Below are 61,364 nucleotides of genomic sequence, written 5' to 3'. Positions count from 1 at the left end.
AGTTTAGAATAACATCATCAAGTAACTACAAGCCGCCTGTTCTAGGAATGTTAGTTTAGTTAAAGCGGAACAAGTAGACATCTTTCTCTGTACAGAGGGTTTACACAGTGAGAGATTAACAAGAGAGAAAGAACAGGATATGAGACATAATTCTAGGGATGGGATCGCTACATGAGAGACAACAATATGATTCTTAGAGAGAGTTCTTGTGTGAGAATATAAGGAGGTTCATTAGAGTATAGAATAGTAAGAAGGTGATGTGAATATATGAGTTGTCTAGTTACTATATAAACATTTAATAGTACATGTCATCATACTAGAGCTATCTTCAATCCTATTAGTATTGCATCATACATTCTAGGTAATTTATAATATATTTTGTGGTATCTTCGTGAGTAGCTCTATGAAATTGTTTGATCAATCTATGACTCAGGCTGTTATTAGAAACCATATTTACTGTATAAGCAATGATATACAGCCCCCATATAGGGGGGCCCCCCTACAGCCCCATGGGGGCTGTATACCATTGGTATAAGTATGTGGCTGATTACAACTGAAAGGTTCTGTTGTCAGTCGGGTCAGAATTGCAGATAAAACAGGATTCAGATCTTAAATTCATCATATGCACATCCGTGATAGTTTGAGTTGGCAGTGTCTTGTAATAAATTAAGTTAAAATGACTTGATGATGATTGTGAGTTGAGGTGAGGTTGAGGAACATAGACCTTGAACCTCAGAGAAGGACAGACCTTTCATGTAACCATCCCAAGCTGAGATAAAATCTATTAGCTCTACTCAACTGTATTTCATATACATGTATATATATATATATAGAAGGTATCACTGGAGTAAGAATAATAATAATTTAGTGTTCAAAGTTTGATACTGACTCGAGATGTTTATCATTTGCTGCCCAGAGGTTGTATGTCAGCATAAACAACTCTGGTCTAACGAGTTTTCTGTTTATATCAAATATGCCTGTATGCTATCTTATGTCACTTCTATCTGTATGCCTGAAACAGACAGAAGTGACATGCATTTGTATCTGTTATTGTTTCTCATGGGTTATTTTGTGCTTGGCTCATGTCATGCATAAATATATGATGAACTTTTTTAATGTGCTCCTACAAATCATGCGTGTTCATGAAGTAACTCATTATGTTAAGTATATGATGTTTGCTGGAACACTGTCTCATATAAAAAGCTGTAGTAAATATTGAATTAGATGTACAACTCTACACTCATTAGTTTTAAAAGAAAAGGCCTCCTAAAGGTCACATTACTAAAAAGGTCAGCAGCTATCACAGTGCCTAGCAATCATCATCTACATACAAAGCAGGTAATGGAAAGAGACTTAATAGATGTATCAAGTAATTTCTCTCTGATAGATCTCTCTTTAGCTAACACATATGGACAGAGTATGACAGAGTCAGTGTGACTCACCATTTACTGTTTCTATATATAATCTTTATTGTTACCACCTTCACAGTGTTAAGTCACTCACTAAATATCCTAGTTTTAAAGTCATTGAGGGACATAACTAGAGATTACACTTATTTTATACAAGTAAACCCACTGTGTTAAAGCTAGACTACTTACGGAACTAAGGCTACAATACATCCTTCACAAACAACATCAACAATTTCTACAAACAACCAGGTTTATAAACTGGAGAGACGCAGATAGGTAGATTGGCACATTGCCAATAGCTAGTCATAAAATGGAACTGTTTAGCTAGTTGCATCAGAGTTGCTAGGTAACATAACAAACAAACCGGCTATTTGAACAGATAAAGAGTGAGGAGAGGGCATACTTAAAAATTGTCTTATCTCTATGTATGTTTACATTAACTGATATGGCTTATAAATCCTGAAATTCTCTCTTTATAACACTTGACTAACTCCTGATGTATATAATAACCATTTGATAACAATCATTCATACCTTCCCATCATGCAATATATACATGATGATGAAGTTTATAATATTTCATAATTAGACTATTTTCATAGTTAGAATAAGATGGAATCAGCTAGTGGTATGTATTTTATATTATTTAATAAGATGTTTAGTTAAACCGCATATAAATCCAGTTAATTTAAAGTAAAATTTCTCTCTTTTATAATAATATGTTTAATTAATTTAGAGTGCATATTGTACATATAAAGATAACACTAGTGTGTGTCTGTATTGAGAGTAGTCTGATGCGTATGGCTGAGAAAAGGATGATCTGTGTAGGTAATTGATAGTAGTCATAATACAACTGACAACTTAGCCTACAGCACATCCACTTGGGGTTAAAAGGTTCTCATGGTAGATACACAAAAGGCATCTTATACATGAAAGCAATACTGCATCGGCTGCTTTCCCAATATTTCTAATAATTGGATTTGTCTTCCTTGTATATGTTATTCACCATGCCATTTGCTGTAACCTGCTTGTACTGGGTTGCGCAATGAGAATGGTAGAATAAAATATATATTATGTTTAAATCCATATAGTTAAATCAGCTGCGTAATCACCATTTTTACATTATGTCACACTGGAAAGGGAAATTATTCTGAGAATATATCAGAGTGTGTCTCGAGTAATGATGAGGTGAACTGATGAGCGTGTAAAGGCATGTCTGAGTGAAAAACAGAGCCATTTGTAGACAAAATTACCAGGTGATTAGATTGTAAGGATATCCAATGGACCTGTCTGGTGAAGTTCTGTTCTCCAAGAAGTGGAAAATTTGATTGAATTTTTAAAATATTATTCAATATGGCATAGCGAATCTGTAGATGAGAAGGATACCCTGGTAGGGGTTGTCAGCGGCATCCGAAGAGCTGTGTGTTAGAATCAGTGAGTGACAGTCAGAGAGTGAGAGTCAGAAAGTGAGACACAGAGATTAAGAATCAGAGATTAAAAATCAGAGAGCGAAAATTAGGGAGTGAGAGTTGGAGAGTGAGAGTCAGGGAGTGAGAGTCAGGGAGTGAGAGTCAGAGAGTGAGAGCTAGTGAATGAGAGTGAGAGTCAGGGAGTGAGAGTCAGGGAGTGACAATCAGAGAGTGACAATCAGAGAATGAGAGGGAAAATCAGAGAGTGAAAGCATTTTCACTTCTAATTTCTCTGATGGGTGAATGTAAAATAACTCTTGTTTCTTATATGCCGAGTGTTTCACTCTGTACAGCAAGCGGTATTATAAGCGGTGAACGCCCCTTAACGATCTAGCCAATTGCAATGCGAATGTCCTTAGACTAACCGCAGCGTTCAATATGCTGAACTCGGTAAATTGTATAGCTTAGCGTTACTATAAGCGGAGTACCGACGGGCTTATAACATCACCGGAAATACGCCCACTGTTGAACTGTCCTGCGAACAGCATCGCGAGCCATGGCTGAATTACAACTAGAACGAGCGTCTTCACAAAAAATAGAAAGTTGAAAAATAGTTGTGCCATGAAGCTTTCTACGTGACAATGAAAGTAGGTACAAGTGTAGCTAATATATAAAAATTTACTACTAAAAGTATATTGCGCTTGAAAATATTGCTAGTGATTTTTTGAAGATTAAATGATAAAGTTCGCGTTAATTTAGGTAAAGCTGGATTGTGTTAGAATTCTCTGATCGCAAGTAGTCATTTGTTAGAATATCTATAACTTTAAGTGGATTTCTAGAGAGTCAAACCTATGATTATCCCAGCATGCACGTTGCCCACAAGAGCATCAGTATGGAGCATCAGTATTAGCCTGCTATGGAGTGCTAATTAATGTTAATCTTAGTTCATGTTACTAACCACAAATAAGTTGGAATGCTGTGAATATGCTAACTGATTAGGTTGCCCATTTTATTATTTGAACGGTAAGGAGGTCAAGCACTTGATCAGATGCCACAAGCTTGTAAAATAGTGCAAGTAAATTTATTCCAAATATACTAGAAGATGCGCAATGCAGTTGTTCATAAGGTCAAAGTTTAGTAGGTCAGCGGGTGTTATTTTGTAGCTGACGACCAAAAGAAATTACCATTCAATCACAATGCGGCGTGGTACCCGGTAAATCCACCTTTTCAGCCTGTTTACTACTATGTTCAGGCTGTTCCGTTCTTACTTTTGTAGTTGGTTGGTTTAAGGAAAACTAAGGCTTTAGTTGTCTACAAAGAAAACAAAGCACTGGGTACACCTTAATACATTAGAAACCACAACAAAGGTGAGTGATAATAGAACTACGTACACATCTACCCGAACTAGACATGTACGGGTAAGAATTTGTAAGAAACAAGCTAGGTTATCCCATCTCTTCATGTTGTTGATTTCTTGTCTACCGTCTTGTGGAGTTTATATGGAAATATAAACTAACACGGAATGTAGTATTTGTTTCATGAATGATTGTCTATTACGTGAGAGATGAATATAAGGTGTTGAATCCAAAAGAAGATATTAGAGAAAAATTACAATGATTATAGAGTTAATCTATGGCGCCTTACAGTGCCTCGGGTTGCGTGGCAAGGAGTCAGGGAGTGAGAGTCAGGGAGTGAGAGTCAGGGAGTGAGAGTCAGAGAGTGAGAGCTAGTGAATGAGAGTGAGAGTCAGGGAGTGAGAGTCAGGGAGTGACAATCAGAGAGTGACAATCAGAGAATGAGAGGGAAAATCAGAGAGTGAAAGCATTTTCACTTCTAATTTCTCTGATGGGTGAATGTAAAATAACTCTTGTTTCTTATATGCCGAGTGTTTCACTCTGTACAGCAAGCGGTATTATAAGCGGTGAACGCCCCTTAACGATCTAGCCAATTGCAATGCGAATGTCCTTAGACTAACCGCAGCGTTCAATATGCTGATCTCGGTAAATTGCATAGCTTAGCGTTACTATAAGCGGAGTACCGACGGGCTTATAACATCACCGGAAATGCGCCCACTGTTGAACTGTCCTGCGAACAGCATCGCGAGCCACGGCTGAATTACAACTAGAACGAGCGTCTTCACAAAAAAATAGAAAGTTGAAAAATAGTTGTGCCATGAAGCTTTCTACGTGACAATGAAAGTAGGTACAAGTGTAGCTAATATATAAAAATTTACTACTAAACGTATATTGCGCTTGAAAATATTGCTAGTGATTTTTTGAAGATTAAATGATAAAGTTCGCGTTAATTTAGGTAAAGCTGGATTGTGTTAGAATTCTCTGATCGCAAGTAGTCTTTTGATAGAATATCTATAACTTTAAGTGGATTTATAGAGAGTCAAACTTGAGAGAGTCAAACTTATAGAGAGTCAAACTCGAGTTGCACAACTCGAGTTGTGCAACTCGAGTTGCACAACTCGAGTTGTGCAACTCGAGTTGTGAACACGCAACGCGAGGCACTGTAAGGCGCCATAGTTAATCAAATAGTAATCGCTGTGTAATGATCCTCTGTTTTAAAGATTATTAACTATAAGTGCTAGATTGCTGGTTTAAGTAGTTGGTTTATGATTTGCGAATTTAGAGGACTGTATTTTTAGGTGTAGATTTAATGTCAATAATTAGACTGGTTTGTTTTAACGGATAAACTTTAAAACAAATTATATTTATTAAAAATACAAACTTTCAATAGCAGAAAATCGAAACTATATAAAGACTAATCAAGTCAAGAGTTGATGCTGATTGCGCAAGTCTAAAAATATAAAAAGTAATACAAGAGCAAAGTGATACCTGGAGCGTGAGTAAAATGTGGAATTCGAATAGTTTCTGATTTACTTATATATGTTTGCCTAGTCATTATGGCATATGTCGAAACTTCCTAGGCAGCAAGCGAGTAAGTACAAATAAGCAAATAACATTTATGCTATGCAGTGAAATAGCAGGTGCTAGAAAATTAGAATAACAAACCAGTGTGTCAGGCTACCAAGAGTCCAGATTTCTGTTTCCTAATTATATTAAAAAGGGTAATATAAAAGGGTATGAATGGTTCTGCAAGAGGCCTATAACGCTTTTACGAAAGCATTCATGAGTTTTAATATAGAATTGGAATCACATTATGACTTCCTTTGTCTCAGAATGACAGGTCTTGATGGGCTGTGTAATCAAAGACAACAAAAGCTGGGCGCTTTACACCTGTAACTATTCGTATTAATATGGTCTAACTTAGTCTACAGTGTACTTCCTCTGTTAGTGACTGTTTAGTATTAATATGGTCTATACACCTTCCACATATCTAATATAGTCTACAGTGAACTTTCTCTGTGTAGTGACTGTTTAGTATTAATATGGTATATATACCTTCCACATATCTACCATAGTCTACAGTGTACTTCCTCTATTTAGTGACTGTTTAGTATTAATATGGTCTATATACCTTCCACATATCTACCATAGTCTACAGTGTACTTCCTCTGTTTAGTGACTGTTTAGTATTAATATGGTCTATATACCTTCCACATATCTAACATAGTCTACAATGTACTTCCTCTGTCTAACGACTGTTTAGTATTAATATGGTCTATATACCTTCCACATATCTAACATAGTCTACAGTGTACTTCCTCTGTCTAGTGACTGTTTAGTATTAATATGGTCTATATACCTTCCACATATCTACCATAGTCTACAGTGTACTTCCTCTGTTTAGTGACTGTTTAGTATTAATATGGTCTATATACCTTCCACATATCTAACATAGTCTACAGTGTACTTCCTCTGTCTAGTGACTGTTTAGTATTAATATGGTCTATATACCTTCCATATATCTAACATAGTCTACAGTGTACTTCCTCTGTCTAGTGAGTGTTTAGTATTAATATGGTCTATACACCTTCCACATATCTAACATAGTCTACAGTGTACTTCCTCCGTCTAGTGACACATGTCTAGAGCTAATTCTCCCATAAATGTTATACTCTGATGGTACTTTACTTTATTTTCTATTTCCATGAAGTAGCTTCACTATAATTTGTTATTATCATTTTTAGCTTCTGGAAACCTGTTATTTCCATTATTGTTATTGTTATGTCTTGTAGCTTTAGTTCCTTAAATGTCACTCAGTGTTGTATGCAGGGTTGGAAAAAATCACGGTTGTTATGAAAATACCGAAATGACCTGGTTTTTTTGTTTAAACTGATTTTTATGGTTTAGGTCACAGTAGTTATTTGGTTTAAACCGGTTTTTATTGTTTTTATAATTTTACCACGGTTTTCGCAATTTTAAGTCTAATTAACTTTACTTACTATAGCTGCATGATTGAGTATTGAACATACATGTACATGTATGTGGAATCATCAGTTAAAGATGGTACTGTGGGAGTTGCTATGGGAAAAAAGAGAGAAAATATTTGGAAATTTCAGAATGAGTCTTTAATCAAACATGATTGATCAAATACAGAGCAGAAATCCTATCAGATAAAGTGAATATTTTATATACAGCTCTATGTATAAGTAGGAACTTTAATCCAAGTGATTAGTCGTGTGGTAGTGTAGAGCAGAGCATAATGCAGATGCATTGCTAGTGTTTGGAGCAGTGGCAAATGACTCAACTTCTATCACCTGAATACTAGCATCACTGTCTAAATTGGTGTTTTCAGCTTAACATTTTGCTACGTGAGCTCTAAGCCTATCTGCTTGACCTCGCGTTACGACAGCACACCTATTACATTTTGCCTTAAAACCTTTGCCTTTTGCAGTTTGAGTGAAAAACTACTAAAACAGGATCCTGTTTGCGAGGCGTGTTGGAAATTTGAGGCACAACTTTAACTTTTCAAAACACAAAAAACTTGATAAACTGAATTCTAACAATCCGACTACTTTGGCTTGTGCCCAATAAATGAAATAGTAGTTTGCAAACTTAAAGCTTTTGCCCAAAAGGATTTTATTGTTTTAATTTCTAATTATAAGTAATCCTTTCTCACTGGCCAGACTTGAGAAAGTATTCATTCATTATTAGAGACAATGATTGGATTAGTATATTTCACATGGTTTTTATATTTCATCAGTAAAGAGATCATCATATCACTTGATAAAACCAATTGGAAATGAAATTTACTAATTCATTGTTGGGCTAGGATTCCATGTAGTTTCAACTTGAGCTCTGCTATCAATTTACTACTGTGTCCTAAATGAACTTCCACAGCTGATAATTACATATAATTGCATTTCTACGGCATATGAACCACTAGGAGCTTAAAATATGTTTTTTACAAAAAATAATGAGAAAGCCATAAAAACCGGTTTTTTTCGGCTGGTTTAAACCGGGTTAAAACCATTGGTTTAAACCGAGCCAACTCTGGTTGATTGTCAAACTAGTCGAATGTAGAATCCTGGTCTTTCTACTATTTGGTCAGTCTTGGTCAGTCTTGTGTGTCCTGAGAGATCAGCAGGGGTAATAACTATCTGCATAATTTTTCCATGGTATAGCAATGTGGTTGAGGGTAAAGTTGGTAGCATGCCAGGCTGGTAAGGTGATTATCCGTGTTCTATTTCCATCCGGGTGCATTTTTAATTGTGGCTTTTGACAGACAGACGAACATGGTTCTTACAATAGTAAAGATTATTCTTTGTAGCCTTGGTTCCATAACTGGGACTCCATGCTGATTATCAAACTACTTCAATGTACATGAGGTGACACTTGTTACAGGAGATAAAATGGCATCTTCTCAGAGCAGGAGGAACAGAAGATCAACTGCTAACAGAGAGAGTGGAGAGAGAGAAGGTAAGATATATTAGACAAGAGCTACAGAGAGTAAGTACTCTATGATAAGTTGTAGCAGTGAATTACTGTTTAGTATAGTATGACTGTTTTACCTGCAAGTATAGACATCTGTTAAATTGTGTTTAGACTAGGTGAGTCTATGAGTTATTTTACAAGTCTTCTATAGAAGTATCATTTGTAAACAGTGAGTCCCAAGTCACACCAACTATACTCATGATAATCACTAGTAGTTCATCTCTGATTGGTTGACCTGATTTGTTGTTGTCACATGACTAACATACAGATGATCATATTGTATATCACTCACTTTATATTTCTTATTATTATTATCATGTGATCATTTACATTCAGGAGTGTTTCAGCTCATTTATAATTTATTTCTAGCAGGAAATGACCATGTCAAGTAGTAATTCTTTACTCTCATTGAATATTGTATATCGGATATTTTAGATGTCAAAAGTAGACAGTTCCTACATTACTACTCATTTGTTTAATAATTCAAATGGCAACTTTTGTTGCAAATCTTCTAGATTTGTAAATTATTACAGCTTCATATCAACCAGTCTTCAGGATTCCACATTTTAATATTAGTAAAGATGGATAACTCTATGTACAATGAGATTCCTTAAAGGCCCTAGTCAGCCATGTTCAGATGAAACAATCTGTTAACACCGTGTTGCTAACCTGAGTCTTTTATGTAGAATAGCCAAGTTTCAGGTCATGTGATGTGTTAGTTTTCTTCCAACTAACTAAAATATACAACCATATTTATTCATGGTTCAACAAATAGCCATGTTGTCAACCAGTCAGTTAATAATATGTAAACATAATTGCTCATTATTATTTACAAACTGCTAGCCTAAGTTCCTAACTACTTCAACTAATCATAATTTCCTTCTAGAGTGAAGATCATTTGCTAGCAGTGTGTGCAGAACATTCCAGTGGTAAGTTTACACAGGCACCCATACATGGTTGCAAGGATTTTCTTGTAAATACCACTGGGAAAAATACGGTTTTTACTGTCCACCTTAAATACTCCGGGATAAATAGGGAAAATATCAAAAGTTGAAATAGAGAAGTGAATTCAAACTATTATGCTTCATTCTGTCTAACTATGGTCTAAACTACTTGCACTGAAACTAAGAACACTGAAAACATTTTAGCAAGCTATTAGATGGTCCTCCACAGTTCCGCTAGCCATAGTAATAACAATCAAAGAATTTTTAAGTCCACTTAAGTCTCAATATAAGGTAGTCAAGCAAGAGTGAGACAAGACTCTATTCCAAGCAAATGGTGACACAGTGAAATATTTTAGCAGAATGATATTATGAGAAAGGATGAAAAGAAATGCAAGTGAAGGTCCTTTATCTACTTTGTTTTATATACTTTGATTTAGATTTCTTCAATAGGATAACTGAGGAATTCATCTCTCTATTTTTACATGATTATTCTTTATATATGATTTATATGTTGTCAGTTCACTGGTCAGCTGCTCTAAACAACAACATGTAATTCTTTATGTACAGCAAATGACTGGTTCAGACTGTTTGTTGAGTCATGACCTAATATGGTCATATACTTTAGCCTGTTACAAGTGAACCGATGTTTCAAATGACCTGAAATTCAGTGATTTTACATGAAAGACTCTACTTAACAACATGGTATTCACAGGTTGTTCTACCTGAACACGGTACAACAGGACTTTGTATGTAGTAAATGACTTACATTACAGGGCAGAACATTCAGGTCTGGTACAGACATTCTGGCCAGCCTGAGATTGAGAGAATTCCTCCTTTTCTTACATACTCTTCTATGTATGATGAGAGAAAGATACTGGAGGATGTGGGTGACCACCATATCACCCACATAAGCATCATGAATGGAGTCATTCCTGCTCTGATGACTCCAAGTCTGAAACAGCTAGCGCTCAGGAATGTGAACTCCTCCCAATTGGAATGGTATGTCTATTGTTGGTACATTTGTTGGTGCTGAGGCTAAGTGTTGCTACTTCATATCATCTTATATGTGATATACCACCTGCACAGCGGGTGTATGTATATGACCTACCTGTATTGGACTTACCTTGACCTAATTCTCTATTTTCAAAGACAGTGAGTGTCTCTAGAAATTCCTTCAATGTCACATAAAGGCTGATAATGAATAAACACGGTTGAATTGCTATATTACTTTGAAATCTGTAAAGTTCTTTTAGTTATTCTATAAAGAAATCATGTTACATATTGGAATATCTTTTGTTAAGGTTAGCTGACATCACAAATTATTATGATATGTACAGCAGCAGATAACATAACAGATTGGGGTTTTATGAATATATTTGTGACCGATTTACAGGCACGAAAATGTGGTACACAGTTTATCAGCCTATGTTTTTGTCCAATTACCGAAGGTTTCGTTAAATTATCTAGAACATTAGCCAGATTTCTTTACATCTTATTTACAAGCTAGGGCCGAACTACAATGCCCCTTTGTGACAAGAATATTTTCTTATTTTACTCAAGTTTGCAGAAAACTTCCAGACACGTTAATGCTAATGCTTGCTTTCTGTTACATATTGCTGTCAAAACCATTCCACATTCAACACAACCAACTTATTGCTGTTGTTAGTTAAATTACGTACAGTAGGTTAGGCCTACAGCTTGAATTAATATTTATTTTATTGTTGTAAAACATAGGTTTGAGATAGTAGTAGATGAGGTCTGATTTTTATACAACCTTTTGTTTTGCATAATTGACCATTTGAATTTCATTTCAAAACAACTTGACAACTACCATGGACATATAACCTCCCAGAACACCATGTCATCGCAGTGGCCGTCCACGTTTCTCACAATTATTACGGAGGATGAGAAATAAAAGGTCCTCACGGCAACCATTGACATCAAATGCTAATGTTCAACAACACGCTACTCAAAATAATAACAACAACTCATCTGATTCAGAGAAATCTTTAGTAGATGTTGTAGGCGAAGCCTAAAACATCTAACTAAAGAATTCTACTTTTGTAGAATTCTGACCTTTTGTAACTACTTTTTCAGCAACCAGCAGTACCCTTTCTTTTTTCCATTATCCTTTTGGTGATGGGCTGTATGACAGGGGAATTTCTAGTAATAGTAATGATAGACTATAGAACTAGTAGATCCATAATCATAGTAGATGTAGTACCAGATGGAACTATAAAAAGTTCACTTCTCTTCCTACATATCCTAAGATATAATAAACACTAACATAGATGTTACCCTGTGTTGTTAGTGTACTGAGTTTACAGAGAGACGATGTAAACTGGGACATTTACTCATCTAGATGTGCCAGTATAAATGTACAAGAGGAGATAACTCTTATTATATTAAATATATGTGTATATGTCTATGATGTAGTTTTACTCTAACACATTAGCATTCAATCTCGAATTCATAGAAGGAACCAGACTATAGCCAGGATTCAGTAGCAATGTATACTTTATGATAATGGCTAGCATTAAACCTGGTGTTGCCAGAGATTCCTTTCATTGTTAAGCAGATGGCACGCAGCATACGTGTAGATTTTTAATACAAATCACTACGCTACTTTCATGACAACAATCCATGAACATATCCATAGAGTTGTACTTAATACATGTAAATATGTATTCTTGAGTCTCTAATCAGAGTATTTAAGGGGCTGGTTCTCAGGAATCAGACGGAGTTTTAAAACCAAATATTTTGGTGATCTGGTGGTAGGCATGGAGCATAATCTAGTAAAGTTTGACGAAATCGGCCAATAAATTGTGGAAATGCCTCGTGTTTACACAGATTAGCTGACACACAGACAATGACAAACAGGAATTATTAATAAGTATCAGTTACTGTAGCTTGTGATTCCCTGTGCTAGGTAGTGTGAGGATGGGAAGAAGCACCCGTGTTCAATCCTAGTTTTAGCATGAGTTTTTCATAGATATAAAGGTGATTGCTAAGTATGACTAAAGTAAACAGACTATAATAATTGTTAGAAATATAATATTATTTAGCTGTTCCCTTTACATTCAGAACTTAAAATATCTTACAGCAATACTTTTATTTCTATTAAACTAGTAAGTAGAGAGAGTGTGTCAGGTATAAATATGAGGTCTCATCTGTGTTTAGAGTAACTTATGGCAGCAAATAATGCTGCTGTCACTGTGTACTGATAACATCTTGTTTAGTATGAATAAAACTAAAACAAGTGAAACACAAAATACTATGAATTTATTAAAATTGTCTATTTTTTTGTTTTATTGCTTTCTCCAAGTCTCTGTTAATCAATAAGTATGTTTTCAGATTCCTGTATCTAACCTTCAGGGGTCAACATGAAACATCTAAAAGTATCTATACTCTATAGTAATGTAACTTGTAATGTCTGTCCTCCTTTGACATACTCTAAAACTATTATGTCTATATTGACATGCTGGGGTCAAAGGGTCATCTGCAGTAGTGCATGTGCAGCTGCCCGAGTATTAGTAAAATATATTAAACTACAGACTAAAGTATTATTGTTATATTTCTATAGTCTCAGCTCTCTCACCGGACTGGAGGTGTTGGAGATTTGGTCAAGTGATTTCAGTGCTGGACTCCCTCCAGTGATTGCTGAGTTAGAGACACTGGAGAGTCTCTTACTCTATGAATGTCAGCTGAGAGACCTCCCACAGAGGTAGTGTATAATATACAGTGTACTGTGTACATACTGAGTCTGTATCTACTGTTTAACTTGACTGTAGGTTGAAGGAGTTTAACTGATTATATTTGTGATTAATTAAATTAATAAGACTGAAATATTGACAGCATATTAACTAGAGTCTCCCTAATCATTTACTAATTATACAAATATTGGATACCTCTACTAGTTGTATTAGTCTAGTGGATTAGTGAATATCAGAGCCAAGTGCTGAATCATTAACTAAATTATCCAATCTTGTGATGTCACAGACCATGAGTCATAATTATATAAATACCATCATCCATACTACCATCATACCATATTATAGAAAGTTAGAGAATTCTGCGAAACGGGAGTGAAATGAAATGCTGTTGCAAATACTGCAAATGAAATGCTGTTGAAGTACTTGCTGTATGTTCCAGCATTGCATTGTCCATTTTGCTGGAACATTAAAAAGGTGTCTATAAATAATCTTCTGACACACCATAATGTTAAGTTGCAAGCCAATGTCATATGGACGTTTATGCTCAAACAGTCCAAAGCAACATTGCTGGAACATTCAATAACAATGTTTTCTAACAACGTTATGATAACGTAAACAATGTTTATTCATGTAAAATTCCACAAAGCGTTTTGTTAGAATTTAAGGTTAGGCTATCAGGCTATCATAGACTGCTTTTATACAGAAAGCACAGAAGATTTCACAAAAAGTTCTTAAATCAAGCATTTTATAGCCATAAAGTATTTCCACCATCTTCTACTTATAGTGACTATTCTACAGAGAGAAAACTAACACTGTTTATATAGGATAAGGTTCTTTATTAGGTCCTTTTTCTTCCTGCATGCAGCCGTTATATTTAATGTTTGTATTATAATTTATAATCATTCTTTCTCCACTGGTCCTCAGATCTCCTTTGCTCAGCAATATGTACGTCTGCTCTTCTCTTCTTATTGTAGCCAACATGGTGGTCCCTTTACCTAGGCCCTAGGTAGAGGGCCTTAGGTACCTTAGGTCCTAAGGTATGGTTATCATATATGGAGTTATCTTCTCTTCTGAGTCATTCTATTAATCTACTTCAGCGTAAAGGTGTGTTTACACTAGCATGCATGTATCATTAGTATTCTGTGGTTAGACACCTAGTGATAGATGCTCTACTGCCTAGTGTAGGTGTTCTGTACTGTAGACGATCACTTTACACAAATATTTAGCATTATCATGTTTAATTTGTTGTTAGTAAATTAGCCAATATCCTACAGGGTTGGTACTCAGTCTAGTTCTGCTTACACTGCAGTTGTCATGATAGTAAAATCTTACCAGAGGCAGCTGTGAGCAACATTTATATGTCTTTCTGTCAGCCAGTGGCTGGTACTTTGTAGTACTTGGATTCTTCAGAAGCAGATGTTTGTGGTTCTAAACATTCTCCTTTTTAAACAATTTCTCTATAAAATAGTGTTATACATTCTGATGTACCTCCCTGACTATGGTATATGTGGTCTGTAGATGCCAACAATTGTTCAACAAACTGTATCAATTACAGTGACATCATTACAAACACTAGGAAGCTTTGTAAGAAGTGTTGAGACCAATTCTGTAGTAGAGAAGAGTTGCTAGTTTTTAGCCTCTGTACCTTCTTATCCACCATCTTCTTACTCCATTACCTTTCTCGTGTAATTCAGTAAGGCTCACACAGCCATCTTCCTCTGAGGTACTTTTGAATTCTTTATAGAGTTTAGATTACTAAACAGAATTTCACATAAACACATGTACTGTAAGTGCTCCTGAAAAGGCTCAACAACTTTATTGTAACTTTTAATAACTGCTGATATTTCTCATGTATTGCTACGTTGGATCAAAATGTTGAAGTATTTGTTCTTTTCCAGCCTTGCTCTGTCAACTAAGGAATCACAGAGTTCTAACTCCCTCTTAGATACTTTCACGGTCCTGATGGACTCTAGGAGTTGTCTTCTATCATTTATTGTCTGTAGCTCTCAGACTTGCGATAAGGTTAATCTTGTTATTAATTTCCTTCCAAGTGTCAAAAACCCTTGTGTAAACTCATTTTCTCTATCAGCTGTAAACTTTTCAGTTTTCTAGCACTGAGCCTAGTAACAAATACCTTCACTGTTTGTCACATTCGTACATCATCCTTTATCTTCTTTGTAACTTGGTATTTAATTTGTTTATATATCTCATTATGTTCACTAGAAACATCAAATCTATCAGAAAGTTCTAATGATAACAACAAAACCAAATTAGTCCTAGCTTCATCATTATTAGTGTCCTCCAAGATTGTACTCTTCCTGTAGATTGTTCCTTCTGATCTTTCCCAACCTTCTCCAATGCTCACCCTTTGGACAGCCATCTTGTTAGAACATAAAAATATTATGCATCTGAATATCAATTAATGTTGATAGTGTATAAAAGTCAACTTCTTTATGTGAACATGATATAAAAAACATAAAACACAGTACAAACTCAGATAGCTTAAACAAGAGGTTAGAATTTTCCATGTAATTACCACATACCTCACATTGTTATGAGTCAGTGAGTCATCATGTTCTGCATCATTTTCTTTCTGAGAATTCATCATCTGTCGATACATCAAAGTAGACTAAGGTCTTAGATAGTACTTTGTAGTACTTGGATTCTTCAGAAGCAGATGTTTGTGGTTCTAAATATTCTCCTTTTTAAACAATTTCTCTATAAAATAGTGTTATACATTCTGATGTACCTCCCTGACTATGGTATTTGTGGTCTATAGATGCCAACAATGGTTCAACAAACTGTATCAATTACAGTGACATCATTACAAACACTAGGAAGCTCTGTAAGAAGTGTTGAGACCAATTCTGTAGTACAGAAGAGTTGCTAGTTTTTAGCCTCTGTACCTTCTTATCCACCATCTTCTTACTCCATTACCTTTCTCTTGTAATTCAGTCAGGCTCACATAGCCATCTCTCTCTGTGAGGCACTTTTGAATTCTTTATAAAGTTTAGATTACTAAACAGAATTCCACATAAATACATGTACTGTAAGTGCTCCTGAAAAGTCTCAACAGCTTTATGGTAACTTTAATAACTGCTGATATTCCTCATCTACTGCTACATTGGATCAGAATGTTTATATATCTCATCATGTTCACTAGAAACATCAAATCTATCAGAAAGATCTTCTGATAACAACAAAACCAAATTAGTCCTAGCTTCATCATTATCAGTGTCCTCCAAGATTTGACCAGTTCCTTCCGATCTTTCCTCATCTTTTCCAATGCTCGCCTTTGGGGCGGCCATCTTGTCAAAACATAAAAATATCATGCATCTGAATATCAATTAATGTTGCTAGTGTATAAAAGTCAACTTCTATATGTCAACATGATATAAAAACATAAAACACAGTACAAACTCAGATAGCTTAAACAAAAGCTATGTCTTTAAGACTGACAGGTGTTGGGGATTTGAGTTGTTTATACAAAGCTTGAAACACAGAAGAATTTTATATGCATACAATAAATCAAGTAATCATCTAACCAGCAGCACACATATCACAAAAAATGCAAAAAGTTTGTGCGTAAAACTAAAATATTTTAAAGATGCACGAAAAATCATGCAGAGACACATTATTCCTGTAAGGACACTGTTTGGACATTTCACAAAGTGTGCATAGCATCCAGTTAACAATCAAGGGTGTCTGTGTGCATGTGTGTGTGTGTGCATGTGTGTGTGTGTGCATGTGTGTGTGTGTGTGTGTGTGTGCATGAATGTGTGCATGAATGTGTGCACAATGTTTTATTGCATGTACATGTAATTTATGGGTGACGCATAGAAAATAATAAAAATGCAAACAAAGCAAACGGGACTATCCGATAGTTTGAGAATATCATCAGAACAACCCTGCTAGCAGTTTGCAGAAAAACAGATACAGTTTTGGCATACAGATGAGTGAGCACCGGAAGACGTTTAGAAAGACATTACAAGAAGTTAATAAAATGAAAAAAGCTATTAGTTACTGATGCTTTTGGTTGAATTTTTAAAAGAGTTCTTACAGCTTTATTCTGTAATATCAAAGTATTTTCCAACTCTGAGCCAATATTGCCCTAAAACTCTTCCATAAATCAGGTGAGGGTAGAAATGTATAATACAGGTCAATCTATATTTTAGTATCAAAGTATGTTCTCGCATGGCACATCATCAAAAGTACACGATGTAATTTACTGGGTAACTTTGTAATATGACTTTGAAATGATATGTTTCTAAAGGTATGTATCGAAGGCTTTTAAAAAATATAAAAAACTCGCCATGTTTAATTGTGCCATTATCGAAAGTGACGTATAGTTTTTCAAGCATTACACTAATAGCTCCTGTGGTGCTGCGCTTTTCATGAAATACATACTGGTTATCAACCAGCATGTTTAAGTCTTCCATATATGTACGTATTTACTTGTTTAACTGATTTACCACTTTTATTACATCATCCTCTAAGACCTGCTCAAATTTAAATTTAATATTAGATATTAGTAGTTGTAAAAAGGATTCATAAGGTTCATCAGATTTAGGAAGTTTTGCTGCAAGATCTAATCTAAGGTTGACAAAATGGTTGTTAATACATTGAGAAATCTCTAAAGGATCTTTAATTCTGGTATTCTCTACATATATGGTTGTAGGACCCAGATTGGAATTTGTAAAATCTTGTTTCAGAATTTTATTTAAAAAGTTCCATTTTTCATTTACATGTTTTATACCCGTCACGAAGCAACGCGAATACGTCGGGAGTGTTTGACAGTAGCAAACTTTCCCGGCTTATTCGCATTGATTCATCAATGCCATCGGTTTACAATTCACATAATTGACGATGAACGGCCAAAGGAAAATGTTGTAATAGTGCGATATGATGTGAACCAACCTTAAAGCACTCTAAATGATGACTATGATAGAGAGATCAAAGAGAAGAGGGAGGAGTCGTCTGACCATGCCAACTCGACACCGATTCCTACGTGTACTCATCAGGGTAGACACGTGTACTCATCATGTGTAAACACATATCATTGGATATGTGTTTACAAACTTTCCCAATATTTCGCCGGGCATCGACGACCGCCTTTTTATGTCAACCATTTTGGCGATAGTAATTGGCAGTCGGAGTCTGGTAGCGTGATTTATTTATTTCCGTTTATGATAGACTAGAAACTAGTATTTGATTTCACGCAAAAACAAAGAAGTTTTTCGCGAAAAATTGAAATGAAAAGTTAGAACACAACGTTAAAGAGAAAAATGAGAACACTACATCACGGAGTATTTGCTGATATAAACGCGGATGGGTTGTGATAGTGTGAACATCGTTATCATCGATGATCACCAAAGTATTGTGGCATCAACGCCAAGATATAACGATATAGTGTGAACCAGTCTTTAAAATTCCCTATGTGTAGGAGGAACCAACTCGGTACACAAAAGGCATTTGAGTTCCAACTTTAAAAGTAAGATAGCTTTTGTCTCAATTTGTCTACACAATGGTCAGTGATAACTGAGATGGTTTGAGTCTTTGACATTCGATAAGTGCATAGTAGGTGATGTGTCTGCAAAACCGTAGCCTGATATCTTTATGAATACTTTTTAAGGCTCCGATAGCCAAACGTTTACCTTGATGACAAGCTCATATGGCGTATGCTAAAGATTTCTCAGTGTATTCATTCGCAGTACTTCAATATAGTAATTACCGTGTCTGTCACGCGTTGTTGAAATCAGCATGTAGAAGATAACTCCAAATTTATGGATACTTGTAGGACTATACAAATACTGGTTCCATGATACATATTATTAGACAGTCTGTCACAGGTACTTCTAGAGTATGCATTGGGAATTTTAAGGTGCCCTTAATCTGTCCTTCCTTCGCTCCTCTCACCCCTCAGTCCTTTCAGAGTGTCTTGTATTATAATTTGTAAAACGGAGTTAAAATACTAAACTTATATATGACTAAAGCTACATGTAGACTGTCTTATAGTCTGTTTATTGACATGCAGTTGGAGACTTAGTAAGGTTGCCATACACTGAATACTTATAATTATACTGTGAACTCCAGCTAATAAAATAAGTTTTATATCAAAACTTGTAAGTAAATATTTTAACACTGTTTAAAATGAGGATATCAGTAGTTGTTAGTAATAGCAGAGATTTGATGATCTTTCTTCTACCTTGTACAGTAATATTTTAATAATTAAACTCATGTAATTTGAGGTTCAATTGATTATATGGAAAGTTTCTCATCAGCTGTAATCTAAAATTACTCTGAATGATTGACTAATCTAGTTTCAGGGTAAAATTGACCTTATTAACCGCTAGTGGACAGCTTTAGATACCAGTTCATGTTTAAATACTGTCTCTACACCATAACTTACTATCTGTAGTGACTGGATGGTTTTCCTTCAAAGGGTAGATAACTCTGATGGTTGAATAATGACATGTCAGCTTGGTGTTATAGAGAAAATACTTGACTTGACTGTTACCAGTGTATATGATTGTACAGGTACATTATTATATGGGAACATGATTTACGAGTTATTCCACCTCAACTTTTGTTAGAGATTCACTGATTACAAGCAAAGGTTGTGTGTCAGGTTTCCTCTGCTTGCTGCTGTCTTCTCTTCAAGTTGTTAAGCTGTATCAGCTTAACAACTGTATCTGTTGTTATATTTTAGGGTGAAATCAAGAGCCTTCCTGCTACACACTTTTATGTCTATCATTGAATATGCAATTATTCATGTCTACATGCAGCCATAGACTCAGTCATTATGTCTGTCTTCCTTAGACATGCTCTGGAACTATATGTTTACTAGCATGCTGGGGTCACGGGGTCAGCTGTTCTAGTATTAGTAAAATATATTAAATTACAGACTCAAGTATTATTATTATATTTCTATAGTCTCAAGTCCCTCAAGAGACTGAAGGAGTTAAACCTTTATTGCAACAACTTCAGTGCAGGACTCCCTCCAGTGATTAGTGAAATAGGAACACTGGAGAGTCTCTCACTCGGATACTGTCAGCTGACAGACCTCCCACAGAGGTAATGTACAAATATTGGATACCTCTATTAGTCTGGTGGATGAGTTATTATACAGATATATACAGATTATACATTGGAAGTGTAGGACCTGTGTATGATCATGGCCCTTTCATGATGTTTTCTATAGTTGTTATCATCCTGTATGTGATTATTCTTTTTCATAACCAAAACTGGGTTACAAAATACAGTGAAACACGGATAACTCAAACTTCAAGGGACCGAGCAAAAGTGTTCGAGTTATTAGAGCGTTCAAGTTATCAGAACAGTCATAAGTGCACGTATTTATCAGTAGATACATGTACATATACAAACTATATATAAATCAAAAGCATAGATTGCTTGTTGCAATTTAAGAGGTCTTTCGTGTGAAGTTTTAAATATTTTTAATCAGAAAGTATAGATATTTTTTCTATCACTTGAGATTTGTTTGTTGTTTCAGGTGATGTGACTGCCAGGACATTCTCAGATTAAAATTGGCAAAACGTGATCGCGGTTAAAACGCTCAGAAAAAATACATACGTATTTTTCTACCGAGCGTTTTAACCAAGATCAATTTTGCAGTAAGTCAGTTATTACAAAACTGCTTTATTATTAAAAAAACATTATCAATTTTGCCGATATTACTTTAAAGTTATCCAAATTTTACCTCGCTTTTCTTGCTTTCGGAGGGCTTATCGCTAAGCGGATGTTTTGTAAAATTTGATTTTTGCAAACCTTTAGAAAAGTTGTTAATGAAAATATTTGCCGATGTTGGTAATAACGAGGCCTAAGAACTACTAAAAGTCGATGTTTATCTCTATGGCTTGGAATAAAGTGATATTCTAAAGCGATAGTAACAACCGTCTCGGTAGCCGTTTGGCAAAAAACTGTTCGATTTATCTGAGTTTCACTGTATCTCTAAAATATAAGAAGACTCACTTGGTTAAATTGTTTAAAACTGTTTAAATATTGAAAATTTCAAGGCAACTCTTGTTGATTGATTGGGAACTTTTAGGGAATTTCACACACAGGATGTGAATTGTTAGTTAAAAGAGAATTCTGCTAGCATGTAGAATGTAGAATCTCAAACCTTGTCTACCTTTGGAGCTTCTAAGGATTTTATTTGTATGATATGTTTAATATACGAATAATTTCATTGGTTACCATGCTCCCATGTTTTCCATGAATGTGCGAGCAATTCTTGCTTGTTTTGGACCTTTTAAGGGTTTTTATGATATGTTTAATGTACGGGTAATTTCATTGGTTAATTATAAATATTGCTGACAAACATCAGCATGTAGGCTCATCATATCTATACCAGTGATTTTCAACCTTTTTTGAGCCGCAGCACATTTTTCACATTCACAAAGTTCTGAGTCACACTACCAAGCAGAATGACACAGAATGACACTCTAACACTGTAATACATACAGTTAAGTTTTTAATGCCTTTTTACACTCACTTAGTGGGAAACATGGACCCGAATGAAAACATGGATATCCTTGCAGGAATGGTAGAAAGACACACACAAAGCCCTTCCTTAACAGTTCTCAATCTCTGTTTTTAGTTTTTATTGCTGTAAAGCTTGGGAAGCTCAACTCAAACAGATATGTGGTTGTAAACAGAAGCAATGTCAAAATGGCTTTGTTGGCAAGAATGGGGAAACTCCTTGGCAACAGATTACCAAAAACTGTTCAAAGTAAAATCCACAAATTTTAGCTTTAAAGATGCACTTGCATAACATTTTAGTAAATTTTATCAGAAAGTACAGGTATTATTCTATTATTTGTGATTATTTTTAATGTTTGAGGTGATCTGACTGCTAAGATGTTTCAAGATTAAAATCAACAAAACTTTATCACTGTTAAAACACTCAGAGGTAAAAGATGTGCCCGGACTTGCCCAAAATGATGTACATAGCCGTGAGACTGCCTGTCTCTCACTCATATTCACATCGGCTAAATCAGACTAAATCAGACGTACGGTCGGCTATTGCTATCAAAGTCGAGTACTGCGTGGTTCTATTGGCATATATTTTAATTTGCATTTGTTCATAGTTGTTTGAATAAGATTATAAGTCCAGCTATATATACATGTATATTGCTATAGGTGTCTCAAATGTCTCAAATAAGGTAATTAAAATTTGTCCTATTAGTTTCCTCTGTGTAAACATATGAGTATTAGACCAGGATTCAGTCAGTCTACAGTAATTAGGTTGTCTAGTAAACTTAGTCCATCCTTTGTATCAGTGAAGTTCTCAGTTGCTACCCACACAGGAAACTAGTCTATATATATAATTCATAAAGTCTGTGTGTCTTGTGTATGTCCATTATAATCTAGGAATAAAAAATCCGCATCGCAGAGGATTTCATCTCGGAACCTGCCAGTTGGCAGACTAGTAAAAGTGCTTGGAGTCAATAACTAGCACAGTTGACAGTTTAGTGATTATTAATCCGTCTGCAAACGCTGCAATTGTTATAGTAATGGTAAGCTAACCTTTACTGACTTACCAGGTAATTTACTCAAATTCATTGCACGGGTAATTATATTATTACCCGTGCAACACCTAGCATTCAGTTAGTTCCTAGATAAAAACTAGTAAGCTGCATCTTTGAAAAGAATATGTTTGAATATAAGGTGAGACCAACTGCATCCCTAAAGAGTTATGTATAGTCAAAGTTATCTAGTCATTATTAGTATCAATTTCTAGAAGATTTTCTACTGGTTACTTTTGATTCGTTAATAAAGTACAGTAGATGCTCTTGTAACGTAAATTCCAGATAACGATAAGAATTTATGGAAAGTTTTTGCTTCATACTACGTAAAAATTGTTCATATAACATAAAGTGTCAAATCAGGGGAGTTCTCTAATTTCGGTTTTAATGTTAATCTATTTCAGACATTCAAAAGAAACAACGACATGTGTATCCACTATATATGTATATACTTACAACTATTTCCATACTTCTTACTATATACAACTTTCATGAGATTTTAGCTTGTCGTGATAGATCGTCAAATGTGTCGACAAAACAGACAATAGGTAGCTGTGCAATTGTTCATATAATTGTTCAATTGTTCCTCCATATGCGATCGATCGGTGCAGGTATTACAGCATCGATCCACCGATCTGAATGTCTCGAATTGGAGTATTGTCGAGAGTTATCTTTTATTTTAACCTTGACCCCTAGATGCAGATAGATGATGAACAGGTATTACCGTTTTTGTAGTAAAAATATTTGGTTGTCTTGCTCTATTGTAGACGTATAAAATATTTATTATTAGTTTGGCTTCGCAGAATAGATTTTACTGTCTAGAAAAAATGTGTAAATATTTGTAAATGAATGTTTGAGATGTTCATTTTCCATCAATTTATTGTAAGATTACCGCAATCTACCGGTCTATAAAACCAGTGAAATTGATCTTAAAAAGGAGAAATGTTGTTGATGTGAACCAATAAAACTGCAGGTATCGTACAGACTACAAATTAAAAGAGTTAAGTCTAGTTTTTCTTTTTTGTATATCGAAAAGGGTTTGAAAAGATCTTGGAACGGATTAGGCAATTTACATGTATTTTACTGTTCTTATAATGTAAATTCCCTATAACATAAACATTCCTGGAACGGATTATATACGTTGTAGGAGCGCATACTGTACAAACCAAATGGTTTTTGAGTTCACCAAAATATAACGTCAATTTTTTGTAAATAAATTTACCCACTAATTGAATTCTGAAAATAAACTTGTCTAGCAAAGGGTTAATAAAGTCCTTCCTGCACCTGGTTGGTGGTTTGTGGTGTGGACTTCCCTGTTTTCACTTAGTAGTGTGGAGCATATAATTTTTCAAGTAGCTTTTAATATTATTCCCATTGGAATTGAGTCGAGCTATGCAAAAGTACCTGTCAGTAGTAGCAAGTACCTGCCACTAATTTTCTTTGTAGTGTGCATCAGAACTTTGTAAATGCGAAAATGTCCTACGGGTCAAAGAGGCTGAAAATCGCTGGTAGAGATACAATGAGACTATCAATGAGCCTAGATTTGATTACACTTCATAAACCGATCTATCAGACAAGTTTTGTGGCAACGGGGCTGAGTTGTATTCAATATTTCCTGCGAGTCGTTTTTCATTCATGATTATGTGACTGATATTTTGCATGATAATTTTTAAGACTATGTTTTGCATTATTTTTAACCTTATTATTTCATTACATCATCTTTATATGCCAAAAAGTTTCATCTCAGCAGAAAGTCTTTATTAAAAACATCCATCCAAGTCGTGACCACTCACATAATTTCAACTTATTCACTAAAAAAAATTCCTCTACTGCAGTAAACTCAAACACTGTATGTGTTGTATCTAGATATTCCTCCTCATCTTTGATCCTAAGATATGTAGCTCTCACTATGTTGTATATGCAGGTTGGTAGTGGTCACCACTCTGCTCTTGTAAGTCCCTCTGGGTATGTCCAAAAGATCTGTAGATGCATGACTTCCTCTGTCTTTACATACCATGTTGAACATCTTATTTTCTTCAGTCGATCCGATAGTTTCAGGCTCACGCATCTGGATACTTGGGTGCTAACAAAATATTAAACTTTTAGGATCCATTGATAACTTTTTGAATATCGCTTAGAATCTATAACATCTAGTGAAAACATTTGCAACACAAATCCATATAGTTACAAAACTTACCATGGTAGTGTCGGTAGTTATAATGGGCCACTCTCAATGGACCTGGTTTTACAAGTTATAAGGTCTTTAATCTCTCCACTTCTGCAGCACACTTGAGACCTATCTGAGGAACAGAATGCCGCTATCATGGTTTGTGCATCATACATTCATCTCTCTCTATCCCCATGCATAGTAGTTTCCACACTGACACCACAGCTCCACAGATGGAGAAACATAAACATCCTGTATCAATAAAACAAGTGTGATATAAGCATGCTGTATTTTACAAGGGACCTACTTTGATGAAGGCTCACTTATAGAAAACTGAATCTACTGATTCTTAGTTTTTATTCTAACATGTATCTACTGTAAGCTTTCAATTCGGGAGTTAGATAGATCAAGAGTGGACAATTACAAAATGAACACATGTTTAACAACAGCATAAGTAGGTCAAGCCAATAATTTGAAGCTATGATTGTGGGATTCAAAGGTGAGCATTGATCAATACATTTTCCTCAAATTTCTACAAGTGAGAAGTGAGCATGAATTCTACTAATTAACCTAATTTACTAGCTAAAACTACCAGAGAAAATATAAACTAGTTACATGGCTTATAGTTACAGCTTTCAGCTAGTTAAAGTTGAAATGGAGTCTTTAGACCGCCAATGGAGGCTGCAAAGATATTTGATTAATAGTTTCTGTATAAAATCGTACACATCATTTGATACTAAAAACAATCATTATTATTATTACCCTCGAATATCTAGACTTCTTGTTACTGCATACCTCTTACCTGTTCATGGTGATTTATTATAGCTAGGTGTAATGAGAAATTAAAAGTTTGTTAAAACTAGAGATGTTGGGTAGTAAATAATGAGTTGACTTACTACAATCAATTGTACGATGTTTCTTGTTAGTATATGTATTCATGAGTAGTAAAATTATTCCTTTTACTTTAGTTTAGTAGATAGAAGAGACTCAAACACAAAGATAGATATACCTACATTCTCATATCTTCCTCAGCAGCATAACGCCTGTTAGCTCTAACCATAGTCTGTCTTCCCCAATCTTTCACCACCTGATGCTCAAAATAGTCTGAGGCATCTTCACTGGAACTAGAGGCCAGGTTGTAATTCTGTTGTTATTAAATAGATCGTGCTGATTCAATGATTGAAGGAGATTTGGATTGAAGCAAATTGTCATTCAGTAAATCAGTGAATTCTCCCATTATCTACCACCGTTCCGTAGTGTTATTGCTTCCATTTCTCAAATTTTGCCCTGATAATTTACTAAAACGCACACCACCCCATCCGGAGAAATCACCTTTGCTTACGCTGATGCCTAAATTATCCAAGTCTAACTGCGGATGGTGAATTCTCTAACGATGAAAAACTTCGATATCACAGACAACTAGATTGTTAGCGATAACAATTATTACGACCTAAATAAAAAATTCGTGCTGATGATTGGCTAAAGAAAAGACAGTATATTTATAACTTGTTGACGCTTTCCCATACGACGCTTTATATGTCACGAGCTCTGTACTCACTTAAAATTAAGTGTTTTAACCGCGATCAAGTTTTGTTGATTTTAATCTTGCAACTGGCAGTCAGATCACCTCAAACATCAACAACACACGCAAATGATAGAATAATACTGATACTTTCTAATAAAATGTACTAAACATTTTGTGTAAGTCTATCTGTATAAAATAAGGTTGGTTCAGTTTAATGAGCGGTTCCTTCAAAGTCACGTTCATGCATCAACAGATGCTGAGCTGCGTTGTAGCGTATTTTATTCTAAATGAGCTATCTACCTTCAGTATTAATATGAGTCCAAATCTTCTTATATATGGATAGTCTTCACTTCAGTTGTGTTTGTCATTAGGTGCAGAGGTCTCTGGTTAGCTGGTACTATAGCGTGTTATTCACTGTCTATGTGAGTGTCGATGCCAATAGGTGGGAGGTAGTCTAGTGATGGTGAGGTTATAGTTCTACAACAATTTTGTTAGAGATTCACTGATTAGAAACAAAGGTTGTGTGTCGGGTTTCCTCTCCTTGCTGCTGTCTTCTCTTCAGGTTTTTCAGCTGTATCAGCTTAACAGCTGTATCTGTTGTTATATTTTAGGGTAAAATCAAAAGCCTTCCTACTACACACTTTTATGTCTATCATCGAATATACAATTATTCATGTCTACATACAGCCATAAACTCATAATATCTGTCTTCCTTAGACATACTCTGGGACTATATGTTTACTGGCATGCTGGGGTCATGAGGCCAGCTGCCCTAGTATTAGTAAAGTATATTAAATTACAGACTCAAGTATTATTATTATATTTCTATAGTCTCAGCTCTCTCAAAAGACTGAAGGAGTTGAACCTTGATGGCAACAACTTCAGTACAGGACTACCTCCAGTGATTGGTGAAATAGCAACACTGGAGAGTCTCACACTCGAGGATTGTCAGCTGAGAGACCTCCCACAGAGGTAGTGTACAAATATTGGATACCTCTATTAGTCTGATGGATGAGCTATTATACAGATATATACAGATTATACACCGGAAGTGTAGGACCTGTGTATGAGTCATGGCCCTTTTATGATGTTGTCTGTAGTTGTCATAATCCTGTATGTAATTATTCTTTTCATAATCAAAGTTAGGTTACAAAACATCTCTAAATTTTTAAGAAGACTCACTTGGTTAAATTATTTAAAACTGTTTAAATATTGAAAATTTCAAGGCATATCTTGTTGATTGATTGGGAACTTTTAGAGAATTTCACAGACACACACAGACACACCCTAAATTTCTAGACAAAGCTCTTCAAAATTTTAGTAAATTTTATCAGAAAGTATCGGTATTCTATTATTTGTTATTGTTTTTGATGTTTGAGGTGATCCGACTGCCAGAGTGTTTCAAGATTAAAATTGACAAAACTTTGTCGCGGTAAAACCCTCAGAAGAAAAATATTTACCCAGACTTGCCCAAATTGATGTACATAGCCGTGAGACTGCCTGTCTCTCACTCGTATTTACATAGGCTATTGCTATCAAAGTTGAGTACTACGTAGTTCTATTGGCATATATTTTAATTTGTATTTGTTCATAATTGTTTAAATAAGATTTTAAGTCCAGCTACCTATATATTGCTATAGGTGTCTCAGATGTCTCAAATAAGGTAATTAAAATTTGTCCCATTAGCTTCCTCTGTGTAAACATATGAGTATCAGACTAGGATTCTGTTAGTCTACAGTAATTAGGTTGTCTAGTAAACTTAGTCCATCCTTTGTATCAGGGAAGTTCTCAGTTGCTACCCACACAGGAAACTAGTCTATATATATAATTCATAAAGTCTGTGTGTCGTGTGTATGTCCAGCTATAGCATTATAATCTAGGAATAAAAAATCCACATCGCAGAGGATTTCATCTCAGAACCTGCTGGTTGGCAGACTAACAAAAGTGTTTGGGGTCATTAACTAGCTTGGTTGACAGTTAAGCGATTATTAAGTCTGCAAACACTGCATTTGTTTTAGTAAAGGTTAGCTTACTTTTACTGGCTTACCAGGTAAGTTATGTAAGCTAGTAAAAATGTTTGGGGTCATTAGAGCAACAGAAGAGCAGATTTTGACTATTGTGCTTCAAATTTTAACTCGAGTTCCACAAATATGCTCCGAAGATCCTCTGTTCAACAAACGGCGCGTGTATAGTCTATATGCGACATCCGCGATTGCAGTTCGTTTAAAATAAGAAATGAGAATGTGAATTTTTGTTCATTCATCATTTTTCTACTGTGTATCTACTGCAGCATTCAGTTGATTTTCATGATTATCGTCACTATTAACAGACCGTAAGTTCACTACAGCCATAATTTTAAAAAGAATAACATGACCATGCTGCTCTTGCTGTAAGAAAAGAAAACGATAACTTTTGATTTGATTTTTCTATCGATCTATTATCTTTTCTATGATTATTTTTTATGATTAGTATAATAATCATAATGCAATTATACAAAATAATAATATAACTGCGTATAAAATAAATGATGTAACTAATATAATTTGTAGAAAATTCCAAATGATAACCGAGATTGATGTAATTGATCCCATTTATTAGCTAAAAGTTAGTTGAAAAAATTATTGGGTTGGTTCATTGCTATTAGTTAAAAAAATCTGAACAACGCTAAAGATGAGTCTGAATAGGGAAGCTAAGTAGGAGAACAACAAAACTGAGCTGAACTAGCAAGATAGCGAAATGTTGCGAAATAATAGATGCGTGTAATTATTTTATGCTAAAACTAATCTGCATGTCAGAGGGACTGGTTCGGAATTCTCAGAGCAATGATTGTTAGGCCCAATTTGATTGTTCTATACCTCCAGGGATTAAACCAATTAAAATGCCGTGATTGTTATAGGAGAGCGCATTTGTTGGCTCAATTGACCAATGACACACAAGTCGATTTCATACGTCATATATTGATGATTACCAAAACACTTATGTTTTTTGGTAGACCTGTGTTTGGCTGGCTATATCTCAGCTTCTGGTTGGCCAATCTCGTTGATTTTTTTTTAGAACATAAGTCAACGCCTCAAGATAAATAATAAAGCATAACAATATTATGCTTTCTCTATTTTTTAACTAGCATTGCTGACCGTAAAGCGATTATTAAGTCATCTGCAAACACTGTAATTACATGTATTTTAGTAAATGTAAGCTTACCTTTACTGGCTTACCAGGTAAGTTACTCAAATTCATTGCACGGGTGATTATATTATCACCTGTGCAACACCTAGCATTCAGCTAGTTCCTAGATAATAACCAGCAAATATAATAACTAAAGATAAAAAAATAACTAGCATCTTTGAAAAGAATATGTTCGAATATAAGGTGAGACCAACTGCATCCCTAAAAAGTTATGTATAGTCAACATTATCTAGTCATTATTAGTATCAATTTCTAGAATATTTTCTACTGGTTACTTTTGATTAGTTGATAAAGTAAAGTAGCTCCTCTTATAACGTAAATTCCAGATAACGATAAGAATTTATGTAAAGTTTTTGCTTCATACTATGTGAAAATTTTCCATATAACATGAAGTCTCAAATCAGGTGAGTTCTCTAATTTCGGTTTTAATGTTAATCTATTTCAGACTTTCAAAAGAAAAAGCGACATGTGTATCTAATATATATGTATTAGATTATATATATGTATATTATTAGTTTGGCTTCGCAGAATAGATTTTGCTGTCTAGAAAAAATGTGCAAATATTTTTTAAATGAACGTTAGATATGTTCGCTTTCCATCAATTTATTGTAAGATTACCGCAAACATGGTCCATAAAACCAGTGAAATTGATCTTAAAAAGGAGAAAAGTTGTCGATGCGAACCAATAAAACTGCAGGTATCGTACAGACTACAACTTAAAAAAGTTAAGTCTAGTTTTTCCTTTTTGTATATCCAAAAGGGTTTGAAGAGATCTTGGAACGGATTAGGCAATTTACATGTATTTTACTGTTCTTATAATGTAAATTCCCTATAACATAAACATTCCTGGAACAGATTATATACGTTGTAGGAGCGCATACTGTACAAACCAAAGGGTTTTTGAGTTCCCCAAAATATTTTTTCGTAAATCTATTTACCCACCAATTCAATTCTGAAAATAGACTTGTCTAGCAAAGGGTTAATAAAGTCCTTTCTGCTCCTGGTTGGTGGTTTGTGGTGTGTACTCACCTGTTTTCACTTAGTAGTGTAGAGCTTATAATTTTTCAAGTAGCTGTTTCCATTGGAATATATTATTTCCATTGGAATTGTTCAATTGAGTCAAGCTGTGCAAAAGTACCTGTCAGTAGTAGCAAGTACCTGCCACTAATTTTCTTCGTTGTGTGCATCAGAGCTTTGTAAATGCGAAAAATGTGCTGCGGCTCAAAAAGTTTGAAAACCACTGCTATAGATACAATGAGACTATCAATGAGCCTAGATCTGAGTACACTTCATAAACCTATCCAGTTCTGCAGCACACTTGAAACCTATCTGAGGAACAGAATGCCGCTATCATGGTTTGTGCATCATACATTCATCTCTCTCTATTCCCATGCATGGTAGTTTCCACACTGACACCACAGCTCCACAGATGGAGAAACATAAACATCCTGTATTAATAAAACAAGTGTGATATAAGCATACTGTATTTTACAATGACCTACCTTGATGAAAGCTCACTCATAGAAAACTAAATCTACTGATTCTTAGTTTTTATTCTAACATGTATCTACTGTAAGCTTTTAATTTGAAAGTTAGATCATGAGTGAAAAATTACAAAATGAACACATGTTTAACAAAAGCATAAGTAGGTCAAGCCAATAATTTGAAGCTTTGATTTTGGAATTCAAAGGTGAACACTGATCAATGCATTTTCCTCAAGTTTTAAGAGGTAAGAAGTGAGCATGAATTTTACTAATTGATATAATTTACTAGCTAAAACAACCAGAGAAAATCTAAACTAGTTACATGGCTTATAGTTACAGCTTTTAGCTAGTTAAAGTTGAAATCGAGTCTTTAGACTGCAAGTGGAGGCTCCAAAGATATTTGATTAATAGTTTTTGCATAAAATCGTACACATCATTTGATACTAAAAACAATCATTATTATTATTAACCTCGAATATCTAGACTTCTTGTTACTACATACCTCTTACCTGTTCATGGTGATTTATTATAGCTAGGTGTAATGAGATATTAAAAGTTTGTTAAAACTAGAGATGTCAAGTAGTAAATAACAAGTTGACTTAATACAATCAATTGTGCAATGTTTCTTGTTAGTATATGTATTCATGAGTAGTAAAATTATTCCTTTGACTTTAGTTTAGTAGATAGAAGAGACTCAAACACAAATATAGATATACCTACATTCTCATATCTTTCTCAGCAGCCTAACACCTGTCAGCTGTAACCATAGGCTATTTGCCCCAATCTTTCACTACCTGATGCTCAAAAAAGTCTGAGGCATCCTCACTGGAACTAGAGGCAAGGTTGTAGTTCTGTTGTGGTTCAATAGATCGTGTTGATTCAATGATTGAAGGAGATTTGGATTGAAGCAAATTGTCATTTAGTAAATCAGTGAATTCTCCCATAATCTACGACGGTTCCGTGGTGTTATTACTTTCATTCCTCAAGTTTTGCCCTGATAATTTACTGAAAGACACCACCCACCCCATCCTGAGAGATGATCTTCGTTTACGCTAATGCCTAACTTATCCCAGTCTAACTGTGGATAGTGGATTCTCTAACAACGATAATCTTCGGTATCACAGGGAACTAGTTTGTCCGTGATAATATTTATTACGATCTAAATAAATTTGTTTTGATCGTTGGCTAAAATAGGGACCGCATATTTATCGCTTGCCAACTCTTTTCCATGCGACACTTTATGTCAGGGATTCATCACCAGCTTGAAACTATTTGAAACTCTATACTTGAAACGTATTTCGGTGTTGATGCCACAATAAATCGGTGATCAGTCAATGATAGCCATGTTCACACTATCACAAACCCATCCACGTTTATATCAGGAAATACTCCGTGACATTTATCTTTTTATATTTTCAGGAAGAAACATCTTTGTTTTGGCATGCAAGAATTAAAAACTAGTCTCGCAGTGACTATCCTAAACAGATATGAATAAATTGCGCTATCCATGACGGCGAATTACCATCACCGAAATGGTTCACATTTGAAAGGCGGTCGATGCTCAGCGAAGCATCAGGAAAGTTTGACAGCTGAAAACTTTACCGATGTGTCCGCGATGCTTGTCGATGCCATCAATTCACGGTTCACATAATCGATGATGAACGCCGAAAGAAAAACGCTGACAAACGGTGACATAGTGTGAACCGGCCTTAAGCCTTTTAACCGTGTTAAAGATTTGTCGATTTTAATCTTGCAACTGCTTTTGCAACTGATTTTAATCTTGTACTGGCAGTTTTTAATCTTGCAACTTACTGGCAGTCAGATCACCTCAAACATCAACAACACTCACAAATGATAGAATAATACTGATACTTTCTGATAAAATTTACTAAAGATTTTGTACAAGTTCATCTTTAAATTATGATGTTTCAGTTTAATGAGCTTCAGAGTCATGTCTAGCAGCAGATGCTGAGCTGTATGGTTCCCTGACTCTGTTCAGTTTAATGAGCTGCTCCTTCAGAGTCATGTCTAGCAACATATGCTGAGCTGCATGAGTCCCTGACCCTGTTCAGTTTAATGAGCTGCTCCTTCAAAGTCATGTCTAGCAACATATGCTGAGCTGTATGGGTCCCTGACTCTGTTCAGTTTAATGAGCTTCTCCTTCAAAGTCATGCTTAGCAACATATGCTGAGCTGTATGGGTCCCTGACTCTGTTCAGTTTAATGAGCTTCTCCTTCAAAGTCATGCTTAGCAACATATGCTGAGCTGTATGGGTCCCTGGCTCTGTTCAGTTTAATTAGCTGCTCCTTCAAAGTCGTGTCCAGCAACATATGCTGAGCTGTATGGGTCCCTGACCCTGTTCAGTTTAATGAGCTTCAAATTCATGTCTAGCAACAGATGCTGAGCGGTATGGGTCCCTGACTCTGTTCAGTTTAATGAGCTGCTCCTTCAAAGTCATGTCTAGCAACAGATGCTGAGCTGTATGGTTCCCTGACCCTGTTCAGTTTAATGAGCTGCTCCTTCAGAGTCATGTCTAGCAACATATGCTGAGCTGTATGGTTCCCTGACCCTGTTCAGTTAAATGAGCTGCTCTGTCAGAGTCATGTCTAGCAACAGATGCTGAGCTGTATGGGTCCCTGACTGTGTTCAGTTTAATTAGCTGCTCCTTCAAAGTCGTGTCCAGCAACTTATGCTGAGCTGTATGGTTCCCTGACCCTGTTCAGTTTAATGAGCTGCTCCTTCAAAGTCATGTCTAGCAACAGATGCTGAGCTGTATGGGTCCCTGATTCTGTTCAGTTTAATGAACTGCTTCTTCAGAGTCATGGCTAGCAACATATGCTGAGCTGTATGGTTCCCTGACCCTGTTCAGTTAAATGAGCTGCTCTGTCAGAGTCATGTCTAGCAACAGATGCTGAGCTGTATGGGTTCCTGACTCTGTTCAGTTTAATTAGCTGCTCCTTCAAAGTCGTGTCCAGCAACTTATGCTGAGCTGTATGGTTCCCTGACCCTGTTCAGTTTAATGATCTGCTCCTTCAAATTCATGTCTAGCAACATATGCTGAGCTGTATGGGTCCCTGACCCTGTTCAGTTTAATGAGCTGCTCCTTCAAAGTCATGTCTAGCAACAGATGCTGAGCTGTATGGGTCCCTGACTCTGTTCAGTTTAATGAGCTGCTCCTTCAAATTCATGTTCAGCAACAGATGCTGAGCTGTATGGGTCCCTGATCCTGTTCAGTTTAATGAGCTGCTCCTTCAAAGTCATGTCTAGCAACATATACTGAGCTGTATGGGTCCCTGACCCTGTTCAGTTTAATGAGCTGCTCCTTCAGAGTCATGTCTAGCAACATATGCTGAGTTGTATGAGTTCCTGAACCTGTTCAGTATTGGTATTTCCCCATTTCAAAAACATCTCCATCACAAGTAACCATAAATAGGTTTCACGGCTGCATCACCATGGTAACAAAGAGACATGAGAATGCTATGGTTCCATTTCTGAAAGGGACAGATTCACCTTATAGTTTATATATGAACGAACTGAATAATAGCTACTGCTGTTATTCAGCTTGTTTATTGTTAAAATTAAAGTAGAAAGGATTATTATAAAAGTATTATCTTTATTACCATTGGTCAATTTAAAGTATAGCTACTGCTCTTTCTGTTCATAACCCTTCATAATTCACGGATGATAAATAGTTCGTGGATATTAGATTCATTGTAATGAGTGGTTTTCATTGGATAAACTACAATTTATACTGTAATTCCTTCTATCTGAGTACAGCTTCATTTGAGTATCATTTAAGAGGACTCACAGATTCGTAGTTAATAAAAGGTGACTTTTGAATCAATATTCAATTATCAGAAATGATAAAATGCAGTATGGATGTCAAAGCATTTTATTTTTGTGTTACAGTAGCAGTTGTTTTAAATGTACCAACTTTCATATAATCACACAATTCTGTACATGTAATTAATAAGATGACTAAAATGTTGGTCAATATGGGACTTGAACCCTTGACATTCAGCTTATTAGACTAACTCTCTAACCAGCTGAGCTAATCAGCCACCTTTCAAAGCCTCAGAATAGTTGTACCAATCGGAAAAAAACTGAAATGCTTTGGACAGGTCTTGAACTCATGAACTTTGGTTTTTGAAGAAAAATGCTCAACCAACTTTGCTAACCTCTAACAAGCCATCTATAACCAAGTATAACCAACCACCTTGCATAAATGAGGAATTTTTGTGATCATATTTATGCTCTCCGATTTATGAGCAGAAACATATGGACTGACAACACCCAATAAGAATGTAGATGAAGTTAGAAAAAGACCATTTATTGATAATTTTTCACAGCACACCTGAGAATCTCTTACAGCTGACTAGTGTGCTGTAAGAGATTATCAGACACACTGGTTGAAAATTACTGCTCTATTCAATAGAATATTTACAGAGTACATTGCATATAATTGTAACTTACGGGTGGAAGATACTCCCAGTTTATGGGTGAGCATATACCTCGTTTATTGCTCTCATCCAATGATATGTGTTTTCACACAAAACTTGATGAGGACACATAGGAATCAGTGTTGAGTTGGCATAGTACGACGACTCCTCTTCTCTTTGATCTCTCCATCATGGCCATCATTTAGGGTACTTTAGAATTCCTTATGTGTAGGGGAGACACAACTAGGTACACAAAATGCATTCATATTCCAATTTTAGAAGTAAGATATATTTTGTCTTGATTCAGCTATGCCAAGGTCAATGATATCTGAGATGGTTTGTCTCCATCGACAATGTATAAGTGCATAGTAAGTGATGTGTCTGCAAAACTGTAGCTTGAGATTTTTATGAATATTTTTAAGGCTCTGATAAACAAATGCCCACTTTGATGACAAACACATAGGCATATGCTAAACATTTCTCAGTGTATTCGTTTGCAGAACTTCAATATAGTAATTACCATGTCTGTCACGTGTTGCTGAAATCAGCATGTAGTAGATAACCCCAAATTTATGGATGTTTGTAGGCCTAGACAAGTGCTGGTCACTCACCTCATTACATGAGACATATTACTAGACAGTCTGTCACAGGTACTTCTAAATAATGCATAGGGAGTTTTAAGGTGCCCTTAATCTCTCCTTCCTTCACTCCTCTCATCCCCTCAGTTTTTTCAGGATGTCTTGTATTATGATTTATAAAACAAAGAATTGAAATACTAAACTTGTCTAAAGCTACATGTAGACTATCTGATGTAGAATATAGAATCTCAAACCTTGTCTACGTTCGGAGCTTCTAAGGATTTTCATTTGTGTATAATTGTGTTTAATGGCCAGAATTCGAAAACTAGCAACAAACAACCATAAACTATCAAAAAGAAAATCAGCAAAGTTTTAGTTGATTTTATCAGAAAATATCAGTATTATTCTATTATTTGTAATTGTTTATTATGTTTGAGGTGATCTGACTGCTAAGATGTTTCAATATTAAAATCAACGAAACCATATTGCAGTGAAACGCTTGGAGAAAAAAAAAGATGCGTCCAGACTTGCCTAAAATGATGTACATGTCACGAGACTGTCCGTCTTTTGCTCGCTCAAAGTCGAGTACTACGTGGCTCTATTGGCATATATTTTTCAGCTGTATCAGCTTAACAGCTGTATCTTTTGTTATATTTTTAGGTAAAATCAAAAGCCTTCCTACTACACACTTTTATGTCTATCATTGAATATGCAATTATTCATGTCTACATGCAGCCATAAACTCATAATGTCTGTCTTCCTTAGACATACTCTGGGACTATATGTTTACTGGCATGCTGGGGTCACGGGGTCAGCTGACCTAGTATTAGTAAAATATATTAAATTACAGACTCAAGTATTATTATTATATTTCTACAGTCTCAAGTCTCTCAAGAGACTGAAGGAGTTAAACCTTTATGGCAACAACTTCAGTGCAGGACTCCCTCCAGTGATTAGTGAAATAGGAACACTGGAGAGTCTCTCACTCATGAGCTGTCAGCTGAGAGACCTCCCACAGAGGTAGTGTACAAATATTGGATACCTCTATTGGTCTGATGGATGAGCTATTATACAGATATATACAGATTATACACTGGAAGTGTAGGACCTGTGTATGGGTCATGGCCCTTTTATGATGTTGTCTGTAGTTGTTATAATCCTGTATGTGATTATTCTTACCATAACCAAAGTTAGGTTGCAAAACATCTCTAAATTTTTAAGAAGACTCACTTGGTTGAATTGTTTAAAACTGTTTAAATATTGAAAATTTCAAGGCAACTCTTGTTGATTGATTTGGAGCTTTTAGGGAATTTCACACACAGGATGTGAATAATGTATGTGAATTGTTAGTTAGAAGAGAATTCTGCTAGCATGTAGAATGTAGAATCTCAAACCTTGTCTACCTTTGGAGCTTCTAAGGATTTTATTTGTATGATATGTTTAATGTACGGATAATTTCATTGTTTAATTATAAATTTTGCCGACAAACATCAGCATTTAGGCTCATCATATCTATACCAGTGATTTTCAACCTTTTTTGAACCGCAGCACATTTTTCACATTCACAAAGTTCTGAGTCACACTACCAAGCAAAATGACACAGAATGACACTCTAACACTGTAATACATACAGTTAAGTTTTTAATGCCTTTTTACACTCACTTAGTGGGAAACATGGACCCGAATGAAAACATGGATATCCTTGTAGGAATGATAGAAAGATACACACAAAGCTCTTCCTCAACAGTTCTCTATCTCTCTGTTTTTAGTTTTTATTACTGTAAAACTTGGGAAGCTCAACTCAAACAGATATTTGGTTGTAAACAGAAGCAATGTCATAATGGCTTTGTTGGCCAGAATGGGGAAACTCCTTGGCAACAGATTACCAAAAACTATCCAAAAGAAAATCCACAAATTTTAGCTTTAAAGATGCACTTGCACAACATTTTAGTAAATTTTATCAGAGAGTACAGGTATTATTCTATTATTTGTGATTATTTTTAATGTTTGAGGTGATCTGACTGCTAAGATGTTTCAAGATTAAAATTGACAAAACTTTATCACTGTTAAAACACTCAGAAGTAAAAGATGTACCCAGATTAGCCCAGAATTATGTACTTAGCCGGGAGACTGCCTGTCTCTCACTCATATTCACACCAGCTATTGCTCTCAAAGTCGAGTACTACGCAGCTCTATTGGCATATATTTTGTATTTGTTCATAGTTGTTTGAATAAGATTATAAGTCCAGCTACATATATATTGCTATAGGTGTCTCAAATGTCTCAAATAAGGTAATTAATATATGTCCCATTAGTTTCCTCTGTGTAAACATATGAGTATCAGACTATGATTCTGTCTGTCTACAGTAATTAGGTTGTCTAGTAAACTTAGTTCATCCTTTGTATCAGCGAAGTTCTCAGTTGCTACCCACACAGGAAACTAGTCTATATATATAAATCATAAAGTCTGTGTGTCTTGTGTATGTCCAGCTATAGCATTATAATCTAGGAATAAAAAATCCGCATCACAGAGGATTTCATCTCAGAACCTGCTGGTTGGCAGACTAACAAAAGTGCTTAGGGTCATTAACTAGCGCAGTTGACAGTTTAGTGATTATTAATCTGTCTGCAAACGCTGCAATTGTTATAGTAATGGTAAGCTAATCTTTACTGACTCACCAGGTAAGTTGCTAAATTCATTGCACAGGTAATTATATTATTACCCGTGCAACACCTGGCATTCAGCTAGTTCCTAGATAATAACTAGTAAGCTGCATCTTTGAAAAGAATATGTTCGAATATAAGGTGAGACCAACTGCATTCCTAAAGAGTTATGTATAGTCAAAGTTATCTAGTCATTATTAGTATCAATTTCTAGAAGATTTTCTACTGGTTACTTTTGATTCGTTAATAAAGTACAGTAGATGCTCTTGTAACGTAAATTCCAGATAACGATAAGAATTTATGGAAAGTTTTTGCTTCATACTACGTAAAAATTGTTCATATAACATAAAGTGTCAAATCAGGTGAGTTCTCTAATTTTGGTTTTAATGTTAATCTATTTTGGACCTTCAAAAGAAAAAACAACATGTGCATCTACTATATATGTATATACTTACAACTATTTCCATACTTCTTACTATATACAACTTTCATGAGATTTTAACTTGTCGTGATAGATCGTCAAATATGTCAACAAAACAGACAATAGGTAGCTGTGCAATTGTTCATATAATTGTTCAATTGTCCTAGTAAATGTAATAAATAGCACTGTAATTGTTTTAGTAAATGTGAGCTTACCTTTACTAACTTACCAGGTAAGTTACTCAAATTCCTTGCATGGGTAATTATTTTATTACCCGTGCAACACCTAGCATTCAGCGAGTTCCTATAGATAAAAACTAGCAAGCTGCATCTTTAAAAATAATGTTTGAATATTAGGTGAGACGAACTGCATCCCTTAAAACATTATGTATAGTAAACGTTATCTAGTCATTATTAGTATCAATTTGTAGAAAGTTATCTACTGATCACTTTTGATTTGTTGATTAAATACAAAACAAACGGTTTTTTGAGTGGACCAAAATAGCGAATGCAAAACATGACATAAATCAATATACCCACCCATTCAACTCTGTAAATAAACTTGTCTAGCAAAATGCAAAAAGTAGTTAATAAAGCCCTTCCTGCAGCTGGTTGGTGGATTATGGTATGGACTCCCCTGTTTTCACTTTGTAGTGTGGAGCATATAATCTTTCGAGTAGCTCTTAAAGATGTGGCTGCGTCAAATTTGAGTTGATTTTAAAAGGAAGTATTTTTCGTTGTCTATCAGTTGATATGTTGTTTGTTGTGTTAGGCGATCTCATAGTCAAGATATTTGAAGATTAAAATCGAAAAAATTCGATCGCGGTAAAAACGCTCAGGCCAAAAAGACATGCCCAGACTTGCTCAAAATGATATAACGCATGATACAACCTGTCTCTATCTTTCGTATTCACATTGGCTATTGCGATAAAAGTCTCGTCCTACGCGGCTCTATTGGCATATGTTTTATTTTGTATTTGCTCGTGTTGGCTAGAATAAAATTTTAAATCCAGGTACAAATACATTATTACCAATGTCTTAAAGGCCTCAAACAAGGAAAATTAAAAACTTGTCATATTAGCTTCTTCTAAATGCTGTGTAAACATCTTAGTACTGACTACCAATTCTACCGGTCTACGGTAATTCTGTCAAGCAAACTATGTAGAATAAGGTCTTTGTATCGGCCCAGTTTCGTCGCTAAACACACTAATGATATACAGCCTCCCAAAAGCCCCGCCCACATTATGCCCATCGCCTATCCTGGGGGTGGGCTGTATATCATTGCCCTCACCGAAAACTAGTTTCTTACTATCGTAAGTAAAGTTGTATAGTCGACTCTCAATGTTGTCGAGTCATTATTGGTATCAATGAGTAGAACAAATTTACTGGTCACATTTGATTAGTTGATTCAAGTACTAAACAAATGGTCGAGCTATGCAAAAGAACCTGTCCATACAGCTCTGATTGCACTTCATAAATCCATCTATTAGAAAAGATTTCAGCACTTGTGTCAACGGGACTATGATATATTCCATGTTTTGCAAATCATGTTCTGCATTATCTTCAACAATATTATTTTATTATATAATTTTTACAAGCAAAACAATTTTCATCTTGGCAGAAAGCTTTTATTAAAAATATTCATCAAGTCGTGGCTACTCACATAGTTTCAGCTGATACAATAAGACAAATTCATCTACTGCAGCAAACTCAAACAAAACATGGTTTATGCAGCACACATTCAAGTCTCTCTTTCCCATTTATGGCAGTTTCCACACTGACAAAGCTGCTTCGGCTGGTGGGACCACATAAACATCATGTAATCAATAAAACAAATGAAATAGGTTTCAGTAGCGTATCTACTGAAAGCTTTCAAATTAGGAGTTAGATAGATTGCGAGTGTAATTTTAAAAATGAATAAATGTTTAACAAAAGCATAAGTACGCCAAGCCAACGATTCGAAGCTTTGGTTCCGGAAGTTAAAGACTTGCATTGATCAATCGATTTTCTTCACTTTCTACAAGTGAGAAGTGCACATCTAAAATCAAATCATAAATCTAATTTAGTAGATAAAACTGCCACAGAAAATTTGAAGCAAATGTAGCTAGGTGAAACGATAAAAATTTATAAAACGATGATTAGTGATAGCAAATAGTTATAATTTTATTAATTAGTACATGTATTAATGAGTACTAAAAATATTACCTTTAGTATATTCATCAATCTAAGCCATTGTATTGCTAGATGCTATGGATTAAAAAGGAGCCGTCAAAAACTCACTGTACATACGTACCTCGCACGCGCAGGAAATTACATTATAACCTCAAACAGGGAAATATAATCTGAATGTAAACTCAACAGGAAACTCTATAGGAGACTCAAAGTAAAAGATAAATTTACCTCCATTCTCCTATTTTCCTCCGTAGCACTTTTATCACCTGATGCCCAGAAAACTCGAAGTCACCTTCGCAGTAACTTTAGGGCAATTTTTACAATTCTGTTATTCGTCAATAAAACGCGTCGATCGAGTAATTCGTTAAAGTAACGATGTTAATTAATTTAGTAAATATCGATGTCCATGCGATTTAATAATAGAGTAAAATCCCTAAATTTGATATCACAGACAACGCGTTTTATGAGTGATAACATTTATTACGACCTACATAAAAATTTTGTCCTGATGATTGGCTAATGAAGCAACCTTATATTTATTGCTCGTGGACTCTTTTCAGATGTATCACTATAGTTACGTCGCGAATGAAGCACCTGCTGGAATGTGAGCGTTTTAAAAGATAGCCTCATTCAAATGCATATATCTCTGGACAGGGTTGGTCTACAAAGACGAAAATGACATCAAATTGTAGCTGATGTTTTAGCCTTTTATTGGTCTTAATTTCATTAAATCGACCTTTTGACGCAGCCACATCTTTAATATTACTTTCATTAGAATTGAGTTGAGCTATGCAAAAGTACCTGTCAATAGTAGCAAGTACCTGCCACTACTTTTCTTCATAGTGTGCATCAGAACTTTGAAATGTGAAAAATGTGATGCGACTCAAAAAGGTTGAAAATCACTGCTATAGATACAATGAGACTATCGATGAGCCTAGATCTGATTACACTTCATAAATCCATCTATCAGACAAGTTATGAGCACAAGTGGCAACAGAGCTAAGATGTATTTAATATTTCCTGCAAGTCATTTTTTTACTGATGATTATGCAATTGATATTTTACATGATAATTTTTAAGACTATGTTTTGCATTATCTTTAACCTTATTATTTCATTACATAATCTTTATAAGCCAAAAAAGTTTCATCTCATCAAAAAGTGTTCATTAAAAACTTCCATCCAAGTCAGGCCACTCACATAATTTCAACTCATATAATCAAAAATTCTCTCTACAGCAGGGAACTCACCCTCTGTATGTGTCGTATCTGGATATTCCTCCTCATCTTTGATCCTAAGATATGTAGCTCTCACTATGTTGTTTCCACAGGTTGGTAGTGGTCTCCACTCTGCTCTTGTAAGTCTTTCTGGGTATGTCCAAAATACCAATGATCTGTAGGTGCATGACATCCTCTGTCTTTACATACCATGTTGGACATCTCATTATCGTCAGTCGTTCCGATGGTTTCAGGTTCACGCATCTGGATACTTGGGTGCTAACAAAATATTAAACTTTTAGGATCTATTGATAACTTATTGAATGTCGCTTGGAATTTATAACAAATAGTGAAAACGTTTGCAACACAAATCCATATAGTTACAAAACTTACCATGGTAGTGTCGGTAGTTATAATGGGCCACTCTCAGTGGACCTGGTTTTACAAGTTATAAGGTCTTTAATCTCCCCACTTCTGCATCACACTTGAGACCTATCTGAGGAACAGAATACCGCTATCATGGTTTGTGCATCATATATTCATCTCTCTCTATCTCCATGCATGGTAGTTTCCACACTGACACCACAGTTCTACAGATGGAGAAACATAAACATACTGTATTAATAAAACAAGTGTGATATAAGCATACTGTATTTTACAACTGACCTACTTTGATGAAGACTCACTTATAGAAAACTAAATCTACTGATTCTTAGTTTTTATTCTAACATGTATCTACTGTAAGCTTTTAATTCGGGAGTTAGATAGATCAAGAGTGGACAATTACAAAATGAACACATGTTCAACAAAAGCATAAGTAGGTCAAGCCAATAATTTGAAACTTTGTGGAATTCAAAGATGAGCATTGATCAATGCATTTTCCTCAAATTTCTTCAAGTGAGAAGTGAGCATGAATTCTACTAATTAACCTAATTTACTAGCTAAAACTACCAGAGAAAATATAAACTAGTTACATGGCTTATAGTTACAGCTTTCAGCTAGTTAAAGTTGAAATGGAGTCTTTAGACCGCAAATGGAAGCTTCAAAAATATTTAATTAATAGTTTCTGTATAAAATCGTACACATCATCTATATATATATATATATTTCACAAAGTATGTTGTATGTGTGTTCTAGGTTTGATTGTTCGGCTATAGCAATTATTTTAGCATTGTGTCCACATGTTACAAACACCCACTTAGGAAATTTCAATCTATGGCGTTATTATATTTGATATATCATAACTACACACTAATTATTTTAGCAAAGCGACCACACATTACGAAGCTGTGAGGAAGAAATATTTTGGGACTTATGTATATGCCGCCCGATGCTTCTTCGTCACGGGCTATTTTGTTCAGCCTCACGATATCGACAATAATTCATCTACGAGCTTAAAATTTGGCAAATTGTGTACTGATTAAATGCGTTATTAAGAGAATCAGTTGCTCGCAATGGCGAGTTCAGAGTTTTTCGTTTCGGTAAAATGGTTTCGCAAACAAAATCATTTAATGATAAAATTTCAGCTAAATGACATATTTATTGATACTATGCGCCCACAGGTCATTACGCCCTCATAAATTACGATGCTTTTCGCCAAACCGTATCAACAAACGTTTCTCTCTCGAAATAAATATTTGGCGACTGTTCTAGTGCTTTTTATTTGGTCATAACGATTTTTGTTTTCGCAATTTGTATTAATTGTATCATTACCAAATAATATGTTTCGTCGTTTACATACTTGCTATTTTTTCCAATCTACATTTACATTTAGTTCTCTACTTATTTATTCTAGCTCAGAATACATTTTTCCAGCTACAGTAGGCCACAGTATGTTTTTTGGATTCTGATTTGGTACCTTGCGCTCCACAACCATTAAATAGGAATAAATATTTTGTTCATTTAAACAATCTTTTTACGTTATTTCTTTTAGTTCAAATTAAAACATTTTTGTTTGTATGTTCCTATCAGGGTTTGCTTTGTGTATTAGCTTTTACATCTTTCATTTTAAACTTAACCAATTAGTAATTCATAATAAGTTTCACATTTTACCACAAACATTTGGAAGATTACTGATTATCTGTTAGATTATCTGTGAGATTTACTGTAAAACTTATCGTGTATCAGTTATTCCTCACTCTTATATTTACATACATTTACATACCTTGAGAAATGTATATATAGATAGATTTACATTCTCTTATTACATTTATAAACTTCGTTTAACTTTTGAAGTTTATAATATAAGGCTTTAAAGTTTGTTGCATTATCTTTTTTATTTCAACTTGCATTTTTTAAACATACATGTAATTGGAGTGTAATGTCGTGTTTGAAATTTAAACATTCATTTTCCTATGCTGTTTCGTATCCTATTACTTAGTTTCCAATCTTTATTATTAATATTAATTTTTCATTCAACCATTTTTGACAGACATTGCTCTACTAAAGTTTCAACTACAAAATACTACCATATTCTGTCATATTTTTCATCAATCTGTTAAATACATGTATTCTCAGAAAGTACACATTGTCTAATGCATCCAAAGAGAAGAACCTGTTCTGCACAAAATCATTTCCTCATGATATAAAGTTTTAAAGTTATTGTTGTTTGACAAAGTTTGAAACTAATTAATTAATCTATTAACTTATTTAGACAAAGCACTTCTCTCATGATATGTAGTTTGAAAGTTAGAATGGCAAATTTTGTTATATGTTAAATGCATATCAAATTTTCTGTCTGATGACTTTTTTATTACCCGGGCAATGCCTGGTAACACAGCTGGTTTGATACTAGAAACAATCATTATTATTATTGCCCTCGAATATCTAGACTTCTCATTACTGCATACCTCTTACCTGTTCATGGTGATTTATTATAGCTAGGTGAAATGAGAAATTAAAAGTTTGTTAAAACTAGAGATGTCTAGTAGTAAATAACTAGTTGACTTACTACAATCAATTGTACAATGTTTCTTGTTAGTATATGTATTCATGAGTAGTAAAATTATTCCTTTTACTCTAGTTTAGTAGATAGAAGAGACTCATACACAAAGATAGATATACCAGCATTCTCATATCTTCCTCAGCAGTATAACACCTGTCAGCTCTAACCATACTCTGTCTGCCCCTATCTTTCACCATCTTATGCTCAAAAAGGTCTGAGGCATCTTCACTGAAACTAGAGGCCAGGTTATAATTCTGTTGTTATTCAGTAGATCGTGCTGATTCAGTGATTGAAAGGATTCGGATTGAAGCAGATCGTCATTCAGTAAATCAGTGAATTCTGCAATTGTCTTGCAAAATTCTTGCAATGCAATTCTCTATCGACAATGGATAAGTGCATAGTAGGTGATGTGTCTGCAAAATTGTAGCCTGAGATCTTTGTGAATATTTTAAAGGCTCTGATAGCCATATGCTTGCGTTGACGACAAGCACATGTGTGTATGCTAAAGATTTATTAGTGTATTCGTATGCAGAACTGCGATATACAATAGTAATTACCATATCTGTCACGTTGCTCAAATCAGCATGTAGAAGATAACTCCAAATTTATGGATGCTTGTAGAACTATACAAATACTGATCACTCACCTCATTACCTGATACGTATTATTAGACAGTCTGTTACAGGTACCTCTAAAGTATGCATTGGGAATTTTAAGGTGCCCTTAATCTCTCCTTCCTTCACTCCTCTCATCCCTCAGTCTTTTCAGGGTGTCTTGTATTATGATTTTTATAACAAAGAGTTAAAATACTAAACTTATGACTAAAGCTACATGTAGACTATCTGATAGTCTGTTTCTCGACACGCAGTTGAAGACTTAGTAAGGCTGCCATACACTGAATACTTTTAAGTATGCTGTGAACTCCAGCTAATAAAATAAATATTATATCAAAACTTGTAAGTAAAATTTAGTAAATATTTTAACATTATTTAAAATGAGAATCTCAGTAGTTTCTAATAATAGCAGAGAGCTGATTATCGCTGTTCAACACTTTTAGTATGACAGCAGAATTGATGTGGGAATAACATGCTTGTTTTTTATGGTTCCGTGTTTGAAATATCTTATTAAAAAACCTGCCCTCTAATGTTCTCCTAAGTCAGGCATTTTAGATTTAATATATTATGGTTTCACATTAAATACCTTTTATATTAAATATTTGTTTCATATTAAATATATTTTGCAGTTAAATTATAAGCACGCCGAGGATTGCCTAATTCATGTGTAAAACTACTAGCCATATTTTATTCGCAGTTAAATTTATTTGTGTAATTATATATTTTTAGTTCAACTAACATGACCAACATGCAGCATTATGGTTGATTGTGTTTACCTTGACCCTAACAACTATAAGTCTATAATATTCTCTGTTGCAGACTGGACTGTGAGACTCAGCTGAGGTCTTTGGATCTATCATTCAACAACCTGGTAGAACTACCTTCAGTCGTCTACCGTATGACTAATCTGAAGGAGTTAAATCTCTGCTTCAATAGGGAGTTAATAAGAATAAGTAGTCAAATCGCTAAGCTAGAGCAACTCACAGAGCTAGATTGTGATGGTTGTTTCTCTCTCCAGTCTCCCCCGTACGCAGTATATAAATTAGGTATTGATGCTGTAAATAAATACTTTGCTGATCTGGTGGAAGGAAAAGGAGTAGATCAGCTCAAAGTACCAGTCGCAGTTGTTGGTATGACTGGAGCAGGGAAAAGCAGTCTCATTAAAAGTCTGCAGTCCGGTAAAAGGGAACTTACCTACAGAGAGATAAATTCACCATTCGATGAGACAACCAAAGTGTTTCAAATGGAAGACCTGAACAACTCTCCTCTCAAGTTTATAGACTATGGTGGCCATGATATCTATCAGATGGCCTACCAGCTAGTCATACGGGAGCGATGCATTCCACTCCTTGTAGTCAACATGGAAGAGTTTAACTCATATCTATCTGCAGGGTGTAGAGAAGGTATAAGAAGACTCTGTATAGACTGGCTGTCTCATCTCTACTTGGCCAGTCCAAGATTAGATCCACCTGTATTGGTTCTCACACACACTGACAAGCTGGATACTGAGTTGGTGAAAGATTGTAGAGAAAAGTTGCTCTCTATTTCAGAAGCAGCAAGAAAGGAGTTACTCAGAGACTACGAGCGGTGCTGTGGGGAATTTCCAAAAGAATCCAGTCCTATCATCCATCTTACTAACACTGACCAGCCTCTCTTTAACCCTCAGGATATCTTCGAGTTTGGCAATGACCTTTGCGAAGTATCTAACATTAAAGGTTTAAGAGCAAACTTGGAGACACGGTGTCAGAAGTTAATCATGGAAATTCCGTTACTTTGGGAGCGTATAGAGAGATTCATAGAACGAGAAGAAGAAACTTACATTTCTCTTTTGAAGGTAGAGAACGAATTCTCAGACACTGATTCTAAAACCATTTTGCGCTATATGCATAATACTGGGCAGATCTTGTGGTTCGAGAGAACCGAAGGTCTGTCCAGTTACATATTCCACAAGATTCCTATCATTACTGAGATGATAGCTCTCTTGTTCCACCACACAGCAGAGCAACAATGGGAAAAGAGGGTCGAAGAGTTTGTTCCTTTCACACACCAGGAAGAATGGGTCAGTAAATGGAAGTACAAAGAGTTCGTAGCACAGTTTACTACTAGTGGCATCATGGATGAAGTCTTGCTCGTAGATCTCCTGAAGAACAGTAGTGAGTTACCTGTTGAAATATCCATGCAACTTTTAAAGAGCTTCGCCATCTTGAATGGTCCAATAGAACACAACTCCGAAAAACGATCATATATCCTTCCATACTTTACAACTACTTCCGTAGAAAAAACGTATCCTTTGGATGACAATGTACCTCTCCAACTGGACATTGCCCTAAGTGGTCTATCTCCACCTCCTTATGTATATCAACTTATGACTGTTGCTGTCCTGAAACTCTGCTCAAGTCTGCTGTCAAACATAAAGGTGTGGAATGATGGAGCTGTGGTACACAATGAGGAGTTTACCACAATTCTGAATCATGACTTAACTAACCGAGTGGTCTCATTGAGAGTTGGTACTACAGTGGCACAGCTACCAGCTTCCTGGGAACATTTAATAGTGACAATTAAAGCTATTCTTAACCAGCTTTACGCCGTGTGGAAAGGGAGTCATGCTGAAGTTCTTCTCTACTGTTCTCAGTGTCTCATCGGACAAAACCCTGCGCCTCATTTCTATGTTGACCCTAAATGGTTTTATCCTATCGACTGTGACTACAGCATTACTTGTACTAAACTGCCTGCTACGCGTTCACCTCTGTCCAAGGTTGTCTGTCCAGTTTGTGACAAGCTGAGAAATGATAAGAAACCTTCGGTTCCCAAGCCTCTCAGACTTCCTTGTGAGTCACCTCTCGCATCCTTTTCATTGAATTTAGTCTCAGTCAAGGTCTCAGTCAGTTGGCTAAATGCAAGAATTTACCAATTTTCCTCCAGATATTGAAATCTTTTTGTTAGACAGTATTGATGACGATCCTTATGATGTCCTTCAGTTGCAAATAGGAATCAGATTTAACCGTTCTGGAGACGTCTTTGTAGATTATGAAATGCTTTGGTTAGTTGACACCTTTTATCTATCAGTAATTGCATCATACTTGCAGGTGACCAGCTAACTGTTGTTGATGTACAAAGCCTAGAGAACCATATATCTGAAATAAGAGAGAGTTGTCCGCCCCAAACAGTTGGTAAGCTTCTTCCCTATGGATGTTCTCATTAAGTCTCTGATTTATATAATGTTTATATAAGAGTAAATGAAGATGGGAGTGAATACGAGGAAAGTCATTGATACTCTATAATAACAACAGAAACATAGAGTATTAACTCTGTTATATTCAGGGCATCTGGAGAGCACTTCTGAGGAGGCTGAAAGTGACTTGTCAGATGTGGAGGATCAAGGATATTGTGATGAGTCCAAAGCAGACAAGGTCATGAGGCTACGACTATGCATAGTCAAGAAGCCGAAGATTAAGCAACTGTATCAGTCTAACAAGGTAATATAGTTTATCAGTTTAATATATAACTTGTTACTAACATGCTGCTGACAGCTCCCATCACAGGAAGAGCATAGACATGGTAAGTTAATTTGTTAAATGATAAAGATCATAAAAACTCATATGGATATCATATAGCATGTTAAGAATGTTAAGAACCATCAGAGATCCGTGATATAATTGAAGTTACCTGTTGCTGTCTCAATTAGAGAAGAATGGTTAATCTTTGCTGTTGATAAAGCATTGCATTGTCAAGAGCAGACAACTTCTCACTGGAATAAGTTCTCTCTGTATCCTTTGTAGACTTGTGACTCGTGAACTCAGCTGATGAGTAAGGCTAATGATAAGGTTTTTGTCAAAACACAAACAGAAAGAGTTGTGTTCTCTTATGTTACAAATTCACTGGCTCTATGATTGTATTATAAAGGCCTATGCTATGAGTGAACCAGTGAGGGGCAGAGTTCTAATCATCAACAATATGAACTTTCGCTATGGTCACGGTAACAGAGCTGGTTCCCAATTTGACTACACAAATCTCAGCATGATGTTCAAAGACCTCAAGTTTGATATTGCCAAGTCACAGAGCGAATTAACAGACCTGCGAGCACAGGTACTCCGTGTGTCCTCTCATAGTTTTGTTTCTGCTTAGAGATTGTAGAATTTGGCTGATTTAAACTCATGGTATAAAACTCTGTGTAAAGTAAGACACTGTTGTAACTAGTGTATGTCTTGGGCTGGTGGTCAGGGTGTTAACAGATCATCTGATGAGGGACATTGATACAAGGCCTCCTAATGGTAATTTATGTTTGCAGTGAACCTAGTCTTGTTTTAGAGCTTCATTTTTAGTTTTCATTCTCTAAATGTTAGGTAAGGTTTCCTAGCAACATTTCAACGACTTCCTGCCATCTGGCAGTCATACAAAAGAATGTGAATTCATAAAAGTATTTACCTGTACTAGTCAGGGTTACTATATTTTTTCCAGGATATCTACAGAGAAATACAGATTGAAACAGGGAGAGAGGAACACCAGAATCTGGGCATGTTTGTCCTAGTAATCATGACTCATGGTACAAGTGGTAACCATCTGCTGGATATCGAGGGTAACATGATTCCCATCATCCATATCCAAGACCTTCTCTCTCCACGGGATTTCCCTGCTATGAAGGGCAAGCCCAAGTTGGTCATCTTGCAAGCGTGCTCAGGAGGTTTGTCACCTGATAAAGGATACACAGTTTGGGTACACAGGCTATACTTTTAGAAGATCAGATGAATAAGTACTATTTGACTAAATATCAGTTTCATCAACTTTTTGATAACCTAACTCTTTGTGTACCACAAGCCGTGCAGTGTGACTCAGCACAGTGTTTGTATATGGAACCACCTGGTGTGACTTTAGTACGTGTGAAACAAGTTTCTTATTAGTAAGTAGTTAATCAATTAACTTATAGTATCTGTACTTAAACAGAAATAAACAATTATCTGCATGTGTTATGCATATCTGCATCCACTGATGTAAAATTTTATACTGATTAATTTGGTAGCGAATCAAATAGCTATGGTAGCTTGTATTGTCAAAATTGTGTCATAGTACTCTAACACATGAGTCATTGGCTGACAGAAACAAGTATGTATTATAAGGTTAGCTGCGTATCATTGAGCTTCACAACTGCAGTGGAAAATCTGCACTGAATATCGGCTGCTTGGCTATTGGCTAATGTGCAAACAATAAATTAAGCATGCGCAATAGGGTCACCTACAAAGCCGAAAGTTTGCCCTGGGCAATGAAGTTTTGTCGCTAACCCCAAACGTGTAACACTGGCAAAACCTGAACCTGGCAACGGTCTATACTGGTCAATAACCGTGATTATCGATCTATACTAGTTCGATAACCGCTCAGCGTCTAACTGCACAATGTATGCACTTCCTGTTTGCTAGTATGAACATACATTTAAGGTACGGCCACATGTAATGATTTTTTCATTGGTTCTCACCAAAATCACAAAATGAGTTTTGGACTATTAAGATTGCAAAAGCTGCGAGAATCGCGCTCGCTAATAATTGGTTTAGCCAATTAGGTGTTGCGTCGACGATTTCAGTGTGCATGCACAGCTCAGACAATTCTGTGAATTTTGGCCGAATAATTCTATTTTCGTTCATTTCGCAATTTCGGTCAAATCCAACGAAAAAATCGTTATGTGTGGCCATACCTTTACAGAGATTTACATAGTATTAAAATATAACATAACTAATCAAATATTCTGTTATCTAGGGAGACAAGACTTTGGAGAAAGTACAGAGTTTCTTCCTTCACCAATATCTACCATCATACACAGTCCATCCACTGAAACAACCACAGTTAGTAGTCCATCAGCTCCTCAGTCAACCACAGTTAGTAGTACACCAGCTCCTCAGTCAACCACAGTTAACAGTACATCAGCTTCTCAGTCAACCACAGTTAACAGTACGTCAGCTAATCAGTCAACCACAGTTAACAGTACATCAGCTCTTCAGTCAACCACAGTTAACAGTACATCAGCTCCTCGATCAACCACAGTTAACAGTACATCAGCTCCTCAGTCAACCGCAGTTAACAGTGCATCAGTTCCTCAGTTAACCACAGTTAACAGTACATCAGCTCCTCAGTCAACCACAGTTAACAGTACACCAGCTTCTCAATCAACCACAGTTAACAGTACATCAGCTCCTCAGTCAACCACAGTTAACAGTACATCAGCTCCTCAGTCAACTACAGTTAACAGTACATCAGCTCCTCAGTTAACCACAGTTAACAGTACATCAGCTCCTCAGTCAACCACAGTTAACAATACATCAGCTTCTCAGTTAACCACAGTTAACAGTACATCAGCTCCTCAGTCAACCACAGTTAACAGTACACCAGCTTCTCAATCAACCACAGTTAACAGTACATCAGCTCCTCAGTCAAATACAGTTAACAGTGCATCAGTTCCTCAGTTAACCACAGTTAACAGTACATCAGCTCCTCAGTCAACTACAGTTAACAGTACATCAGCTCCTCATTCAACCACAGTGAGCAGTACATCAGCTCCTCAGTCAACAACAGTTAACAGCACATCAGCTCCTCAGTCAACCACAGTTAACAGTACACCAGCTCCTCAATCAACCACAGTTAACAGTACATCAGCTCCTCAGTCAACCACAGTTAACAGTACATCAGCTCCTCAGTCAACTACAGTTAACAGTACATCAGCTCCTCAGTCAACCACAGTTAACAGTACATCAGCTCCTCAGTCAACCACAGTTAACAGTACATCAGCTCCTCAATCAACCACAGTTAACAGTACATCAGCTCCTCATTCAACCACAGTGAGCAGTACATCAGCTCCTCAGTCAACAACAGTTAACAGCACATCAGCTCCTCAGTCAACCACAGTTAACAGTACATCAGCTCCTCAGTCACCAACTACTTCAGTTCCACCTCCAACTACTCTGAATGCTGATGATTTCTTCATCATGAAGGCCAGCAGTGAATGTAAGTTCAGAGTCTAGTCTCAGAAGTGCTTTACCAAGTTTTATCAAAGTATTTCCACTGTAAGTAATTATTTGTTTTGCTTGTGACTAGCCTTAGTTCCTACAATGTGCTTGTAGATGATTATCCTTATTTACTCTATACTCAGATGTACTTGTGGGTGTAAGTATATGCTTGTTTATGTACAGCCCCTCTGGGATTCCTTGATATTCCTTGTCTCTGATGATACACTACTTCATGCATATATGATTGTAGAAGGACTGTGCATCTGCATATCTGTTACTGTTGTATGTCACTAGCTCATTGCTCTATAGATGTACATCTCTCTCTCTTGTCTATTTCAGCTTATGTATCCACGAGGTCTCACAGTCTTGGCTCATGGTTTATCAGAGTTCTGGTAGCAACATTCTATAAACATGCTCATCATAGGGATGTTCGTACTCTCTTTGACATAGTAAGTTTATATTCTGTAACCTCAGCCAGATGTTCTCCGTCTATGTTTAGCTCTATTGGTCAAATGAATATCTTGTTTGAAGTGGCCTCGGGTCAAGCGTACAATTTATTTAAGTTGTATTAATATGTAAAGATAATTGTTTTACCTTTCCTCAATGTCAACTTTGTAGCCATGTATTTCAGTATTTGTATTTCCCTTCGCCCTGGTCACCTTTCAGCTGAATCGTATCTCTACCACATTCAACAAATATCATTAATAACTAGTACGCTGGCCAACCTTTGCACCGTGAGAGATCATCATGGGTAATAAGTATGTATACAAGTATTCTTAAATGTAAACAGGTAGGTGACTGGTGCAGTGCTTGAAAGCTTTGAATTTGAATATTCTCGTTAGAATCTTAGTTTTTTGATCTTCACAGCAGACATAGCGTGACTTCGGACAGACAGACAGAGACGGTTCTTATTATAGTAAAGATGAAACTCTGTAAGAATGTTACTTTTCCATAATGATTAGTGTTTTACTTAGTGTAAGACCTGGCAGAGTTCAACCAATTATATGGCTCCATACTTTGGGTTGGCAGTACAGAACACTTCTTAATATTTATGTACCTGTTTTAGATACAGTCACGGGTGAGACAAGTCAGTATGGCGGATCAGAATGCGAGGTCATGCGACACTCAGGGAGGTAACGTACCAACTAGCAGCTGCACCTTTACAAAACTCCGTAAACTCTATCTCTTCCCTGGATTCAGAAAAGACAAGGACTGACAACTTCTCACTGTTCCTACATTGACACCAGACAGACCATCAACTAGAATAATCATGGAACTTCCTCTTGTTTTCATAGTTGTACTTCTTATGAACTCATCTCATTGGTTAATAGGTCAGCTTGACATAGCGGAGAACATTGATGCTATTGGCTCATTTCTTATTGTAAATACTTGTGTTAATATTTAACAGCAGACCTAATATGTTTGAGAATCAATGAAGATGAGTATTTAAGTGAAATGATAACTTAACTGCTGTACACAGACTCTGTATCTATAACTTTACCTGCTGTACACAGACTCTGTATCTATAACTTTACCTGCTGTACACAGACTCTGTATCCATAACCTTACCCGCTGTACACAGACTCTGTATCTATAACCTTACCTGCTGTACACAGACTCTGTATCTATAACCTTACCTGCTGTACACAGACTCTGTATCTATAACCTTACCTGCCGTACATCGACTCTGTATCTATAACCTTGCCTGCTGTATACAGACTCTGTATCTATAACCTTACCTGCTGTACACAGACTCTGTATCTATAACCTTACCTGCTTATACAGACTCTGTATCTATAACCTTACCTGCTGTACACAGACTCTGTATCTATAACCTTACCTGCTGTACACAGACTCTGTATCTATAACCTTACCTGCTGTACACAGACTCTGTATCTATAACCTTACCTGCTGTACACAGACTCTGTATTTATAACCTTACCTGCTGTACACAGACTCTGTATCTATTACCTTACCTGCTGTACACAGACTCTGTATCTATAACTTTACCTGCTGTACACAGACTCTGTATTTATAACCTTACCTGATATCACTAGTATAGGGTTTATTTATCTATCACCTGTACATAATGTACATAATCCTATCACTCAATATACCTCCAGTTGGTTATGATGGCTGACCATAGATATATAATAAGTTGTTTTAGAGAGTTTATGAGGAGTTCTTAATTGCTGTCTGTCAGCATCAATTGTATAAGAAACAATCTCTCTCTTATTTTGTGTTTTTCTTTTTTGAATGAGAAAACAGAACTGCTGTCGTATTCTGTATTGTTTTTTAGCTATTTATAGAAAACCAGTTACTACTTCATTATTTTGAGAGTTGTCCTTTCTAAACAAGAGGGTATAACTACTGTAGTTATTCTGCACTTTTCACTTTAATGGTTGAACATATTGTTAAAACCTTTTATTGATATTGTGATTTATTTTACATGAATAAAACAGGCAGCCATCTTGATAGCAGAGAAGAACAAAAAAGAAAGTTTTAATGAGGATATTCATGAGGAGTAGCTACTTGATTAGCTTTTTAAGAGCTGTTGGGTTTTCTATGTGGTCTTCAGATATCAATCCAAATAACAAGAGAACACAACTACAATTTCAAATAACAAGAGAACACAACTACAATTTCAAATAACAAGAGAACACACCTTTGCAAATTTCAAAACTGTCATTTCTCATGCTCCCACTTGAAATTATGAGAAATACAAGAACAAATGTAAACAAACACAGCAAACCCTGTGAATACAATATATGTCATTTGTTTAACCTTTGACCTAACATACACCTAGCATTTCTCCAGTTTATTAAAATGATCACAACTCATAGACTTAGTGAGAATATCAGGGATCATGTTCTTGGTAAAGCAGTGCTTAGTGGTGATGTAGTTGCTGATGATCTTTTGGTAGATACAGTATATATCATGGTATCATAAGTTTAGATCTCTTACTTTCTGGTCTTGTTGGCAATGATTATGGTAGAGAGGTACCAGTGTTAACATGTGGTAGTAATGATTGAGAGCCAGTGATATCCTCAGATTGTCGTCAAAATCATACTGATCAGGACTAAGTTGTCTACATATACAGCAATAATAATCTGGATTCTGTAGTGTTGACATGCTTAGATGCATTGATCAGTGTCCGATTGTTTGAAACCGATTGACTTGAGATGTTGAGCTCGTATGTAGAACATTGTAACTTACATACCAGGAGTTCTTAGGTAGTAGGGATGAGTGCTTCAGGTTGCTGCATATACATGTATATATATATAAAAAATTGTTTCCTCACCCCGGATACCCTGTATGGGTGGTAAATTCTGCTCTAACTCGGGTCTCCTACCAGAGACCTGGGAGTTTGAGCACTCGCCTCAAGATCTTAGCTGTTCCCAATAGCGCACTTTTCTGCAACTCACCTGAGTTGATTGTTGTTGGTATTTGGGCCAGCCACATTTTATGCGCCGGTGTTATTGCGCCTAGTGCCCCAATGACTACTGGGATAACAGTTGTTCTTACATTTTAGCATTTTTGCTGGAATGTAAGAACAACTATATATATATATATATATATATTTATATATATATATCTTCTAAAATGGCATCATTGAGAAATGCAGTATTGCCATTCAGTTAAGATTTATCATCTCTTGGCTGCCACCGTAAGCCAGCAATAGCCACTATAGATCTGAGCAAAACCCTTCCCTTTGGCCCTAACATTGCACCTTAAAATGTTATCATCTAGACTATTCTTAACATTGAATACTTATCTAGATCATATAGCAGTGCAGTTTAGTAGTTCAACCAGTTTCCAGGTTCTATTAGGAATATGATCATGGTACTCCACCCCTGCAGCTTCTAGACTCTGTTGAGAGTTATGGTTTTCTTCCTCTTCCTGTATGAACTTTGGTTCTGTTTGATCACCTGTGAAGTGGGCTGAATGACTCTGTCTAGTGACATCATTAATGTCATATCTCACTGGTTCAACTCTGCCTCAAGAACTGTGATGAGGTGTATGGGTAGACTCGGGTTGAGGGATGGTTTACACTAGTGCTGGGCACGGGTAGTAATACTCGTTGAACTCGCGGGTTTATCTTCTCTCGAGTATCGGGTAATAGAGATTTCGGGTATTCCGGTCCTTCGGTTTCGGGTTTTGACTTTCAAGTTCGGGTTTTGGTACACGGATCCGTCGGGTAGTGTTAACAAAAACTCGGTCTATTGCACCCTGCGCTCTTAGTCTGGGACCACAGGGCATTTCTGTGTCATTTTTGCTAGGGAGGCATGACAATGGGGTTTAACGAGTCTTTAATTTAATAGATAGAGTAAAATATATCATACCTTATTTACTATGCCTACTAGAAATATTGCAGTCAAGCAGTGATTACTTGTCATTAAAAGGTGAGAAGAAATACATCAAATTTTATTTGCGCAATTAGCCAAATCGGCTTCGTAAACAAATCTATGCCATTTTTAATACGGCGCGTGTTCGCTATCACCGATAACACATAGGTTCTTAGTCTGTTTCCGCTATCGCCTTGTTAGAAACAGCTATCAGCGTTGATAGTAGCAGTGAGCATTTAATAACTCTGTTTAAATTGATTACCACAGCTAGCTATTATGGATTACATAATTCATCATAACCAAGTTTTACTAAGCCAACAAGCCTTACTAACGGAAAAAGCCGATAATGTAAAGTTTTTTTATGATATTTGGAGCACCATCTACAAAAAGTCAGAAAGGTACATAGAACATGCTTAAGTATTAAGCTACCATAGACCCTATCTTTTGCCACCTGTTGACACGAAAATGCCCTGTAGCCCCAGACTATCTTGACTGTTTAACAATCCACCTGTTAACGCTGCGAGTACGAATGTCAGTCAATAAAAACTGAAAAATGATAAATAAATTAAAAAGAAATATAATTGCTTTGTAAATTTGAAGATATATCTGTTTAGAAAATTTAAACATAAAATCCATATCAACAAACCCGATACCCGAAAAACCCGTAGGCAAAGAAATACCCGAGCCTAGCACTACTAGCTACCCGATACTCGAAAAACCCGAACAGAAGGGGGCGGGTCTAAACCCGTTGACCAAGAAGTACTCGTGCCCAGCACTAGTTTACACCTATTTGCATTTCATAGTTGTCTGCTCTCGTATCTTGTTTATTTGTTCCTAGTTTAACTTCGTTGAAGATAACATTATTGTAGAGTTTTGCTAGATACTAGCGTGAATAGTTTGGAGTTATAGCTCACTGGTCTACTTTAAGATATGTAGATTGTGAAACCTATACAATGGATAAAAGCACTCTAATTAGTGGAATATTACTACACAAAGTAAAAAGCATAAAATGTATAAAACATTATGTAGAAACATATAACAAGCAAAAAACTGACAAATAGCACAGAATAGCAAGCAAAATGACATATTATGTATAACATCTATTTCACTAACCTTGTGCCTTAACAATCATGGCTCTTGCAGTCACAGATTGTACAGTTGTATCGCTCTGCACCAACGTTCTGCTGTGATGAATAAAGTGGTGTGAGCTGATGCTGGACACCCTTCAAACGTGAACTCATCTGATATATATTCATCACCGCCGTCTGTTCTTAGTGTCCCTCTCGTTTAACCAGTTTGGTTTGTAACACGTTTCTCTTGGTTCTGAAGCGCAGAGAATACATCAGATTTCTTATGACTAAAATGTACATGAGTGAACCAGCCGTATTCATCAATGAAAGTGACAAAATACTTGCTACCAGCTACTGACTGATTTTATAGGAAACCAAATACAAAAATGTATACTAGCTTTAGGACTCGGCATGATTTGATATCACCAGATGATTTGACTGAGCTTTGTGTCATCTTATCCTTGATACATAGTGTACATGTACATGCTGACACATTTGATAGATCTACACTGGTCACTAGTGATTCATGCGTTCAATAGTAGACTGATTGATCTGTGTGAGACACTGATTCCATACAGTATCAGATGAAGTCAGGTTTGTTCAGCGAACTGAAGGATCCAGATCAACATAATATAACTTGCAAAGTCTAGTACCCTCAGTGTGTATGTGACCAGCTTTGTCTTTCACCCTTATTCTAGTACAACTTCTACTATTATACTTTTATCAATGGCTGATTTTACAGAGAAGAGGCTTTTATTGAGATCTGAAACATAAAGTTGTCCTCTTAATGGAGAATTAAATGTTAGACAATGTAGTTGTTCCATAGAGTAAAGGAAGAGTTTTCTACTTTAACATCTTTTAGCACTTGTACCAGCATACTTTTATTCTCAGTCTACTTTGCATGTAATCTTACCAAATATTGTTTGTGACTGGTGAATTTAGATTCCCGACCAGAAGGGGCTTGTTACGAGGTACATGTGCAGCGTTTGAATTCCAACCATGAGCACCTTGTAGAGGATTTATGGTAGTTGTTATCTTGAATTCCAACCATGAGCACTTTGTAGAGGATTTATGGTAGTTGTTATCTTGATTGGTTTACCTGAACGTATGTAATATCAGGTATCATTGGTAGTGGATATGTACATACATGTTGATGAATCCTCTGAAGACATTGCCTGAGATCTTTATAAATAGCATAAGTTTGTAGGCTATAATAACTGAACTCTTCCTTTCTAACAAACATGTTAGATTAATGCTAATATGTGTTTATTATTTTTGTTAGTGGATCATCTCCTTATTCAATGTGAGCTGTGTAGGTTGTACATAATTGAGAGCATAATAGAGAGGATAACTCCAAGTCGTTTGTATAGGCCTAAACGATTGCTTATTTAGTATGTTGGATCATCTCCTTAATCAATAGTGTACGTTGTACATCATTGGGTGCATCATGGAGAGGATAACTCCAAGTCGTTTGTATAGGCCTAAACGATTGCTTATCTAGTACGTTGGATCATTTTCTTAATCAATGGTGTGGGTTGCACATCATGGAAAGGATAACTCCAAGTTTAGGGATACGTGTAAGTCTAAACGAATGCTTATCTAGCACATGATATGGCATTTTATCACACATGCTTATCTAGACTACATATAGGGAACACAGAAGTCACCTCAAGTTTCCATAATGCACCAGCATCACATACAATCAATGTACAGTCATATTCCAAAATACAAGCTTAATGCATTCCAGGGCCGAGATCATGCGTTAGCTGCCTCGTATCTCAAAGATGCTTTTCCTATATAAAATAACTAAATACAAATTAATCTGTTCTCATACTCTGAAAAAAACAACCCAAAAGCAGAATATTACACGGAACAGTGTATTTTTAACACCATCTATGCTCATGAAGTAACAAAAGCATTTTATTGCAGTTTATAACCCCTAAATATATAATATTATTATGGAAAGTGCCACATAAAGTTCTTACCGTCGAGACAGGTGGTAGCTGCTAGCAGCAGGGTGTGAGAGGCTTGGCAAGTTCGGTACTTTTGTGACGCTACGTAACATAAACTTTAACCTAAATGAATTCAGCTTGCTAAACTAAAAACACACTACACGGCGTCTATGCAGTCACCATATCCTGTGGTAGACCTTAGGCTAGGTTATAGATATGGCATCTATGCACTCACCATATCCTGTGGTAGGCCTTAGGCTAGGTTATAGATATGGCATCTATGCACTCACCATATCCTGTGGTAGACCTTAGGCTAGGTTATAGATATGGCGTCTATGCACTCACCATATCCTGTGGTAGGCCTTAGGCTAGGTTATAGATATGGCGTCTATGCACTCACCATATCCTGTGGTAGGCCTTAGGCTAGGTTATAGATATGGCATCTACTCACTCAAGCGCTTCAACACTCAGGCACTGATTTATAGTCCATGCACGTTTACGATCATTTCTGTATTCTATTTCAGCAAAACTACACCAAACTGATCTGAAATCTGGAAAGCACTCCATTAAAAGAGGGTAGCAGTGACCTATTGAACTTTAAGCTCTCAGAATGTTGATAATTACTGGTATCACTATTGGGTATAGCATCACTAGTGTTACCTGTTTGATTGATAGTTTGATTACTGTTATTGTATACAGATATGATGGATAAACCCTCTGTGATAGACTG

The 61,364-nt window shown here is 35.9% G+C and overlaps 2 protein-coding genes across 2 annotated transcripts; both read left to right on the top strand.

The window, feature by feature from the left end:
- The first annotated feature begins 8,577 nt into the window (after positions 1-8,577).
- LOC137402247 (malignant fibrous histiocytoma-amplified sequence 1 homolog) lies at positions 8,578-50,071 on the top strand. Its single transcript, XM_068088744.1, has 10 exons — positions 8,578-8,648; positions 10,381-10,606; positions 13,191-13,331; positions 20,254-20,394; positions 27,392-27,532; positions 37,127-37,267; positions 47,097-49,105; positions 49,364-49,447; positions 49,599-49,753; positions 50,057-50,071. The coding sequence occupies exons 1-10, from the start codon at positions 8,582-8,584 to the stop codon at positions 50,069-50,071; spliced, it is 3,120 nt and encodes a 1,039-aa protein (XP_067944845.1). The 5' UTR covers positions 8,578-8,581.
- Positions 50,072-50,858: 787 nt separating this feature from the next.
- On the top strand, positions 50,859-54,482 carry LOC137402246 (uncharacterized). The gene is made up of 5 exons (XM_068088743.1): positions 50,859-50,958; positions 52,023-52,940; positions 53,100-53,264; positions 53,606-53,715; positions 54,333-54,482. Exons 1-5 carry the CDS (start codon positions 50,859-50,861, stop codon positions 54,480-54,482), a joined length of 1,443 nt encoding a protein of 480 aa, XP_067944844.1.
- The last annotated feature ends 6,882 nt before the right edge of the window (positions 54,483-61,364 follow it).

The sequence above is a fragment of the Watersipora subatra genome, chromosome 8 (assembly GCF_963576615.1).
Source record: "Watersipora subatra chromosome 8, tzWatSuba1.1, whole genome shotgun sequence".
Taxonomy (NCBI): domain Eukaryota; kingdom Metazoa; phylum Bryozoa; class Gymnolaemata; order Cheilostomatida; family Watersiporidae; genus Watersipora; species Watersipora subatra.
This window is presented reverse-complemented; position numbering and strand designations above follow the sequence as displayed.

What these genes read in the sequence shown, in the direction of transcription:
- LOC137402247 (XM_068088744.1), top strand. Translation starts at nt 8,582, where the DNA reads ATGGCATCTTCTCAGAGCAGGAGGAACAGAAGATCAACTGCTAACAGA. An exon ending in AGAGAGTGGAGAGAGAGAAG is followed by an intron (nt 8,649 to 10,380) that starts GTAAGATATATT and finishes CTTACATTACAG; the next exon opens with GGCAGAACATTCAGGTCTGG. An exon ending in CTGAGAGACCTCCCACAGAG is followed by an intron (nt 37,268 to 47,096) that starts GTAGTGTACAAA and finishes TCTCTGTTGCAG; the next exon opens with ACTGGACTGTGAGACTCAGC.
- LOC137402246 (XM_068088743.1), top strand. Translation starts at nt 50,859, where the DNA reads ATGATTCCCATCATCCATATCCAAGACCTTCTCTCTCCACGGGATTTC. An exon ending in CTTGCAAGCGTGCTCAGGAG is followed by an intron (nt 50,959 to 52,022) that starts GTTTGTCACCTG and finishes TCTGTTATCTAG; the next exon opens with GGAGACAAGACTTTGGAGAA. An exon ending in CATGAAGGCCAGCAGTGAAT is followed by an intron (nt 53,265 to 53,605) that starts GTAAGTTCAGAG and finishes TGTCTATTTCAG; the next exon opens with CTTATGTATCCACGAGGTCT.